This window comes from Pituophis catenifer, unplaced genomic scaffold (assembly GCF_029215685.1).
Source record: "Pituophis catenifer annectens isolate HBS135680 unplaced genomic scaffold, rPitCat1.0.hap2 SCAF_6, whole genome shotgun sequence".
Lineage (NCBI taxonomy): Eukaryota > Metazoa > Chordata > Lepidosauria > Squamata > Colubridae > Pituophis > Pituophis catenifer.
The window spans coordinates 7,544,742-7,598,746 of NW_027256886.1; the positions used below are offsets into that span (position 1 = coordinate 7,544,742).

At 42.3% G+C, this 54,005-nt stretch overlaps 2 protein-coding genes across 2 annotated transcripts in view; both read left to right on the forward strand.

Moving 5' to 3' along the window:
• Positions 1-476: 476 nt before the first annotated feature.
• On the forward strand, positions 477-32,046 carry MCCC1 (methylcrotonyl-CoA carboxylase subunit 1). The gene is made up of 20 exons (XM_070945695.1): positions 477-547; positions 3,855-3,901; positions 4,117-4,256; positions 5,345-5,440; positions 6,586-6,707; positions 7,495-7,642; positions 9,154-9,275; positions 11,772-11,883; positions 14,390-14,471; positions 16,334-16,461; positions 18,030-18,213; positions 19,519-19,628; positions 21,523-21,739; positions 22,390-22,476; positions 23,120-23,169; positions 24,085-24,225; positions 26,590-26,697; positions 27,458-27,529; positions 28,943-29,076; positions 30,258-32,046. Exons 1-19 carry the CDS (start codon positions 477-479, stop codon positions 29,048-29,050), a joined length of 2,145 nt encoding a protein of 714 aa, XP_070801796.1. The 3' UTR covers positions 29,051-29,076; positions 30,258-32,046.
• A 15,330-nt stretch (positions 32,047-47,376) lies between these two features.
• DCUN1D1 (defective in cullin neddylation 1 domain containing 1) overlaps positions 47,377-54,005 on the forward strand; it is an 18,190-nt gene continuing 11,561 nt past the window's right edge. Inside the window, exons 1-2 of the mRNA XM_070945429.1 lie at positions 47,377-47,535; positions 53,413-53,629. Of these exons, the coding sequence (XP_070801530.1) occupies positions 47,377-47,535; positions 53,413-53,629 (376 nt within the window). The remainder of the gene's footprint in view (positions 47,536-53,412; positions 53,630-54,005) is intronic.

Below are 54,005 nucleotides of genomic sequence, written 5' to 3' on the forward strand. Positions count from 1 at the left end.
TCTCCTTAGTTCCAGGTTGCTTCTCTCCTTGATTAGTTCCCACCCATTGCTTCTTGTCCTGCCCTCAGGTGTTTTGGGGAACAGCTTGACTCCCTCTTTGTGAGGGTGCTTTAGAAGCGCCCCCAACTCCTTCCTCGACTTTGTCAAAGCCCTGCACAAACCAAGAAACCTGGCTAACGAGACTAAAGCTTTTAATGGGAACGAAGCCATTATGAGGGGAAAAAACACTGGGCAGGGCAGGGCAGGGCAGGGCAGGGCTCTTGGGCGTCAGAGGCACCTGGAAAACCCAGGTGGAGCGCGCCCTGCCCTTCTCCTTGGCGAAGGTTGGACAATTTTTCCTCCGCCCGGGTAGCTCCGCCGCTTCCTTCTCCCCCCGAGCCCGGCCTCCTTTCCGGCTTCGTTGATAGGCCCAAACGCCGCCGCTAACCCGGCCCAAGTTCCCCCGCCTCTGTGCAGCTCCGGCGGGCGCAGGAGGGATGGCGGCGGCCTCGGCTTTGGCGCTGGGCAGCGAGGGGCGACGCCAGCTCCGGCGGGCGCTGCAGGGCCGGTGAGTGCGCAAAGGCGCGGGGCCGACTCTGTTCGGGGTTGCCGCGGAAGCTGGGAGAGGAGAGCCCCGTTTTTTCCCCCCGGCAGGGCAAGGAGCTCCGCGGCTGTGCTGAGCCGGTCCCTGGCAGAGCCCCACCGTCTGGCTGGTGGTGGTCCATAATGGAAGGGGGACCCCAGTCCCCGTCCCATTCCCGGGGTTGGAGGCATATTTTTGAGGTCGCGCTTTGTAGATCAACCTTGCACGTATGAATTTGGCCCCGACGCGTGTCTTAAGCTTTCACAAGACCCACACACACTCACACACACCCCACTGGCAACCTGGAGCAACTGGAGGGCTAGCAGTGATGGGTGATTTGTCAGCTGATTAGTCAGCCGTTTGTCTCTGCCATATGGGGCAGGTTTGTTTCCACCATGTTGCAGAATAACAAAGAGCTGGAAAAGGGACCTTGGAGGTCTTCTAGTCCAGCCCCTCTGCTCAAGCAGGAGACCCTATATCAGTGATGGCTGACCTTTTTGCCATCGCATGCCAAAAGCTGGGGGAGTACGGGGTGGTTTGTGTGTGTGTGTGCCCATACCCATAATTCTATGTGCCCTGCCCCCCCCCACGCATGCGTGCACGACCCCCCCCCATGCTTCCCCCCACTTTTGGCATTTGATGGCATGGTGGGCCTGGTAGGCCTGTTTTTTTTGCCCTCCCCAGACTCCAGAGGCTTTCTAGGAGCCTGGGGAGGGCAAAAACAGCCTTCCCCACCTCCCCGGTGGCTCTTCAGAGGCCGGAAACAGCCCAATTGCCGACTTCCGTTGGGCCCAAAAGGCCCAAAAATCAGCTGGCCAGCACGCACATGCGTGCTGGAGCTGAGCTAGGGCAACGCTCGCATGCCCACCAATATGGCTCCGTGTGCCACCTGTGGCACACATGCCATGGGTTCGCCATCACGGTATATAATACCATGTCAGACAAATGAAGAGCCTTGGTAGTACAAGGGTTTAAGGCACCCTGTTATTAAGCTGCTTAAGACCAGCTGCCTGCAATTACTGCAGGGTTCGAATCTCTCCAAGGCTCAAGGTTGACTCAGCCTTCCATCCTTTCTAAGGTAGGTGAAATGAGGACCCAGTTTGTGGGGGCAATAAGCTGACTTTGTATAAATATACAAAAGGATGAAGGCTATTGCTGAGCACATTGTAAGCCGCCCTGAGTCTTCGGAGAAGGGCGGCATATAAATCAAATTAAAAAAAAAAAAATAATGGTGGTCCAATCTCTTCTTAAAAAGCGGGGTTGTTCTTTGGGAGTGGCTGCATCAGGCCTGGAGAATTGTGTTCACACAACATACTGATCTACAAACGGAACTCTTCCTTCGAAGCAGACTTGAATGTCACCCAGGAACTACAGGTAGTCCCCAAGTTACGACCACAATTGATCCCCCAAATTAATGTTGCTCTAAGGGAAACATTTGTTACGTGAGTTTGCCCCATTTTACGACTTTGCGCATCACCGTTGTTAAGTGAATCATTGCATTTGTTAAGTTAGTAGCACGGGTGTTAAGCGAATCATTGACTTTGCTTGTTGGAGGGTCGCAAAAGCTGATCATGTGACCCCAGGACACTGCAGCCGTCAGTTGCCAAGCCTCTGAATTTTGATCATGTGACCACAGAGATGCTGCAATGGTCGTGTGAAAAACGGTCGTAAGTCACTTTTTTCAGAGCCGTTGTAGCATTGAACGGTCACTAAATGAACTGTTGTAAGTAGAGGACTACCTGTATATGATTGGATCCAGGTTGTTTCCTTGTCAACAGTATGGGATCCATTTACCAGAGCTGCTTTCAGGATTTTTTTTTTCTGCCTAAAAAAATAACCTCTGTTAAATCTCCTGGTGGTCTCCCATTCAAGATCGAACAAGCTGTCATCCTGCTTAGCTGTCACAAGTTCAGCCAAAATCATTTGTTTAGTATAGTGTGCTCAATACTAAATGCTCCAAGTTGTTATTTGAGCTTCAAATATGTGTTTATTGAGAAAAACCATGGTAAAACTAGCAATGGATAAGCGTATTACAGCAACCAGAATTGATGGTTGGAGCTGCTGGTTTACTGCCCCTTCTTAAGTTTTGGCATCTTTGGATGTTTCTGGAATATCTTGTGCCTAGAAAATGTTTGTAAATCTTTCATTCAGTGCTTTTCAGAGTTTCAATGGACTAAATTAAGAATACAGCTTAGTCCTCGACTTACAACCACAATTGAGATAGAATTTTCATTGTTAAGCAAAAGTGGTTGTTAAGTGAGTCACGCCCAATTTTATGACCTTTTTTGTCATGGTTGTTAAGTGAGTCATATGATCATTAAGTGAATCTGGCTTCCCCTATTGATTTTGCTGGCTGGGAACACAAATGGTAATGGGGCAATTGCTGTAAATCCCGGGGTCTCCAAACTTGGCAACTTTCAGACTTGTGGACTTCAAGCTTTGCTGGCTGAGGAATTCTGGAAGTTGAAGTCCACAAGTCTGAAAGTTGCCAAGTTTGGAGACCCCTGCTGTAAATGCATGCTGGTTTCTAAGTGTGCAGATTATGATCACGTGACCTTGGGGATGGTGCGATGGTCATGTGGCCTGTGAGCGGCCTGTGCAGATTGTAGCTGATTCTGACAGTGAGGAGGCTGGTGTGCTGTGCCAGCAGCCTGTGCAGCTGGCACCTGAATCAGACAATGAGGAGGCTGGAGAAGATGTGGTGCCAGAGGCGGGGATTCAGCCAGGGCCTTCAGAACCTCCAGAAGCTCCCATAAGTGAAGAGGAAGAAGAGGAGGAGCCTCTTCTCGATGCACAGGCGCGCAGAGCTGCCAAAAGGCAGGAGTGGTTCCTCAGGAGGAGGTCTTCTCGAGAGTAAGGCTTGGGGCTAATTGGCCACTCCCTTAGCCTATTTAAGGAGGAATGCCAACTGAAGCAAATTGTAGGGAACAACTTTAGTTCATTCTCCTCCGCGTCTGGATTCTCTGCAAATTGCTTCTGGGCTTTCTGCCAACCTTAGTAAGATTGTGATTACTTTATCTTTGTTTTCTTGTAGGCTGTTAAGGAAATTTATTAACAGCCTTTGTTTGGAAAAAACTGAGTTATTTTAGTAAATTTTAGTAAATTTAAGTTTTGTACACACAGCATGTGTGTGCTGTGTTCTTTGGGGTCTGTAGCTGGGGCAGAACAGGTCATAAGTGCACTTTTTGCAGTTGTAGGACTGGTTGTAAGTCACTTTTTTTTCCAGTTCTGTTGCAACTTTGAATGCTAAATTATTTTTTTTGGATTTTTGATGGGTCTTTTCCTTCCACAGAAAATGGCTTTGGGCCTTGAGTACCAGAGAATATGCTTCTGTAACAGGTAAATTACATGGCTTTTTTTCTTTATGGAAATTTTTTCTCGATTCCTAACAATTTATACGACAACTAGAAACTAATTTTGAAGTCAGATAAAAATAATATTATCCTGCCGTTCTGATCATTGTGGACGAATTAGTAGTAATAGAGGATATGGGCGTAATTATGGCAGACCTAATTTCTCATAACGTGCTTTATTAATTTGGAAAAAAAAAACAGGTCAAAGGAATATCGAGAAAGTTCTCGTGGCAAACCGAGGAGAGATTGCTTGCAGGGTGATGCGAACCGCTCGGAAGATGGGGGTGAAGTCGGTGGCAGTTTACAGCGAGGCTGACCGGAATTCAATGCACGTAGCCATGGTAAAAATTCATTGGCTGATACTCTTAAGGGCTGCTCTTAAGGCAATTGGAGCCAAATAATTTTGTATGAATAATACATTCACTTAATGAAATCAAGTTTGACACCCCTAGTTTAGATTGATCACAGTACAGGTAGTCCTCAACTTACAACCAGTGGCTGTTCAGAATTACAGCGACACTGAAAAAAGTGACATATGACTGTTTTTCAAACATCCTTTGCAGGATTCCCCACGGGCATGTGATTAAAATTCGGACACTTGGCAACTGGTTCATATTTATGACAGCTGCAGTGTCCTGGGTCATGCATTCACTCTTTGCAGCCTTTTGACAAGCAAAGTCAATGAGGAAGACAGATTCATTTAAACAACTGTGTCTTTTAACAAGTACGGTCATTCACTTAACAGCTGTGGCAAGAAAGGTCATAAAATGGGCCAAAACTCACCTACAGATACCTTGCTTAGGTTCAGTTGTGGTCGTAAGTCAAAGACTACCTGTATGCAAACCTAACCATGGTTGTACAGTGTTTAGATGACAATCAGTTCAGGGTTTAAAATAGTCATGGCTTAGCTCAGTGTTTTTCAAGCTTGGCCATTTAAAAATATGTGGACTATCACTCCCAGAATTCCTGCATTGCCAGCTGGGGAATTCTGGGAGTTGAAATCCACATATCTTTAAGTTGCTAAGTTTGAAAAATACTGTGATCAGTGCATAGGGTTTAATCACATTTTAAGGTCTAAATAAAGCAATGTGTTTTGCTTTATTATTTAGGTCTAAATAAAACAATGTGTTTTGTAATCGGTGTTCAAACTTTAATAGGAAGTCCTATGCCTGGGGTGTCCGCAGCCATGGTCAAAAAAGTCAAGATGGTGGCTTTTACTCAAGGATTGAAGTGGCGGGGCTTTGATAGCATGATTGCAGCTTCCATTTTGATTTTTCGTTACGTTACCTTATGGCTAATCCAGCTCAATCCCTCTGCTTCTTGAGTTTGTTCTTCAAGGATGCATCAAAATCTTGTAGAAAAGTTAATCTAAAATATGTAATAAAGTATAAATAAAGTATACTAATAAAATGATGCTGTTTTCTTGTAGGCCGATGAAGCCTATTGCATTGGCCCAGCACCATCTCAGCAGAGTTACCTATCCATGGAAAAAATAATGCAAGTGGCCAGAAACTCTGCAGCACAGGTACAAATTCTGCTTTGTAACAACTACCGTATTTTTCGGAGTATAAGACGCACCGGACTGTAAGACGCACCTACCTTTTTTGGTGAGGAAAACAAGAAAAAGAAATTTACCTCTTCCTCTGCCTCCCAGCAATTTTGACTCGTTGCAGCAAACAGCCTGCTTTACTTTCATTTTCGTTTTCAGCATAGCTTGATTAGCGCAATTAAAAAAAAAAATCTGCTCCCAGCAATTTACCTCCTTGCAGCAAGCAGCAGAGGTCCACGCAAAACAGCTGAGAGTCAGGAGGCCGATCCAATCAACTTGTGCTAATTAGGCTGTGCTGAAGCTGAAAGGAGCTGTTTCTTCTTGCTGCTTGCTGCAAGGAGGTAAACTGCTGGGAGGCAGAAGCCAAAGGGTGGGGGCCAGTGGGTGGGCGGGGCTACATTCGGTGTATAAGACGCACCTAAATTTTCACCCCCTTTTAGGGGGGAAAAAGGTGCATCTTATACTCCGAAAAGGTATGTTTTACTTAAAATTGGGTTAGTGCAACATAATAACATGGATTCTCTGTGTAAGTGACTAAACTCTCACATTGCAGGCTTTGGTATTCTGATTGAATTTCTTGAAGCAATTTAAATTAATTCATCAAGTCTGCTTTTTTTTTAATGGTCTTATTTCCCATAAAGTTGTATAAATATTCTGCTAACGCCCCAGTTCTTTCTGTGGTTAACCTCTGTGCCTGCTACTTGTAGAGGTTCAGCCATCCTAACAACATGTCCCTATGCTACTGTTTCATAGGTCTTTTTAAGTGCAACAGAGGGATAATGTCGGGATGGCTTTGCAGATCACTCTCATAGCAATTGATCAAATTTTTTTGCTGGTCACATACAGTGGTAATTGTTGGGTGGGAGGACCAACTAACTCTTGCGTTCTCCTATTGGTTGCTGAAAAAATGACTGATTGCTGGTAGTATTTTGAGGTCAACAGCAATGGAAAAGATTGCACATAGCTTCAATTTGCTTTTCAATGTTTGGGCAACAGAAAACAACAGTGTGGACGTTTCTGCATTTTGGAGGTCAGCTTCAGCTTTGAGAGCAGCTCAGCAGAAACATCACAAAGCCTCAAATAAGCCTCTCACAACATGCCTTTGATATTTCCTATTTTAGGCTATCCATCCAGGCTATGGTTTCCTATCCGAAAACACAGAGTTTGCTGAACTCTGTAACCAAGAAGGGATAATTTTCATAGGTCCTCCTTCATCTGCCATCAGAGATATGGGCATTAAGAGGTATGGCTAAATTTATTATGGAAATATTGTTTTGTTGGAACTACTAGGTTGTTCCTTGTATCTGGGCGGCACATTTTTTAAGATATGCAGTGAATTGATCCTGCAATCCTTTAATACTCTTGAGAATACAGTACAGTACAACCTTTGGTCTAATTTCATGTGGGCCTTTATCTAATATATGGGGTGGTGTGGCCCAGCGGTTAAGACGTTGGGCTTGTTGCCTAGAAAGCCAGCAGCCTAGGTTCGAGACCCGAGCACCACACGATGGGGTGAACTCCCATCCTCGCTCTAGCTCCTGCCAACTTGGCAGTTCGAAAGCATGCAAATGCAAGTAGATAAATAGGTACCACTTCAGTAGGCAGGCAATAGCGCTTCGTAATATACTGTCACGTGACTGTGGAAATGTCTTTGGACAGCACTGGCTCAATGGCCTTGAAACGGAGACTTAACACCACCCCTTATAGTCTGCAATGACCAGCGGAGTAAAATCCGCAGGGGACTCTAATTAATTAATATCTCATTTAATTGAGGTGGGAGGAGCCCAGACATGTGAATCATAGAAGGAATCTAGATGAAGTAATGGTTGATTTACATGCCATCAAGTCAGTGTTGACACTTGGTGGAGACGTAGATTTTCTCCTTGATCAAAATGGAATGTGGGTTTCTTTCTAAATACCGTAAGGAAATTGCATCAGTTGAGAGAGAGGTGGGTTGTGGGAATGAAAAAGATGTTTTGCAGAGTTCCTTCTATTGTTGACACTGAACATGAAGTTGTGTTCCCTTGAAGTACTTCTAAAGCCATCATGTCCGCGGCTGGAGTTCCTGTGGTGGAAGGTTACCACGGGGAAGAGCAATCGGACAAGTTTTTGGAAGACCAAGCCAGAAGGATCGGCTACCCAGTTATGATCAAAGCTGTCCGTGGAGGTGGAGGCAAGGTAGCATCTGTTTGATGACATTTCATCAATTAGTCTACCGTTTGTTGCATCATAAAGTTCTACTTAAGCTATAATTCTTTTTCTCTGTGTTGATGCAGGAGTTAATCTGTGCACTCACAGTACATCCATATCATAGCTAGATTCACTCCTTGCAGTAAACCAGGAGTCTCCCAACTTGGCAACTTTAAGCCTTGTGGACTTTAATTCTGAGAATTCCTCAGCCAGCCATGCTGGCTGAGAAATTCTGGGAATTGTAGTTCATAAGCCAAGCTGAGAGACCCCTGCAGTAAGCATGGTTAAATACGTTCGTTGAACAAGCTGGACTTGGATAAGCAATCACAATATATAATTTATGTGGTTAACGTGATGGTAACCCAAAACTGGTTTAGGGTTCCTGTTGGCATGTGTGAATGAGTGTAGACCGTTGTGAAGGAACACACCCATGTGCAACAATGGAGTATCAATAACCTTGGGGGGATGAAGTTGTAGACTGTAAAGTTGTATTGCAGTCACTTGATTTTTATTTTTATTTATGTTGCCATCTATCTCTAATAAGTTCAGAAAACCAAAGATGAATTCATTTTGCAGTCTCATCTCAAGTGCCCTCTCATAATGCTACATAACCCTTAAAAGAATCTTTATAAAAATACAGGCATCAGGTCAATCTTTTTTTATGGCTACCAAGAATATATATACACTGCTCAAAAAAATAAAGGGAACACAAGCAGAAGACATCCGAGATCTGAATGAATGAAATAGCCTTATTAAATACTTTGTTCTTTACATACAGTAGTTTATACACTGCTCAAACAACTAAAGGGAACACAAAACTACTGTATGTAACGAACAAAGTATTTAATAAGGCTATTTCAATTCATTCAGATCTCGGATGTCTTCTGTTTGTGATCCCTTTATTTTTTTGAGCAGTGTGTGTGTGTGTGTGTATGTACGTATATATATATATATATATATATATATATATATATATATATATATATATATATATATGTAGGTCTTTGGTTATTCGGGTCTTCTCCCACGTAGAATTGGAAGTGTCTTGGCGACGTTTCGACGAAGTCTCATTCGTCATCTTCAGGCTGGTGTTCTCGGCTTCGTGCCTCCTGGAAGCACGAAGCCGAGAACACCAGCCTGAAGATGACGAATGAGACTTCGTCGAAACGTCGCCAAGACACTTCCAATTCTACGTGGGAGAAGACCCGAATAACCAAAGACCTACATACAAACACCCGCGAAAACCTGAGAAAACAAATATATATATATATATATATATATATATATATATATATATATATATATATATATATATATATAGTAATCTATGCATGTATTCTCTGTGATATACATGGAAATCAGACATTTAAGCTAGTGATTGTGCAAATGAGGTGCCTCTGTTGTCATTAATACAACAGAAAACATTTCTTACTGATTTTTTTCAAAGTAATTTATTTGCTTGTTTTGCTAATATTAGTTTTATCCCTTATTTGCCCTAGGGAATGAGAATAGCATTTACTGAAAAAGAATTTCAGGAGCAATTGGAATCCGCTCGAAGAGAAGCAAAGAAGTCCTTTAACGACGATGCCATGTTGATAGAGAAGTTTGTTGACAATCCAAGGTAACACAACAATCTGTTGGGCAGCTCTTTATCACTCCCTATTAGTAGCCCCACTACTAGGCAGGAAGTACACTGTAGAGGAATACGCAGCAATACATTTATAAAACACAACCTATGTCAGCCATACAAGGTGGACCAGGCAGGAAACAGAAAAACAGAATAATACAGTTGGGAGGGACCTTGGAGATCTTCTAGTCCAACCCCACTGCTCAAGCAAGAAACCCGATGCCATTTCAGACAAATGTTATCCAATCTCTTCTTTAAAACTTCCAGTGTTGGAGCATTTACAATTTTTGAAGGCAAGTCATTCCACTGATTAATTGTTCTAACTGTCAGGAAATTTCTCCTTAGTTCTAGGTTGCATCTCTCCTTGATTAGTTTCCACCCATTGCTTCTGGTCCTGCCTTCAGGTGCTTTGGAGAATAGCTTGACTCCCTCTTCTTTGGGGCAGCCCCTCAGATATTGGAACATAGCTATCTCGTCACCCTCAGTCCTTCTTTTCACTAGACTTGACATACTCAGTTCAGCTGTGGGTTTTATTTACCTTTACTACCGGTTTGCAATGGGGCCGTGCGCAAGCGCAGAAGCTTCTGCCCATGCACAGAAGCATTCTGATAACGGCGGGGTTGGTGGGCGGAGCCTCCCGCCAGTTTTACTACCAGTTCTATAGAACCGATGTGAACCGGGGGCAACCCACCACTGACCCAGTTCCTGCAACCTTTCTTCATATGTTTTATCCTCTGGTTTCCTAATCACCTTTGTTGCTTCTTCTCTGCATGACTAGATGAGCCAATTCTATTTTATTGAAGATTACATTAATAGAATCTTGCAAGTTTGAAAGTATCTCTTTCCCTGGGAACATTTTGCAATTCCCAAACTAAGAATGGTTTCTTCTGAGCTCTTTTTTTTTTTTTTTAAATTTGATTTATATGCCGCCCTTCTCTGGAGACTCAGGGTGGCTTACAATGCGTTAAGCAATAGCCTTCATACTTTTGTATATTTATACAAAGTCAGCTTATTGCCCCCCAACTGGGTCCTCAATTTACCTACCTTAGAAAGGATGGAAGGCTGAGTCAACCTTGAGCCTGGTGAGATTCGAACTTACAGTAATTGCAGACAGCTGGTATTAATCAAGGCTCAAGGTTGACTCAGCCTTCCATCCTTTCTAAGGTAGGTAAATTGAGGACCCAGTTGTGGGGGCAATAAGCTGACTTTGTATAAATATACAAAAGGATGAAGGCTATTGCTGAGCACATTGTAAGCCGCCCTGAGTCTTCGGAGAAGGGAGGCATATAAATCAAATTAAAAAATAAAAAAAATCAAAAAAAAAATCACAATGCTATCAGTCTGCTGAGCCACCAGGCCCCTTGCCCTCCCTACACTCCTGCAGTGGGCTTAGCTCCTTTTATCTAATTGTTCTCTTGATGGTGTCTCATTGCCCTGTCTGCTAAGTTCATTTCCACAAAGCATTGCAGCTTACCCAGGGGTGGGCTTCAAAAATTTTAGCAAGGGGTCCTCTAGGCCTGGTTGCTGGGTGGGCGTGGCCAGGGTGGGTGTGGCCAAGTTGGCCTCCTGCACCACAGCGGGGGGGGGGTTGCCCTCCCAGGACTCCGGAGGCTTTTCTTGAGCCTCCGGGAGGGCGAAAACAGCCTCCCCAGGCTCCAGAGGCCCTCTAGAGGCCAGAAACGGCCCCGTTTCCTGCCTTCCCGAACTTTCGGTAGGCCCGTTTTTCGCCCTCCCCGAGCCTCCACGCGTGCCCTGCATTTACCTGCATCCAAAATGGACCGCATGGGGATTCCTGGGAGGGGAGGGGCAGGGTGGGTGGGGCCAGCCAGGAGTGGGATTTGGGGGTTCTCCGAACTGCACAGAATCTTAACTAGAGGTTCTCCCAAACCCCTGCGAACCCCCAGCATCCCACCTCTGAGCTAAGCTAGTAGCTTACCTCTGGAAAACAGGAAAGCATGAGAAAGAAACATGAGATTTCCTGCCTTGGTTCTCTTTCATATAAAAGGAAACAAAAAAGAAATGTCTTTGGACTTTCAGGATTGTATTTTTACAGCAATATTCATAAAGTAGAGTTCTAGTTTCTTGTGCCTTTTTTCTGACCTGACCTTCTTCGAAGGGCTGACATAGAAATAAATGTCTGAGGTGAGCCGTAAAACTCACGATGACAGTTGAGAAAAGGAAAGAAAAGAAAATTGTTCCACATCCTTTCATCCAAAATAGCAAACTGGAAAATCCCAGTCCTGCCACATTTGAGGTCCGGATTCCTCCCCTCTTCTCATAATATATATTCAATATATTATAGCATTCTGCTTTATGAAATACTGATAGGAGAAATGAATAAGCCTCATTTCTAGATTGGAAGAAAAAGTATCCCCAAAGTATATGATGGATTTTATTAGTCATGTTAAAAATTCAAAAATTTGGGATTAAGAAATAAGCAACAATGGACAATATTATGCCCCCACTTACAAACTTTAAAATATGAAACAGGCACGTAGAAGTTCAAGTATTTGGAGACCAGCATGGCAACGCAGTCTACCTGTTTGAAAGAGATTGCAGTGTACAGAGAAGACATCAAAAAATTATTGAGGAAGCTCCAGGGGTAAGTAGACAGCTTTTGAAAAATAATTCAAATAACTATGATTATTATAATTTTGTGACTATAATTTTTGTTTTTATGCTTGCTGTTAAGGCAGTGTCAGTCCACTATTTCTGCAGAAAATATCTTTTTCAAGGTCCTGAAATTCTCAAAGCATATTAATGTGCAATTTTCTATATACCATATTGAAGAGAGTGCAGTATCAGGCTTCGAAGTTGTCTCAAATAAATTGCATTTCAAACAAAGTCTTTGAAGGAAAACTCCTATTTATTAAGCATGACATTCTACACCCGACTCCATTGAAGCCAACACTGACTTCCAGACCCAAAACCCTCCCTTTCCGTTCCCCACTCTCCTGCACTCATTGGCCATCTTCCAAGTCATTCTACCCCTAATCTACTGCTCCAGCTCAAAGAAATTTCCCCCCTCCCATCCATCTCCTAGGGGATATTATCTCCAGTGAAAATAAGTAGGTGAAAAGTCAAACGTCCCTTTCCAGACGCCTCCGCCTCTCCTTCTTATGTCAGCACTAGAGTAAATGCAGCTTGAAGTGCTGACATGCAGTTTCCTTACAAATGTGTGATGTAGCCATTCCTTCTTTTTCTGAGCATGGAAGGAATTACTTTTTCTAGGAAGTTCTTAGTGGCTTTGTTTTCAACCAATGGAACAGCTTGCCTTCAGAAGTTGTGGGAGCTTCATCACTGGAAGCTTTCAAGAAGAGACTGGACTGCCATTTGTCAGAAATGGTGTAGGGTCTCCTCCTTGGGTGGGGGGTTTGGACTAGATGACCTACAAGGTCCCTTCCAACTCTGTTAATTTGAAAATCTGAATTCTGTCTCATATGTTCCTAACATGCATTTAAATGCTTATGATATATCTCAGCAGCTTGGGTAAAGACTGTGATGCCCGTTATTTGAAACTCATTTGTATTTTTGAACGTTTTGCACAGTACATGTTAAGTTTTCTGTCAATACAAATAGTCCTCGACTTACAACAGTTCTTTTAGTGACCGTTCAAAGTTACAACGGCACAGAAAAATGTGACTTATGACCAGTGGTGGGATTCAAATAATTTAACAACCGCCCTAATGATTTCTTCCAACAACCAGTTCACCAAACTGCTCAGAAATTTAACAACCGGTTCTCCCGAAGTGGTGCGAACTGGCTGAATCCCACCACTGGATATGACCAGTTCCAACCTTTGCAGCAGCCCATGATCATGTGATCAAAATTTAAATGCTTGGCAACTGACTCATGCTTATGACGGTTGCTGTGTCCCAGAGTCATGTGATCCCTTGATTCTCTCTTTCCAACCATTGTTTCTTTCCTTCTCCTCTAGTGCTTTGGAGAATAATCTGACTTCCTCTTCTTTGTAGGAGCCCCTCAAATACTGGAACACTGCTATCATGTTTCCCCTAGTCCAGTGATGGCTAACCTTTTTGTCGTTGTGTGCCAAAAGTGTGTGTGCATGCCTGCACCCATAATGCAATACGTACATGACCCCCCCTGCGCGCCCCACCTTCCTGCGCATGCACGTACGATCCCCCGCGCTCCCCACGCATGCATGTGCAACTCCCCCGCCCCATGCATGTGTGTGTGTGACCCCTGTGCTCCCCACTCCTCCCATGCATGTGCATGCAACCCCCCATGCTCCCCCACCTTTGTGCATGTGCGTGTGATCCCCAGCCCCTGCGCACATGACCCCCCACCCATGCGTGCATGTCTCACACATGCGTTCCAACCCCTGCGCATGCACGGCAGAGACCCGAAAATCAGCTGGCTGGTGGGAGGCATGCGCACATGCGCGGCGGAGCTGAGCTGGGGCGACAGCTCACGTGCCATCAGAGAGGGCACTGTGTGCCACCTCTGGCCCGCGTGCCACAGGCTCTCCATCACAGTCCTAGTCCATCTTTTCTCTAGACTAGCCAAACCCAAATCCTGCAGCCGTTCTTCATAGGTTTTAGTCTCCAGGCCTTTGATCATCTTCGTTGCCCTTCTCTGAACGTTTTCCAAAGTCTCAACATCTTTTTTGTCGTATGGTAACCAAAATTGGTTGCAGTATTCCAGATGTGGCCTTACTAAGTATTAGTAAGTACTAGTTAGTACTAACTACACTTAATACTTCACGTGATCTTGATTCTGTGCCTGTGTTTATACAACCCAGGATTGTATTTGCTTTTTTGCTTTGAATTTTTTGTCAAAATTACACCGCCCATAGTGAACCATTGGTGTGCATAATGTCCACAGCATTTCCTTAATGACGGTTATTCACATAACAACCACTGCAAAAAAAAAAAAAAAAAGGTAAAATTGACTTCTTTTGCAACCATCACAACTTCCAGCTCTGATCAGCAGGCTCCGTTATGGTCATAAATCGAGGATTATCTGTAAGGAAAAACTTTTAACATCAATTGTCCAATGTGACTGTGCAGTCAGTAAAAAAAAAAAAAAACAAGCGTGTCTTGGTGGATCGTGTGAACCTAACATAATATTATTGCTATCCTTGTTAGCCAGGAATTAAGCCCGAAGTGAGAAGAAAGCTTGGAGAGGCCGCTGTTAGGGCAGCAAAAGCCGTGAACTACGTCGGAGCAGGTATTGCAGGCTCAACTTCCTTTTAATGCTGAACACAGGTTCATGGGGAAAAGTATTGATGCTTTTATCCGTCTCAACTGATACTTGTAAAGAAATTATATAGAAAATATTGAGACTCTTTCTGTACCATCCGCAGGTTAACTCCCAAGAGTCCCTTGGGAGTTGGGCGGCATAGAAATGTGAATGAATAAATGAATAAATAAATAAATAAATAATGAATGAATGAATGAATGAATGAATGAATGAATGAATGAATGAATAAATAATAAACTCTCATGACATCTGAACAGGATTGGATCAAATTTAGAATATGGGGGTGGGGAGTAATCTCAAATTCAAAAGTGAGCCAATTCTGGCTGGGGGCTGCAAAGAAAAACTTTTTAGGAGCAATTTCCCAGTGTGTCTCCAGCAGGAGAAGCAGTTGATTGACAGCTCAGAAGGATGGAGGAATGCATTCTAAGTCTCCCTCTTGCTCCACCTCCACTTCCTGGTCATGGGACTCCTGAGTGGATAAGAGCTGGAAAGAAGTCTAAAAGCTTGGTGGTTTTAAGACGTGTGGACTTCAACTCCCAGAATTCCCCAGCCAATCATGGTTGGCTGGGGAATTCTGAGAATAGAAGTCCACATGTCTTAAAGTTGCCAAGGTTGTGAAACTTTTTTAGCCTCTCATACATAGAGCAGCTTCCCCGAAAAGAATTAGAGGAATCTGCAGGGTGTGATCAAAAAAGTCAAAATGGCAGCCACAACAGACTAATCAAAGCATGTAAATAAATGCACATAAAACCAGGCAGAGCTTCAACTGCACTGTCATGGCTGCCATCTTGATTTTTTTTGACACCCTCATCGAAATCAGTGGTGTGCTATAAGGTAAGATACTTGGCTATTGTAACTGCAGTTTAACTCAGCTTAGAGGACACCCTCAGGGCTGGATTTTCCTATAGGCTAACTAGGCTTCAGCCTAGGGCCTCAAGATCAAGAGGGGCCTACATTCAAATCGTTAGCAAAATTAAAATTACACTTTCACTATAGGGGAAAGGGCCTCATAAGTGGAATAGCCTAGGGCCTCTTTTCATCTAAATCCGGCCCTGGACACCCTGTATTGTCTGGGGAATTCTGGGAGTTGAAGTCTACACATCCCTAAAGCCATCAAGGTTGAGAAACACTACTATAGGTATTTCCTACCTCATTTGCATTTTGGAGAATCCAGATCAAAATCTGTTGCGACGCACCACAACCAAACCTAATAGCTTATAAGGCTTTTGAAGGAGTTACATGTTAAATGCAATTTTACTGAGCAATTTTACTTCCCCGTTATATATATCTATACATAATTTTTAACTATTAGTTTGGTTTATAATGCTTGCTTTATCACAAAAGTGCTTTTTCAAAAGGCAACTGGGTTTTATTTATCCTTGAAGACGTTTTGCTTCTCATCCAAGAAGCTTCTTCGGTTCTGACTGAATGGTGGAGGATGGAAGAATTTATATTCCTTGCAGTCATCTGGTCGCTAGCCCTCTTTTTGAGAGTCGTTGAGGCCACTTGGGGGTTGATATCGGAGGAAGTGCTAATGACCAGATGACTGCAAGGAATGTAAATCCTTCCATCCTCCACCATTCAGTCAGAACAGAAGAAGCTTCTGGGATGAGAAGTGAAACAACTTCAAGGAAAAACCAGAAAGTCCAGTTGCCTTTTGGAAAAGCATCTTTGGGACATCCATGACCTGGATGACTGAGAATCTCCATAGACGATGCCTACTTTAGTGAGTGAATCTCAGGGACCATGAAGCTATATTGGGATTGTATTCATTTGCAGTTTTAATATACTCTGACCTTGGTATATTATGCCTTTATTAAATATTTTAGGAACTGTGGAGTTTATCATGGACAGTGCACATAATTTCTATTTCATGGAAATGAATACCAGGCTGCAGGTGGAGCATCCTGTTACTGAGATGATCACAGGGACGGACTTGGTGGAATGGCAACTGAAGGTGAGAAGTAATAGAGAACAGGAATATCAGTTGGATTGTTCTTTCACTTGTGGCCATTAATTATATTCGTTCTGAATAGAATAGAATAGAATTTTTTATTGGCCAAGTGTGATTGGACACACAAGGAATTTGTCTTTGGTGCATACGTTCTCAGCGTACATAAAAGAAAAGATACGTTCATCAAGAATCATAAGGTACAACACAGAGGTGGGTTCTACTTACCTTTACTACGGGTTTGCAACGGGGCCGCACGCGCGTGCTCGCTTCACTCTCACTGCCCTGTTGGCACAATGGTTAAGAATGCAGGGTTAAAACCCTGCCCTAGATAAAGGAGTTCTCACTGCCCTGTTGGCACAGTGGTTAAAAATGCAGTATTGCAGGTTAAATCTGCACAGTCTGGAGTTCGATTCTCACCGGTTCAAGGTTGGCTCAGCCTTTCATCCTTCCAAGATTGGTAAAATGAGGACTCAGATTGTTGGGGGCAATACGCTGACTGTGAATCGCTTAGAGAGGGCTGTAAAGCACTGTGAAGCAGTATATAACTCTAAGTGCTATTGCTATTTAGCTTTGGGGTGTTTGTACAGAGTTGTCTTTAACTTTTTGGAATTCTAAGCATCAAACAACATTTGTGGCTTGACAATCCCTCATTATAGGATCCTTTCAATTCTGAGTTCTATTAGAAATGCTGTTTTTAAATGATGGACAGAGTTAGAGGAAGCAATTTAGTGCAGGTTGCTTTCTATCAATTAGCTTTTTTCCAGAATCCTTTTTAATTCCTTGGCCTGTGATCAAATCCTTTTTCTTGAACTTTTTTAAATATTCCAATTCACTAATAATCTACTCCCAAGATAGGCTTTCAGGGATGTTCCCTTCTTTATTTACCATATTATTTGTGATCCTTTGAGTATCATTATTTTAATGTTTTAATTATCTCTCTATATATATTAATGTGAAATACCACTAACACATCATCACAAAATCTCCAGAACGGTAAAGCCTACAAACTTGAAATTTGCCATGTATTGGCTTCTTGGTGCTCACTAAGAAAAGATTTTTTGAAATGACCATCAGAGCATTAGTATTTCCTATATTATTATTAACAGGCTCTGATGCTGAGGAGTTCTACTGTCCCTCCCCACCTGAAAAGAAATCTGTCCCAAATGCAAAACACAAGCAGAGGAGAGGAGTTTCAGTTTTACTTTCACAGCAGCAAGCAGCTTTACTACAGAACAGTTGACCTAAGCCAGGGCCAGACTCTTTCCTGTCTCTTTGCTCACACAGCAAATACTGTTTCACTTTTCAAACAGCTCTCTGATGCTAAGGAGTTCTACTCCCGCTCCCCACCTGAAAAGAAATCTGTTCCACGCTCTGATGCTAAGGAGTTCTTCTTCGATTTATCAAGCCCGATCACATAGTTTCGTAGCGGAGCACGGGTATTCAGCTAGTGTTTTAATACTGTTGTAAACCACCCAGAGTCACTTGACAATGCGGTGGGTGGCATATAAATTTAATAAGCAGAAATAAATAAATTATTGTGCAGAGGAAATGGACAATACTGTTCTTTCCAGGTGGCTGCAGGAGAGAAGATTCCTCTGACTCAGGAAGAGATTGTCCTCAAGGGACACGCATTTGAAGCTCGGATCTACGCTGAAGATCCCAACAACAACTTCATGCCTGGAGCGGGACCTTTATTGCATTTGTCCACACCTCCTGCCGACAGCTGCACCAGGATAGAAACTGGGGTAAGACAAGGTAAAATGAAAGCCTCTCACTGGGATGCGCAGAAATCTCTTCTGGTTTTAAAAGTCCTGCTGATAGTTGCCTTTGTTGAAACAAGTGACGGGTGACCGACGTTGGTTTCCCCTACTACTACCAAATCAAGGGTCTATGATAGGGTGTCAAACTCAAGTCCCGCAGGCTGGATCTGGCCTGTGAGGTATTTAGATCTGGCCCTCAGGGCCGCCTTGGAAACATCAAGAGATCGGCCCATGGTGCCTCAGCCAGCAAAAATAGAACTTGTGAGGGCCACATGTGGCCCTCCCAGGCCCCGTTTTTGGCCACGAGGGCCTCCTGCAGCCCTCTGCCAGTGAAAACAGAGCCCCATACCGAGATTCCCCCCCACAAGCTCCGTTTTTGCTGGCAGTGGGCTGCAGGAGGCTGTCCCAGCTGGAAACAGGGCCCAGGAGTTGCACGCAGCCCTCATGAGCTCCGTTTTCCCTGGCAGAGGGCTGCAGGAGGCCGTTGCAGCCGCAAATGGCCTGGGAGCCCGTTTTTGCTGGCAGAGAACTCGGGCCACCACAGGGCCCCCCCAACACGAGTGACGTCAAGATGGCTACGCCCCCTGGGCTTGATTTCAAAACATTCTGTAATTTTTGAGTAGAATCTCAGTACAGGTAGTTCCTTGAATTACGACCACAATTGAGGCCAAAAATTTTTTTGTCAAGTGAGACAGTTGTTAAGTGAATTTTGCCTCATTTTACGAACTTTCTTTCCACAGTTGTTAAGTGAATCTCTGCAGTTGTTAAGCTAGTAACACGGTTGTAAAGTGAATCTGGCTTCCCCATTCACTTTGCTTGTCAGAAGGTTGCAAAAAGTGATCACACGAGCCTGGGAGGTGACACGAGTCGTAGGTGTGACACAAGTCGTAGGTGTGAAAAAAGATCACAAGTCATTTTTTTCAGTGCCACTGTCACTAAATGAACTGGTATAAGTCAAGGACTCCATATTGTGCTTCTGTAGGGTAGAAGTACTTCATTGCTAACCTAGAATGATTCTTTCTAGTGTCAACTTTACAGTTGATATTGTTAATCTAGAATAGTTTCTAGACTTGTTCTGTCAAGCTGCAGGACATTCATATTGAATTGTAGTAACTTGCTAGAAAAGTGTTGCTTAGTTTACTGCAAAAGTCTTAAACTGTGACAACATGGAAAATCCAGTATCTCCTTTTGAGGGAGATGGGCGGTTCAAAAATGTGAAATATAAATATTCAATAAATATAAATGAATATAAATAAATATTTATTCTGGCAAATCATTTTTCCATATATTTTTATTTTAGGAGATGAGGTTTCTATACACTATGATCCAATGATTGCTAAATTAGTTGTTTGGGCGGAAGATCGCCCAGCTGCTTTAAGGAAATTAAGATACTGCCTCCAACAATATAATGTAAGTATAAAGCTCTGTTAAGTGTTTAAAATGGCATACCTGATAAAACATTTTCCAGATTTTCCCTCTCTGATGCTATCAGGCCAGTAGAGATTCAGATAATAAGTCCAATTGGGCTTTTGAGTGCATACACTAAAATAAGCCTCCCCCCGAAAATAAGCCCTCCCTGAAAATATTTAAATGCAGAGTTGGAAATAAGACGGTCTTATTTTTGGGGAAACACAGTAGTATTATATTGAGTCTTCAGGCATTAACAGATGTACGTCGGTGTATACATATTTGTGCCTTTAAGACAGTTTTGCCTGGATTAATCCCTGCAGTTTTCTTGGCAAGATTTCAAAAATGGTTTGCCATTGCCTCCTTCCTAGAGCTGAGAGAGAGTGACTGGCCCAAGATCACCCAGCTGGTTTTGTACCTAAGACAGGACTAGAATTCCTGGTTTTCTGGTTTCAAGCCTGGGGCCTTAACTACTACACCAATGTGATTTTCCAAATGTAGTTACACAAAATCTCACCACTGCAACAGGTGAAAACCAGCAATTGGGTTGATGGACATCAGAGGTGGGTTCCACTTACCTTTACTACCAGTTCGCAACGGGAGTGCGTGCATGCATAAGTCGTCAGTGATGACGTCAGGGTGGTGGGTGGAGCCTCCTGCCGCCATTACTACTGGTTCGCAAGAACAGGACCGAGCCAGGAGCAACCCACCACTGATGGACACCATCCTGAGACATTGTTAATTGATTAGTCAGGGACTCAAGTCATGCACCATATGATTTTGATTAGTCTCTTTGCTCCTCTTCCCCATCCTTGCAATCTGGACATTTGCTATTGTTCTTCTCTGCTACTTGCTACTCAGTGTTGACCTCACCTGCAGAATATCCATCCTTGAGAGATTTCCCCCAAAATATGGAAGACTATGGGATATACCAGCAGACTTTGGGATTGAGATATTCCCTGTTCATTTTAATGTTCCAAACGTTGCTTAAGGAAACCAAGTTTTCTGCCAATTGGAGAACAGTTAACTGTCATCATCTTAGCATATTTTCATTTTCAAGTTTATTCCTTTGTTTCGCTTTTGGACCTTGGTGATATACTTGTACCTCTTTATTAATATTAGAATATACATTATTTTCTGGAACTATTGCTCTCTTCACTTTTTCTTGGTGGATAATTTAATTGAACGGTTGGGTACTTAGATGGTTTTATACAACCACGAAGCTTTCTTGATTTCTGCTGTATGCAAGTTGAATTGATGAAATAATTTTTTGCTCTTGCATAAATTGCTTCCTATGATAATTGTATGGAAGAGAGAAACATTCTTCCCTGTTGATTTATCAAGCTTAGCTTCTTCTTTTTTTAATACATCACCGTTTGTTTCTCAAAGGTAATTTTGTACAGATTTGTGGAAAGGCTAAGCTTCTGAAGTGCAATTAGAAAATTTATGACATAGTTTGAACAGATGGATATGTTTTTAAACATAGAATGTTGATTGACTAAATTGGAGCTGCCAAGATACATTAAAAATAAATTGAGTTTAATTAATATGGAATAAATGGTATTCCTGGCTGGAGAGTAAACATAAAATTTAAGGGATGTTTTCGTTTGAGATTGAATTGAGATTGAATTGTAAATAGAAATCAAGATAATTTAAATAAAGATATAAGTTTAAGATAGAGATATTTAGAAGTAGAATTTGTGTAAAGAGGTTAAATAGGTTAGAGATACCGATGCAGAAAAGTTGTTATTAGTATTGAAATTTTGATATGTTTGTTTTTGGTTGTTTATATCTTTTGGGTTTTTTGCTGCAGATTTATTGATTTAGTTAGTTAGAACCAAAGACTACCTGTTGCTTGATTGGCCTTTTTCTGGTACATCTCTTCCTCTCTTGGCAGATTGTCGGACTGAGCACCAATGTGGATTTCTTACTGAATCTCTCAGCCCATCCAGAGTTTGAAGCTGGGAACGTTCACACTAATTTTATCCCTCAACACCACAGTGAGCTCTTTCCACCCAAACGGTCGATTTCAAAAGTGACTTTGTGCCAGGCAGCTCTTGGGCTCATTCTGAAAGAGAAACTGGTGACTGATACCTTTAGACTCCAGACAGAAGGTGAGAAAGCTGCAGCTTTTTCCTGTTTTATTAGTGAAAAAGGTGCTTTACATACTACTTACTATATCATTGTTTCTCAATCTTGGCAACTTTAAGATATATGGACTTCAACTCATGCTGGCTGGGGAATTCTGGGAGTTGAAGTCCACATATCTTAAAATGCAACGGTTGAGAAATCCTCTTCTCTTATAAAAACTGCGGGCGTTTCTGTGCATCCTGTTTAAGTACTTTTCATTTGATTATCTTGGGGTGGCTGCAAAATGTAATCGAACACGTAACCTTATAAGCATAACCATCAAACTGCATGATTTGATTGTACGCTGAGGTTGCTGGGATTCAGAGTTTGTTTTGCAAGCATTTGGGTTTGATTCCTTAATAGATGTTCTCATCTAGTGTGGATTCTCATAGACGGAGACTTTGAGCAATTTGCATAAAATATGTTCCCAGTGTTGTTGCATGGAAAATTCCAGTTTGAAGAGTTGCACGCAAATATAAATTTGTACTGAGAGGTTCAGATGTGTATATAGTCTTTATGTGTGCGGTGTTATGCAAAGTAATGTATCCAACTGCAAGCAGGTTTAAATATTGTCTAATTCAGCGGAAATATGTATTAAGTATGTGTCTTTTTCTGTACATATTTAATATTCTAGATAAGTTCTCTCCATTTGCATCCAGCAGTGGCAGGAGAATAAATATCCCCTATGTTAGAAACATGATTCTCCTGGATAACGAAAAAAGTAAGTGGCTGAACAGTAAATAAATAACTAAAAATTGCTTATGAAATGATAATGAACCAGTGGTGAAATCCAAATCTTTTTACTATTGGTTCTGTGGGCGTGGCTTGGTGGGCGTGGCAGGGGAAGGATACTGCAAAATCCCCATTCCCTCCCCACTCGGGGGTCAGCCAGAGGTGGTATTTGCTGGTTCTCCGAACTACTCAAAATTTCCGCTACCGGTTCTTCGAACTGCTCAAAATTTCCGCTACCGGTTCTCCAGAACCTGCTGGATTTCACCCCTGTAATGAACGTATCTGAGCTCCATTATTGTGCAATTGAAAAAGGCAGAATGATATAGTGTGATTAGGCTGTATATAGAATACCCTATCTTAAAGTTGCTGACCTTAATTATGGGTTATTGGGCTTTGTATTTAGGGTTTTATTACTGTACTATGAGTTGGGTGGCCATACAAGTTTTATGAATGAATGAATGAACAAATAAATGAATACAAAAACCACCAAACAAACTAGAGACAGAGGGTAACTCGAGAGATTAATGCGATTTCGTTTTAATATTTATGTATCTGGTTAACTATATGTTAAGCATTGGATTTACAATGTTCCCTAACTCCTGAATTAATTTAAACCTTTATTTTTACAACAGATGTGAATATTGCCATACAGTACAATCTCGATGGATCTTATGACATGCAGGTAAACCTCTTCATAATAACGTATTCCACAACTTCAGCCTTGTGCTGTTCAGAACATTCATTCTAGTATGTAAAAAAAAGTAATGGCACATTTATTGGGAGCAGTCTCATTTCTGGATAGAATTAAGAGGGAAAATCAGTTGAGTGGCTGTGAAATAATATTACTATTTTGTGCTATTTTATTGAGTGTCATTATTGATTAACGTTATGTCAGTTACCCAACTTGTTTGCAAAGAAAAATGGGAACGCAGGGAAAGAAAAAAAATTTTTTTTTCGTTTTCCAGGGTTTTTTCTTCTTTCCCACATGATGTATCCAGAATTTATTTTACTTTTTTATTCTGTCCTGCCCTTTGTTGAAACCTTTTAAGCTTTCCAGCTACACATTTCTTTTGAGCAAGGAAGCATATGTTAAATCCAAATATGCTAGCTTCAAAATGATAATTGTATGAAGAGAGAAATATTTTTTCCATGTTGATTTAGAAAGCTTAGCTTCTTTTTTTTAATGCATCATCGTTTGTTTGTCAAAGGTAATTTTGTACAGATTTGTGGAAGGACTAAGCTTCTGAAGTGCATTAGAAAATTTATGACACAGTTCAAACAGATGGATATGTTTTTAACATAGAATGTTGATTGACTAGATTGGAGTTGCCAAGATACATTAAAAATAAATTGAGTGGGATTCTCCTACAATATGAGCTATTTTTGATATTTCCTTGAGTTTTAGGGGAAAAAAGAGGAAGAGAAAACAAGACTTGTGACGTTTCTAATTTCTAAGAAACACAGGTTTTTCTTCTTGTTTCTGTTCTGTTTAGTTTTTTTCCTTGAAAACGTTCCTTAGAAAGCAGTATGAGCTTTTCCTCTCTTAGCTTGATTTTTCCTCAGGAATGGTACATAAACCCTTGTAAATTTATTTCAGATAGAGGATCAGTTTTTCCACGTTTCTGGTTGCCTCTCAAGGGATGACAACAACGTAGAATATATAAGATGTTCAGTGAATGGAGTTGTATACCAGTCCAAATTAGTAGTTCTGGACACTGCCGTTTACCTCTTCTCATCGGTAATATGTTTTGTTTTATTTGTGCAGGGAATAAAATTCACAGAAAAGTGTCTTTAAAAAAAGCAGTATTGACTTCTAATCTATTAGTTCTTTAAATATCAGGGGTAGGGAATCTCTGGCTGTGGCTAGTATGCAGGTCTTTGTAAGGCACAAAAGATCAGGACCAAATGTTAACTTGCAATTCACGTTTATTGCTCATGCCTATAGACAAGAATTTAGTCAACTAATGGTCAGCGCTTGATAATTGCGCTTGATAACAGTCAACTGAATTCCAAGGGAGCTGGACTTGGATGGCTTGTGGCAACGTAATGACTCTAAGCTGATGATACCTTTAACTCCGCCCCCAGTTCTGCCTACTCTTTTCCTACAGTCCTTTTTATGCTTCCTAAAGTCACCTAAAATCTCAACTCCAAACTTTAATGGCAAATATTTTAATATTAATTTTTCTACATTGTTTTACCTATTGGCTATGTAAGTAATCCTCGACTCACAGCAGTTCATTTAGTGCAGAGGTGGATTTCAGCAAGTTCTGACCAGTTCTGGAGAACCGGTAGCCGCAATTTTGAGTAGTTCAGAGAACCGGTAGTAAAAATTCTGACTGGCCACGCCCCCATCTATTCTCTGCCTCCCAAGTTCCAGCTGATTGGTAGGAAATGGGGATTTTGCAGTATCCTTCCCCTACAGTGGGGTGGGAATGAAGATTTTGTAGTATCCTTCCCCTGCCATGCCCACCAACCCATGCCACGCCCACCAAGCCACACCCACAGAATCAGTAGTAAAAATTTTTTGAAACCCACCACTGATTTAGTGCAGTTCATAGTTGCAACATTACTGAAAAAAGTCACTTATGACTGATTTTCACACTTATGACCGTTGCAGCATCGCCATGGTCATGTGTTCAAAATTCAGATGCTTGGCATCTGACTCATATTTATGATAGTGGCATCCCAGGATCACATGATCAGCTTTTGCAGCCTTCTGACGAGCAAACTCAATGGGCAAGCCAGATTTACTTAACCACTGTGTTACTAAGTTAACAACTGCAGTGATTCACTTAACAACTATGGCAAGAAAGATGGGGAAAAATTCACTGTTTCTGTCTCACTTAGCAACATAGATTTTGGGCTCAGTTGTCATAAATCGAGGGCTCTCTGTATTATATTGTACACCACCCAGAGCCCCTCTTTGAAAGAGAGGGGAGGTTTAGAAATATGAATTATAAATAAATAAATCCATAAAAAAACCAGCAAAAATTAAAGTTTCTCCACATCTTCTTTGTGCATCATTTCCAAAATATGTGCCAAATTAGGCAGGATGGCTTAGAGGCCGTATTCAACCCCAGGGATTCCCCTGTCAGAATTTGGCTATAAAATGGCAATTTAGATGGATAAATGTTTCTTTGGTTGAATTGAACTGTAAAATAAGTTCATTCAGCCTTGGAAGGCTTAGGGTACTTATTTTGTTTAAACATTCCCAAGCGTCCGATCATGAGACCATCTGGATACTGCAATGGTCATAAGTGTGAGAAACTATTTTCAGTGCTATTTCAACTTTGAATGGTTGTAAGTCAAGGACTACAACCGTTAGAATCAGCATCTTTGTTTAAATGAGTAAAAGGAATGGGGCAATGGTTCTACAATGCAATTGGAGGACAGTTGCTACTACTTTTATCCTAAGAAGTGAACAATTAAAATATTGTGAGATTTTTAAAAATAGTTTGTGGAGTTATTTAGCCTTTAAATACCCTTGTTTCCCCAAAAATAAGACACTGTCTTACAATTTTTTTGCCACCAAAAAAGGCACCAGGTCTTATTTTCAGGGTGGGGAGATGTTGTCCACTGACTCACCTCACTTGCGTGCATCGCTCTGGGCCTCCTTTTCACTGTCAGAGGCCTTCAGGAACTTCTTCTGCAGCCAACAAGGAGCTCTGTCATTTACTGCAGAGACTTTCAAGAAAGCCTTGCCGGCTGCAGAAGAAATGGGCCAGCAAGGCAGGTGTCGGGGTGTGCGAGGCCTGGCTGCAACTGTCCGAATGTAAGTAGTAGAGCAGCTCCACCCCCCTATCCTCACCCTAGCTTAATTTTTACCCGTGTACCCTGGAGTGGGTGGGGTCTTAATTAGGTCTTATTTTGGGAGTAGGGCGCACTTATATTGGGTGCACATACAAAAGTATGAAGGCTATTGCTTAACGCATTGTAAGCTGCCCTGAGTCTTCGGAGAAAGGCGGCATATAAACCGAATCAATCAATAAATAAATAAACGTAAAAATCAAGCTAGGACTTACTTTTGGGGTAGGTTGTATTTTCGGGAAAACAGTTGTAAATGTAGAATTTGGTTGTCAATGGTTGATTTTGTTTTCTCTAGGAAAGTCATGAGCAGATTGATCTTCCAGTGCCAAAATATTTAACTAGCACGAGTTCAGGAGGAGGTCATAGTGGGGCTGTAGCTCCCATGACAGGGACAGTGGACAAGGTAATTCTGGAACGGGAGCCTTATGAAACATTCGTTAATTTAAAGTATGTTTTTTAAAAAATTGGAAAAAATTGTAGAGAAGACATGAAAATGATTCAGAAAGGCTAGTAAATCACTACTTATTTCAGGCTGTTTACCATTTTTTACTTTACTACCTGGGTAGTTTCCAGATGTGTGGAGTTTAATTCCCAGAATTCCCCAGGCCAACATGGCCGCCGTGGAGACTTCTAGGAGTTGAAGTCCATTCATCTGTAAATGACTCATATCAGGAAACACTGCATTGAGTTTGTGGTTTCTTTTTCGCGCTTGATATTTTCCTGACATTCATTTAAACCTGCTTTTGTTTTCTCAATTGTAATTTTGGTTTTTAAATGGGTTTTTAAATTGATTTTAAAAGGGGTTGTGGTGTTTTACTGAGTTTTTTGTTTGTTATAATTATGTGAGCTACTCAGAGTCCCAAGCGTGACATGGGTGACTATAACAAATTGAACGAAGGAATAAATATATATATATATATATTTGAGTTGACAACTGAACAGGCATTATCTTTAAATATCCTGCTGGAAAAAATAAGTCCAAAAATAAAAACAGGAGGTTTCCATTCTTCAGCTTTGCCCAGAGAACCATTTTGTTTTCTTTTGCTATCTGTGAGTCTACAGGAAATATAATCCTAATGATGTTCGTAGGGGAGGAATAGGACATGCGACTCAATTCTCTCTCTCTCTCTCTCTCTCTCTCTTTTTTTTTTTTTTTTGTTTAGGTTTTTGTAAAATCTGGAGACAAAGTTCAAATTGGAGACTCCCTTGTGGTGATGACAGCTATGAAAATGGAGGTATCTTTAGAAAAACTGTTTTTGTACAGGTAGTCCTCGACTTACAACAGTTCGTTTAGTGCCCTTTCAAAATTACAATGGTACTGAAAAAAGTGACTTACGACCATTTTTCACACTTATGGCTATTGTAGCATCCCTGTGGTCACATGATCAAAATTCACAAGATTGGCAACTGACTCATATTTATGACGGTTGCAGGGTCCTCTGGTCCCTTTTTGTGACCTCCTGACGAACAAAATCAATGCGGAAGTCAGATTCACTTAATAACCGTGTCACTAATTTAATAACTGCAGTGATTCACTTAAGCACCGTGTCAAGAAAGGTCGTAAAACGGACCAAAATTCACTTAAAACAACTGCCTCACTTAACAACAGAAATTTTGGGCTCAATTGTGGTCATAAATCAAAGACTACCTGTAATGTCTTGATTGCAAGAGTTTTCCAGGTGTAATATTAAATGGAGTGGAATAAATAGAATGGAATATTCCATTACAGATCCATAAAGGATGATCTTTCAAAATATACTACTGTGTCCGTAGGTTGGAGTAAAGTTCCACTCTGCCAGTGTTCCATTCTACCAGTGTTTCCCAACCTTAACTATATTTTACCATGTGTGTAGTTCAACTCCCAGAATACTCCAGCCAGACAGCTGGTCTTCGCGTGCACATGCGTGCCAGAAACCGGAAGACCAGGTAGCTGGTGTGCATACATGTGCCGGAAACCAAAAGATCATCTGCTTTTTTGGTTTCCAGCGTGTGCACGCGCTCCTGTTTTGGCACTCAGTGCCGAAAAGATTTGCCAACACGGGTATAGGGTTGGACTAGAACCATGATGGCTAACCTATAGCACGCATGCCACAGGTGGCATGTGGAGCCATATTGTTGGGCACGTGAGTGTTGCCCAAGCTCAGCTCCAGGATGGATGCGCGCGCTGGCCAGCTGATTTTTGGGCCTTCTGGGCCCACTGGAAGTTGGCAAACGGACTGTTTCCCGCCTCTGGAGGGCCTCCAGTGGGGTGGGGAAGGCTGTTTTTGCCCTCCCCAGGCTCCTAGAAAGCCTCTGGAGCCTGGGGAGGGCAAAAAAAACAGCCTACCGTGCCCACCATGCTGTCACATGCCAAAAGTGGGGGGGGTCGCATGGGATCGCGCATGCATGCATTGGGGGGCAGGGCGCCTAGAATTATAGGTGTGGGCACACGTGCGTGTGACTACCCCGCACTCCCCCAGCTTTTGGCACGCGATGGCAAAAAGGTTAGCCATCACTGGACTAGAAGATCTCCAACAAGATCCCTTCTAGCTCTCTTCTGACATGTATATAATGTGTGCCTTCGAAACTGGACTAAGTATGCATTTAATTTGTATGACATTGTTTTCGGTTGAACTCAGGAACTGATGTAGTTTATCTTTTATCTGCAGCATACCATCCGGGCTCCCAAGGCAGGGATAATAAAGAAAGTCCTTTATCAGGAGGGTTCACAGGTCAACAGACATGCTCCTCTTGTTGAGTTAGAAGAGGAAGACTGATGCAGAATAACCCCCAGCGATTGGAGGTAATGCGTTTTGCATCTCAGTTGTTCTTTTTCCCATTTCTCAAGAATCCATGTTTATTTGTTATTTGAATAGATTATCAATGCAATCTTGTGTACAGGTGGTCCTCGACTTAACGACCACAGTTGAGCCCAAAATTTCCATTGCTAAGCGAGACAGCTAAGTGAGTTTTGCCCCATTTTATGACCTTTTTTTTTTTTTTTGCCACAGTGGTTAAGCGAATCACTGCAGTTAAGTTAGTGACATGGTTGTTAAGTGAATCTGGCTTCCCCATTAACTTTGTTTGTCAGAAGGTCACCATGATCCTGGGACATTGCAACCATCATAAACCAAACCAGACAGGCACAGACTTCAACAGATAATTAGAACTGCATAAAAAAACAATGGCTACCAACCTGCCTTCCATTGAGGACCTGTATACTGCCCGAGTCCAAAAGAGGGCTGTGAAAATATCTGCAGACCCCTCGCATCCTGGACATAAACTGTTTCAACTCCTACCCTCAAAACGAAGCTATAGAGCACTGCACACCAGAACAACTAGACACAAGGACAGTTTTTCCCCAAATGCTATCACTCTGCTTAACAACTAATTCCCACAACACTGACAAACTATTTACTAAGACTGGATTACTATTATTCTTCTCATCCTTCCTATTACCTATCTCCTCCCACTTATGACTATAACCATTTTGCTTGTATCTTTACGATTTATATTGTTTTATTTGTTTCCTAGTATGATTTAATTGCTTATTAGTAACCTATGACTATCACTGTTGTATCTTATGATTTTTGATGTTTTTTTTTCTTTTTTTTTATGTACACTGAGAGCATATGCACCAAAGACAAATTCATTGTGTATCCAATCACACTTGGCCAATAAGGAATTCTTTATTTCTATTTCTATTTCTATTTCTATTTCTATTTCTATTTCTATTTCTATTTCTATTTCTATTTCTATTTCTATTTCTATTCTATGCCAGTTGTCAAGCATCAGAATTTTTATCACACATGACCATGGGGATGCTGCAGTGATCATAAGTGTGAAAAATGGTCATAAATCACTTTTTCCGTGCCGTTGGAACATTGAAGGGTCACTAAATAAATCGTTATAATTTGAGGACTACCTGTACTTTGTTGTTTTTTTGTTTTGTATTCTTCTGATGTTTTCCTATCACAATTTCAGGAAGAACTGCCTCCAAATTCTTTGCTCACGAGAATGAAAGAGAAGAGTCCTAGGATTGGTTTGCCTATGCACAGCCATGTTTGATCAACCTCGGCGTTTCAATAGTGATCCTTTCTTATTGCTGGATTTCTTAGCAGTTGATTACTCTCCATGAAAGCAAAAAATGATCCCCAATGAAAAATATTTTAGATCTCCACTTGAGGTGTCTTACAACAGAAAACTCTGATGCCTGCATGGGGAGTCCAAAGATCTTCCTCCAATCTTACCACTATTGCCTTTTTGAGAATTGGGACTTGAAAAGTTTGTGATTATATTTTCATTAAGACAGCAATGTAATTGGATAGTCCTGAATGAGCTGAGTTCTCACATTTCCATTGGCATAATAATAGCTTGATCCTGGACAGTCAGTGTGGATGAAGAAATCTGGACTGAGTCCACTAAAGAACAGAAGATAATGAAGTAATGTACCTTCCTTTCCAGAATCTGTACTCATTTGAGGGATCAATTATAGGCAGAAACTTTTTCCTCCATCGTCTTTACTGGCATGTGTTGTCTCTTTGGAAAACAGCTGCAATGACCATTTAGAGCTTCAAAGACCAGATTCAATTGTTGCGTTGTTTTAAAACAGGGGTCTCCAACCTTGGCAACTTTAAGCCTGGTGGACTTCAACTCCCAGAATTCCCCAGCCAGCTGGCTGGAGAATTCTGGGAGTTGAAGTCCTCCAGGCTTAAAGTTGTCAACCCCTGTTTTAAAACATTTTGAGAGCTGTGGTTGGGAATGACAAATTGGGATTTGTAATTTAAGACAGGGACGGTATGTTCTGATCTCTTTTTGTCTCGGGTTTGATTATCTGATTATGGCATTTCTAATACAAGATCTCTACGTTTTATACAGTACATTTAAAAGGCTAATTAACGTGGTTAACAATACAGCTCTGCAAGTATTTTTCCTACATTTTCTTACTGTGATTTGTAGAATTCTTGAGTGGAAATAGGAATTTGCAGATGAGTTCTTGCAATTTAGATTGGATGCATATTTGAAGGTGGAAGCCATTTTTCCAATAATTTCAGCAGTCTGAACAAACAAATGAACTTAGGTTTGAGAGCAATTCTGTGGGAAAAGAGAACTGTTGAATTTAGAGGTACACTGACCTGTGCTTGATCTGTTTTCTTCTCCCTTCCCAAGTCAGATCAGAGAAATTTCCTAAACAAAACTATTTCTTTCTGAGCTGCCTTTCTTCCCAGCAACTCTAAACTTTAAAGCACTAACTGCAATTTAACAAGTTCAGTTTTATGACTTAGATTAATAAATGGAACTTCCCAACCAGCTTGTGCTGCTATATGAAACTGACCAGACCCTAATCAGTTTCACACAAAAGGTTTCCTTTTGTCTCCCAAGTGCAACCAATGTTTGCCATTCCTTTTGAAGCATGTTCCCCATTGCCTACTTATTCTCTTATAATCCCTTTCTCTCCAATGGATGTAAATACAAATTTCAATTTTCTTCTTGTTAATGATCAGAGCTTTCATGATCAGATGGTCACGTGCATTCCAAAGGGCAGGAGAGTAGAGAAAGGGACTGTAACATTTGCCTTTTTACCTAGTTATCTTGTGAGTTGAGTTCCTGGGAACATTCCCCACCATTTGGGTTCCCAGATATCTTTGGGGATATATCCTTCTGATGCTGTAAAGCAAAGCTGAAGTAAAATCCTAAGCACTGTCACGTTTATGTGATTTTTCACTTAGCTTCACTCAATGACCGGGTCATCAGTACCAATTGTGGTTGCTAAATGAGGACTACCTGTATATGCATCATATGGAACATAAACTTGCTCAACAAGGAACTATCCGTCAAGGGAAGAGTAGGAAATAGATGGATAAAAAATAATGAGCTGCCTCTATACTCTACTCTTGACAAACTAAAAGAAAAGATGTTAATAAGAGCGCTCAATGTTTCTTTCCAAACTCCTGGCTATTTGCGCAACTTGCCCTATGAATTTTAATGACATTTAAATTTAGGCAGCCTACTTTCAGCAGTAACATGTTTGTCCATGGATGTTTTCCAGGAAGTACTGACCATGTTTTGGAGACTAGTGGATCATACTTAACTGTTCCACAAAAGGCTCATTATCTCTAATATTGATTTAAAGCAGAGGTTTCAAACTCAATTTCATTGAGGGCCGCATCAGAATTGTGTTTGGCCAGTGGGGGGGCATGGCCAGCTCAACCAGCCTGAGTGGCGTAGGACGCTAATGCCTCCTACTAAGGCAGCATTTAACATCCAGCTGCCTGCAATTACTGCGAGTTCAATTCTCACTAGGCTCAAGGTCAACTCAGCCTTCCATCCTTTCTAAGGAGGGTAAAATGAGGACCCAGTTTGTGGGGGCAATAAGCTGACTTTGTATAAAATATACAAAAGTATGAAGGCTATTGCTTAACGCATTGTAAGCCGCCCTGAGTCTCTGGAGAAGGGCGGCATATAAAAATAAAATAAAATAAAATAAAATAAAATAAAATAAAATAAAATAAAATAAAATAAACATCACTCGTGTCCGGGGTACCTGTGGTGGCCCAAGCACTCTTCCAGTGAAAACGGGCTCCCGAGCTCAGTTTTCGGGTGTGACAGCCTCCTGCAACCCTCTGCCAGCGAAAACGGAGCTCGGGAGGGCTGCACATGGCTCCCTCCCAAGCTCTCTTTTTGCTGGCAGAGGCACCGTGGGCCGATCCTTCATTGTTTCCACGGTGGCCCTGCAGGCCAGATCTAAGCAACCTGCAGGCCAGATCCAGCCCCCAGGCCTTGAGTTTGACACCCCTGATTTAAAACATTCATATCCTACAAATTAGGGGACGCAGTGGCTCAGTGGCTAAGACACTGAGCTTGTCGATCAGAAAGGTAGGCAGTTTGGTGGTTCGAATCCCTAGCGCCGCATAACGGAGTGAGCTCCCGTTACTTGTCCCACCTTCTGCCAACCTAGCAGTTCGAAAGCATGTAAAATGCAAGTAGAAAAATAGGGAACCACGTTGGTGGGAAGGTAACAGCGTTCCATGTGCCTTCGGTGTTTAGTCATGCCAGCCACATGACCACGGAATTGTCATCAGACAGCACTGGCTCTTTGGCTTAGAAACGGAGATGAGCACCGCCCTCTAGAGTCAGGAACGACTAGCACATATGTGCGAGGGGAACCTTTACTTTTACCTTATCCTACAAATTAGCCTCAAAGCTGGAAGAGCTATTCCCATTATGATAAAAACCAAGACTGTTCCTGATCTGAAGCATATAAAATAAGTCAAGTTATTATAATGATAAAACAGGAGAATACATTTGCATACATAATATAGGTTCCGTAGCTCCTCCTCCTGTTCTCTCCGAGTTACTTTTCTGTTTATAGACAAGAAGTAAAGGATGGAAACTAATCAAGGAGAGAGCCAACCTAGAATTAAGGAGAAATTTCCTGACAGAACAATTAATTAGTGGAATGGCTTGCCTCCAGAATTTTTGGTGCTCCATCACAAGAGTTTTTAAGAAGAGATAGCCATTTGTCCAGAATGGCATAAACCGTCTCCCTGCTTGAACAAGAGGTTGGACTAGAAGATCTCCAAGGTCCCTTCAACTCATTCTGTTATTTTTCTTGAGCCAAGTAGCCGAGTTCCAAGCAAGATGTCCACCCATTATTTTTATTTTAATCCTTTCACCTGCGGATATCATTGATAAATATTCAGAGAGACTGTCTTGGAAATAAAAACGATGGCAATTTATTTTGTTGTGTGTGTAAATACATACATACACAGGCATACGCACCCTTTCTAAAAGTGACAAGCTAGTTTAGTTAGTTTAGTTTAGTTGATTTATATACCGCCCTACTCCCGAAGGACTCAGGGCGGTGAACAGCCACAAGATAAAAAACACAAAAATACAAAATTTAAAAACAGAATAAAACCGAATTAAACAATTTGGCCGAAGACAGATTTAAAACACCCCAATAAATTAAAAACGAATTAAAATTTGCGTTTTAAAAAGGAAAAAAGGGAAAAATTAGGCCAGGCCAGCCTGATGGAATAAGCTAAATGGGATCTGGGCTGTAACTTTGAGTGTTGTTGTTGTTGAAACAATTCAATATTTTTTTTTAAAGAAAAGAATTAAAAGTCTTGAGATTGATCCTTGGTGATTACATGGAGAGATCGATATTAAAGTTTTTGACAACAATATGGAAATAATTTTCCTTTTAAGGATTTTCCCCCCCAACTTTCCAGTCCAATACTTTGGGTAGTTCATGTCAGTTTCCCCTCAGTTCTAACCTGGTTTAACCCCACTTAACATTGTTCAGGATTAGCCAAGGTCATTGGATACTCAGAAACTCCTCTGAAGAAACTGGGGATTGTAAGAAATAAATATAGCACAGAAAAACAAAAACAGCCCTCACAAATCTGTTTCAGGAAGTGATGAGAATAATTACGTAGCCGTGCCCAGAGGCAGCCAAGAGGATTACAACTTGGGAGCACAAATGTGATGAAATGAAGGATGTGTGACTTCAACGCATGATCTGCGGCCTTCTGACATATGTGTGTGTCATGCATTCCTGGGTGTTTAAAAAACATTTGAAGAGAAGGAAATGTGAAAAGACTCCACCTACTTATTTATTTGTGGTATGGCACATTCACATTTTGATAAAAAAAAAACACAAGAGATCAAAATACAAAATATGAAATCTAAAATAATATAAATGTATGTCTAGATCAGGGGTATAATTTTTTTTGCTTCGTTTGTCACCGCCAGGTAATCGACAAAGCCTCCATTACAGGCTCTGTTTTGGCACTTGGACAGTTTGTTTTTCAGCCCCACAATCGCAATTTGGTGATGGTATTTTGCGGCTTTTCCAAATGCAAACAAATGCACCATCACTCTATTCCTTCTCAGAGTAAGAAAAATTATGCAAAGTAGAGAAAACAGCCAGAGGTAAAAGAGGACAACTAAAACAGGTTTGTATCAATGCCATTCACTATACTGTTCCATGGGTTTCTGTTCTGGCAAACTGCCATGTCCATAGAGAATCTCATTTATAGATAGTCCTCAGAACTTGATGGTACAGTGGTCTAAGCATCCTGTTATTAACACAGCTGCTGGTTCGAGTCTCTCCAAGGCTCAAGGTTGACTCAGCCTTCCATCCTTTCTAAGGTAGGTGAAATGAGGACCCAGTTTGTGGGGGCAATAAGCTGACTTTGTATAAAATATACAAAAGTATGAAGGCTACTGCTTAACGCATTGTAAGCCGCCCTGAGTCTCCGGAGAAGGGCGGCATATAAATCAAATTAAAAAAAAAAAGAACTGTTTAATGACAGTCTGAAGCTATGATACCCTTGGAAAAAGTGACTTCTCACCAGGGGTGAAATGCTCCCGGTTTGGACCGGATCATCCAATCCGGTAGCGATGGCGGCGGGTGGTTCGGAGAACCGGTAGCAAAAATCCCTGCGGCCCCCTCCCCATGCCCAGTTGAGCCGTGCAATCATCAGAGGCTTTTTTTTTTTTTTACTTTTAAAAGCATTTTTTCTACAACCTCTTCGGCCAAAAAAATGCTTTTAAAAGTAAAAAAAAAAAGTCTCTGATGATCACACAGCTCAGCTGGGATTGTCAAAGGCTTCTGAAAGCATTTTTTCTGCAACCTCTTCAGCTGAAGAGGCTGTAGAAAAAAATTGGCTTTAAAAGCCTCTGGCGATCCCAGCTGAGTTGCCTGATCGTCAGAGGCTTCCAAAAGCATTTTTTTCTGCAACCTCTTAAGGTTGTAGAAAAAATGCTTTTAAAAGTAAAAAAAAAAAAAAGGTGGCCACACCCACCCAGTCTCATAACCCACCACCACCAAGCCACGCCCACAGAACCGGTAGTAACAAATTTTACATTTCACCACTGCTTCCCATCCGTTCTTGTTAACAACTATCCCACTACCCCCAGTCATGTGATCACAATTCAGGTACTTGGCAACCAGCTCACCTTTACAGTAGTTGCAGCCAGTGGTGGGTTGCCCCCAGTTCGGATCGGTTCACAAGAACCAGTAGTAAAACTGGTGGGAGGCTCCGCCCACTGACCCGGACGTCATCAGAAGTGATCTGCGGATGCGCGGGCGGGCACGATGCGAACCAGTAGTAAAGGTAAGTAGAACCCACCCCTGGTTGTGGCGTCTTTGTCATCACATGGTCGTGATTTGTAATCTTCCCTGCTGACTTCTGATGAGCAAAGTCAGTTGGGGGAGTTGGATCCACTTAACGATCTTGTGATCTGCATAACATGGGAAAAAGTCATAAAATTGGGTGCAGTCACATGACTCACTTAACTGCATTGTTTAGCAACCAAAACTCCAGTCCATTGTAAATTGAGGACTACCTGCATTGTCTTTTGTTCTTCAAAGCTGTGTTTCTCAACCGTGACAACCTGAAGATGTGTGGACTTCAACTCTAGAAATTCCAGGAATTGAAAACCAGACATCTTCCAGCTGCCAAGATTGAGAAACACTAAAGAACTTACCCGTTTCTTTAAAGATCACATTAACTCCATCCAGTCTTGGCCTTTCCAAAGCATCAATTCTTGGTTGGGGAAAATGGAAGGAGAAATTTTAAGATGTGCCAATGCAGTGGGTAAAAAGGGATCTGCTGTAAGGAATAATTGCTGACAGTAGCAAAAATGGCCAAAGCAAAGATAGCAAGACACAATAAACGCAGATGTGAAAAATTGCACAGTTAGACCTAGGTGCTGTGTTTGATCGTGCAACATGGTGTTAGTTAACCTGAAAAGTGGGCCCTGCACCTGTGGGAATAACCAGTGGTGGGATTCAGCCGGTTCGCACTACTTCGGGAGAACCGGTTGTTAACTTTCTGAGCAGTTTGGCAAACTGGTTGTTGGAAGAAATCATTAGGGCAGAGAACCGGTTGTTAAATTACTTGAATCCCACCACTGGGAATAACACTAGTACGATGATGGTGTGTTGCAAAAATGCTCGGTTTTGCCCATGCTGTAGGAAGAGTCAAGTACTTCAGAAGAAACTTCCTAACAGTGAGGACAATCAACCATGGAACAGGTTGCCTTCAGAAATTGTAGGGACTTCATCACTGGAGGTTTGTAAGAAGAGACTGGACAGCTATCTATTTGAAATAGTATAGGTCAATGATGACTAACCTTTTTGCTGTCATGTGCCAAAAGTGGAAGGAGTAGGGGGGGGTTGCACGCGTGCGTGCCCACACCCATAATTCAATGTGCCCCCCACACGTGTGCACAACCCCTCCCCCCGCACTCCCACTTTTGTCACGTGATGGCCCGGTGGCCCCGGTACAGCGGCGGGTTTTAAAAACCATCACTACCGGTTCGTTCCTGGGCACTCGTGCACAACACTTCTGTGCATGCGCAGAAGAGTCCGGGTGGGTGGGAGGAGCCGCCCGCCACCACTACCGGTTCGCCCAATCCAGGGCAAACCAGTAGCAACCCACCACTCCCCGGATAGGCCTGTTTTTCACCCTCCCCAGGCTCCAGAAGCTTTTAGGAGCCTGGGGAGGGCTAAAACAGCCTTCCTCGCAACCCCAGAGGCACTCTGGAGGCCGGAAATGGCCCATTTCCTGACTTCCAGTGGGCCTGGAAAACCTGAAAACCAGTTGGCCGGTGCATGCATGCGCGCTGGAACTGAACTAGGGCAACACTTGCATGCCCACAGATATGGCTCCGCAGGCCACCTGTGGCATGCGTGTCATGGGTTCGTCATCACGGGTATAGGTTCTCCTGCTTGAGCAGGAACTTGGACTAGAAGATCTCCATGGGCCCTTCCAGCTCTGTTCTTTCATTGATTCAAAAATAAAAGTGGGAACAGGATTGTTAAGAAGGGTGTATGCCAAACTAGAAGAGCTAGGGACACGAATGATTGGATCTGAAGGAATGGGGAAGAAATGCTTGCTTACTGAATCCCAGAACCGTGAGGAGCCAGGAAAGGCAGACTAAGAATCATTCTGCTGGATCTTTTCCAGACTATGTGGCCCTGTTATATACGGAGTGTTTTTAAATATTGTTTTCCGGAACGGTAAGTTTGGAAGGGCCATTGTGGCTATCAGGTCCACGTGGCTCAATACAGGAATCGAAACGGAAGCATCTCAGGTAGAAGGGTCTTCTGGCTTTACCGAAATGCCAACAAGGGAAAAGGAGCTCGATGCCGGATTACGTATTAAGTAAACCACAACTTCCTGGGTTCACACACTAAACCGCAAACGAAACAGAAAATATTTGGTGTGAGAGTCTGACTAATTCACAAGGGGGAAGAAGGGACTGTGTGCATTCATGCAAATCATCATCGCATTTATTCCTCTATTCCATGCAGGTTGTGTGACATGTATAAACCAAATCAGTGGAATGGCTTGCCTAGAATGGATGCTCTGTCAATTTTTTAAGAAAAGATTGGACAGCCATTGGTCTGAAATGGTATAAGGTCTCCAGCATGAGCAGGGGGTTGGACTAGGAGATCTCCCAGGTCCCTACCAACTCCGTTATTCTGTTATTGTTATTCAAAATTGTTTGGTATTAGGTTGTTTGATATTAGGCTGCATGGCATCAGTTGTTTCCAGGGGAGCGACAGTAAAAAACAAAAGCCAAAATGGCAGCCATGGCCATGTAATCAAAGCCCCGCCCCTTTTAATGTTATGATGCATGCTAGAGTGGGCGGAGCTTTGATCACATGATTGCAGCTGCCTTCTTGACTTTTGTTGACATCCGCCCAGCCTCCCTTATAGATACTTTTGCATAGTAGATAGGGTGTTTTCCCACTACAGAACAACTTCAGGAAGGAAGAAGCATTGTGATTGCTAGCAATAATTGAGTGGATCAGTAAACTTTTGGATTCTGCTAGAGTGGGAGAGAAAAGGATTAAAGCCTTTGAATTCTCGTTCCGTTTTTGTCTGCCCAAAGGTTTTTGCCCACCAGTGAGTTTTGTGCACTAATGTGCTTATTTTAGTTCTCATAGTTGTAGGAGATGACCAGATTGAGCCCAAGGGAGGGATCAAACTCATCATCAGTCGAATCCCTTCACTCCCACAAGAGATTTAAGTCCAGCCCACCTTGAATTCCTTTCTATTCTCAACTCCCGCTAATTTCCCTTGAATGTTAGTAGTTCAGATTCTTGTAGAGACCTCAAGTTTACAATTAATCCTTATACACATTTGAACTGCCTGGATCTCCTGATTTTCCTGGTGCTTGACAACAGTTATATCTGCCAATGTATGTACTGACATCAGAATCACAAGGATATCTTCAAATATGTCGTGCTGCATTGACTACATCTTTGTGATGTTCATGTAACTGAGTTGTTGATTAATAAAGCTTTGCAGAACCTGCCTGTGCTCCTCAATTTCTGGGGTAGGCAAAAACTTTTTTTGACACAAGATTGAACTGTTGCCTTCTGGCAGAAGATACAGAACAATTAAAACTAGGACCATAAGTCTTCTGAACTGTTTTTATCCCAGAGCTATAATGGCACTCAACAATGAACTAAAGGGCCACCATCGGTGAGCTTTTGGACAGCATTACTTGGTCTGTTGTGTGGATTTTTGGGTGGTTTAGGGGGGGAGAATTGTGGTGGGTGGGAGTGTGTTTGGGGATTGTTATGTATATTGGACCTGGTCTTTGGGTGTTATGTAAATTTTGTTGTATGGGTATACTGTGTATATACGTACAATGACAATAAACGTTACAATTTTATCACTAGTGTCGGGTAAAAAAGGAACAAGAGCTGCCCAAAGGAGTGAAGACGCAGAAAGTTTTCAGTGCGATACTGAATTTGATTCCCAATTCTGTTTGGGGAACCTAAGGAGTAAAGACAAGAGCAAACACAGGTGGTCCTCACTTAACAGCCACTTGTTTTTATTTTATTTATTTATTTGTCAAGCGTGTATAAAAGATATAAGTATAAACAATTATGAAAACAGGATAAGGATATGTATAAAAGGGGACATTAGGACAGGGACTGTAGGCACATTGGTGTGCTTATGCACACCCCTTAGAGACCTCTTAGGAATGGGGAGAGGTCGACAGTAGACAGTCTAAGGTTAAAGTTTTGGGGGTTTGGGGATGTAACAACAGAGTCAGGTAGTGCATTCCAGGCATTGACCACTCAGTTGCTGAAGTCCTATTTTCTGCATTCGAGTTTGGAGTGGTTGACCTTGAGTTTGTATCTGTTGTGTGCTCGTGTATTGTTGTGGTTGAAGCTGAAGTAGTCATTGACAGGTAGGACATTGTAGCAGATAATTTTATGTACTACGCTTAGGTCAGACTGAAGGCGGTGTAGCTCTAAATTGTCTAAGCCCAAAATTTCAAGCCTGGTGGCATAAGGTATCGTTCAGCAACTGTTCAAAATAACACCGAACAACCAGACTAATTCCTAGTCCTTGTGGTTGCAACTGGTGAAGCATCAACCACAATCTGCAACCACATGATCATGATTTGGTTTTTGGCAACCAGTTTGCAATGCCAACGCTCATTAGGCGAATCCCGTGCAGTCATTAGGAGCAATGTCCCATTTGATCCTCATTTGTGACCTTCACTGCTAGCTTCCCACAAGCAGTTACTGGGGAAGCTGGCAGGAGGTTGCAAATGGCGATCATGGGACATTGCATCTAACAACTGTGTGGTTGCATCTAACAACTGGAACCGCTGCAACTCCCCACTGTAAGTCAGTGCAGTCACATGACATTGTGCTTTACAACCATCTTGCTTAGTGATGGAGTTGCTGGTTAGAATTACAGTCACTAAGTGAGGTCTACCTGTAATGCAATTCCCACTTTTTAAAATTTACTTGATGTTGTTCCATTCCCTCTGCCTTACTGAAATGTGCATCCATAGATGTCCAAACAATGGTGGAAACTGGAGAATCACGTTTCTGAATAAAACAACCTCCTCCAACCTAGGGCAAGTCAGACATGTTGGACTTAACCAGCTTACGACAATGAGAGTTGAAGCATAACCATGGTTTGGTAAAAGCTACACTGGCATTGTTCAACCTAGGCAATTTCCAGAGCTGTGGACTTCAACTCCCAGAAAGGAAAAGGATAAGGATAATTTTATTTCTATACTGCCCCTCTCCCAAAGGACTCGGGACGGTGTACAGCCAGGTAAAAACACAATACAAATATCACAATTTAAATTTAAAAGATTATTAAAAGTATTACATTTAAGGCCAATTAACTAAAAAACCCAAAAATTTAAGAATTCCAAATTTAAAACTCAATTTATGAAGCTAGCCCTGCCTGTTGGAAGAGCAGGGTCTTAAGAGCACAGCGGAAAACTCGGAGGTCAGAGATCTTGCGTATGTCCGGGGGCAGTTCATTCCAAAGGGCAGGGGCTCCCACAGAGAAGGCTCTCCCCCTGGGTGTCGCCAGTCGACATAATTTGGCCGACGGCACCCTGAGGAGTCCCTCTCTGTGGGAGCGAAATGGACGGTGGGAGGCTATCGAAATATCAACAACAGCCATATTAATTGGGGAATTATGGGAATTGAATCGGGGTGAAATGCTCTGGATCGGACCGGATCGCCTGATCCGGTAGCGATTTTTCCCTGTGGTTTGGCAATTTGGTAGCGATCACCGCCCGGGTGTTTTTTTACCTTCTGTGCATGCACAGGTGTGTACATGGATGTGATGTGCGGAGCGTGCGCTTCCGAACCGGTAAGGAATTGAATCCCTCCATCTTGGAGGTTGCCCATTTGAAAATCACTGGAATCTACCACTTCAAGGGGAATTCTTTTCTTCACTATTTGCACGGAACAAAAATCTGGTCGGAATCTCAACACTATCATTTAACGCTTCCAACCAAAGTGCTGTGTTTGTTGTTGAATTTAAATCCTAGCCTTGGAGGCAGGGAGAGGAAAGGATAGAGATTATCCTATTCTTCCTTTGCAGCCCTGAGAGACACTGTACATTAAATGAGAGATGTATAATTATCCCAAGGCAAATAAGTAAATGAGAATGATGAGAGCAGTTGGAACCGAAGTGTTTCTGAGTGTCACACTCATTCACTAGCATAGTGTGCCTCAGTCTCAGCAACTTTTGAGATGTGTGGACTTCGACTCCCAAAATTCCCCCGCCAGCATGCTGGTGGGGGAATTCTGGGAGTTGAAGTCCACTTAGTTTAAGGTTGATAAAGTTAAGGAACACTGCTCTAGCATTAACACACTCTTTTTCTGCCCTCCCAAACCAAGAGGATATGTAGCTTTCCAATACAGACTTCCCGGAAGAAAATAGAAAAGCAGCAGCATTGTTTAAAATGAAAGCAGGATAACTTAAAGAGTTTCACAGCAAAGATTGCAATTCTTTGCAACTGCAATCATACATTGCAATTTTATAAAATTTGAAATCTTAAGATATTTCCAATGCAGGTCATTGCCTACCAACTCTATAAACTTTTCATTGGTAGTCCAAAGTTTTCCATATCTGCATACAGATAGTCCTTGATTTATGAAATCAGTTTCTATCGTAAGTGGTTGGGATCATAAGTGGAGTTGGACCTGGTTTTATCACGATTTTTACAATGGTTGTTAAGCAAGTCATGTAGTAGTTAAGTGAATCTAGTTTCCGGGGCATTATTTCCCTGGAATTTGGCAAAAATGCTAGCAAATAACAATCACACGATTGCAGGACACAACTAGTCACAAATGCAAGCCAGCTGCCAAGTGCCTGAGATGGAATCACACGATTGTGGGTGTGATTCGATGGTTGGAAATGTGAGTAGAGGTCATAAGCCACTTTTTCCAAGGTCGTCATAACTTTGAACCACTGTTAAATAAATGGTTGTAAGTCGAGGACTATCTGTACAGTCAGAAGGGAGTTGTTTGTTATTGTTATGTTAATGAACACTACAACATGTTGCCATGTAGCAAAAATAAGGTGATTTATCTTAGCATCTTAAGGAGGAGAATCCAATTGTGAAGTTATAATAAAATGTCTACTATTACAGGAATTCCTATACTTACCATTCATTTACGGACCGTTTCGAACTTACAACAGCACTGAAAAAAGTGACTTATGACTGGTTTTTAGACTTACAACCGTTGAAAGCATCCCCATGGTCACGTGTTCAAAATTCGGATGCTTACCAACTGTCTCATATTTATGACGGTTGCAGTGTCCTGGGGCCATGTGATCCCCTTTTGCAACACGCAAAATCAATGGGGAAGCCAAATTCACTTACCAACCATGTTACTAATTTAACAACTGCAGTGATTCACTTAACAACTGGCAAGAATGGCTGGAAAATGGGACAAAACCAGGGTGAAATGCTCCCAGTTAACACTGGATCGCCTGATCTGATAGCGGCGGGTGGTTCAGAGAACCGGTAGCAAAAATCCCTGTGCCCCCTCCACCATGCCCAGCTGAGCCGCACAATCATTAAAGGCTTTTTTTTTTTTTTTTACTTTTAAAAGCATTTCTTCTACATTCCGACGAAAAAATGCTTTTAAAAGTAAAAAAAAAAAGCCTCTGATGATCGCGTGGCTCAGCTGGGATTGTCAGAGGTTTTTCAAAGCATTTTTTTCTGCAACCTCTTGGCCAAAGAGGTGGTAAAAAAAAATGCTTTGAAAAGTCTCTGACGATCCCCGCTGAGTTGCCTGATCGGCAGAGGCTTTTCAAAGCATTAGAAAAAATGCTTTGGAAAGTTAAAAAAAAAAAAAATTGGCCACACCCACCCAGTCACATTACCCCCTCCCCCCCAAGCCATGCCCACAGAACCGGTAGTAACAAATTTTACATTTCACCCCTGGGCAAAACTCAACAATTGTTTCACTTAACAACAGAAATTTGGGGCTCAATTGTGTTCCTAAGTCAAAGACTGCCTGTATACATCTACATAAAGATGTGGCTGCTAGGCCCCTCTGTCTTCCTCAAGCAGGGGTCCCTGTGCCCTTTCTCCCCATAACTGGAACAGAGGGTCTTGCTCTGAAGGCTTCCACCCAAACTTTCTTTTTTGCTGGGTTTCGTTCTGAAGAAAGAAAGTGAAACAACCTCCTGTTTTTCCTTCCTTTTTTCTGTTGTGTCAGAACTGTAAGGCGTTACATTACTTCCTCCTCAGAGTGAGCCTACTGACTGCAAAAGAAGATATGAGCCACAGTATGCAGATTAAGACTGAAGAACCAGTTTAGCAATAAAAAGACAATGGGAAAGAAAAATAAAGGAAGCCAATGATTTCTGCCAGCAGCACACTCTACACACATAGATATACTGTATGTGTAAAATACAGCAAGGCCCATAAAGAACAGCCTAATATCTAGTTCTGGGTTTCCTCAGATTAATCTTTCTTATTCTTTTTTTCCCTCTAAGGACCCCTTCCCACTTTTAAAAGTTATGGAGGACCCCAAAAGAGTTATTCTTTGTATGGATTGTATTTATTGATAATTACTGTATTTAAAAATTAAAACGGATGCGTTCGCTGCCATGACCACCTCACAATTGTTGGATGGGATTTTAATATTTCATTGTTTTTCAACATAGGCTGGCAAATAATTTTGATTATGTGGACCTCTTCGGGCAGGTGTCGGCAACCCGCTGCTCCAGAGCCGCATGTGGCCCTTTGACCCCTCTCCTGTGGCTCCCTGCCAACCTGGTCTCACAATTGAGCAAGAGAAGGGGGAGAGTGGGAGAGGAGAAAGAAATGAGAGAGAGAAAAGAGAGGGAAACAAATGAGAGAGAGAAGGGGGAGAGAAAGGAAGAAAGAGAAAGAAAAGAAAGGAAGGAAGGAGAGGGGGAGAGGAAAACGAGAGAAAAACAGAAATGGGGGTGGGGAGAGAAAGAGAGAGACCCATTTCCCACAGAAAACACCAGAAGCCACAAAACCTGGGTAGGTGTGGCTAGGTGTGTGTGTCATTTGACTGGGTGGCAGTGACATTGAGTTGGCCATACCCACTCAGGTTTTGTGGCTCCTGGTGTTTTCTTTTCTGTGGGAAACTGTCCTAGATAACTGTTTTTTTCTGATTTGCCAATCCTTTTTCATGATATAGGATGGTTGGTTCTTCTCTGGCAGAGGCCTATGATGGAAGGTCAAGAACAAAACAAAATCCATCCTACTTGTTTCAAGGAAACCGGTGGGATTAGAGAAAAGGACCTTCCTCAGAAGTCTTCCCTATACATAGGACATCAGAGCCAGAATTTTAAATAAAGACAAAAACTCCCTTAAACTGAAGGCCACCTCTGTGGCCAGAGCAACAAGAGAAGAGGGCTGCATTGTATCCTTCCACCTTTCCAGTTGGGGCACCTGCCCACTGCCCCACATCACCCCTAACCCAGAGCTCCGTGCAATTCCCATCCTGCAAGGGTTTTGCACGTCCTGGTCTTGAGGTTAGTCAGACTGTTTCTGGTATGTTTGGATTTTATTTTATTTTATTTTGCAACTGATGGGGGATTTTTTTTAACCCTGCAGCTGTTCTCTGCAACTACAGGTAATCCTCAATTTACAACAGTTCATTTAGTGACTGTTCAAAGTTACATCACTGCAAAAAGTGACTCACAGCTGTTGCAGCATCCCCATGGCCACATGATCAAAATTCAGATTGTCTGCAAGTATCTCACATTTATGATGGTTGCAATGTCCTGGGATCCATGCGATCACCTCTTGCAACCTTCTGACAAGCAAATTCAATGGATAAAGCAGGTTCACTTAGCAACTGTGTCACTAACTTCCTAATAGCAGTGATTCACTTAGCAACTGTGGCAAGAAAGACGGGGCAAAATTCACTTAGCAACAGAAATGTTGTGCTCAGTTGTCATAAATCAAAGACTCTCTGTATTATACTGTACACCACCCTGTTTGAAAAAGATGCGAGGTTTAGAAATATGAATTATAAATAAATACATTAAACAGCAAAAATTAAAGTTTCTCCACATCTTGGTGCATCATTTCCAAAAAACTGTGTTGTACTAACTTAGGAGTCAGCAACCTGCGGCTCTGGAGCTGCATGTGGCTCTTTCATCCCTCTGCTGTGGCTCCGTCACTCAAAATATGCATCACAACCTCCAATGTGCAACACCCGCCAGCGGTAAGCCAACCATGGATAAATCCAAGAGAAGAAAAAAGTTTCAGAAGAAAACGGAGCATTTAATTCAACTACATATGCTAGTTTTGTGGCCGCTCAAGAAATAGTCAGGCATGGGAAGGGTTTTGTGGCTCCCGGTGTTTTCTTTTCTGTGGTGAAACGGGTCCAAATCAGTGGTGGGTTCCTCCCGGTTCGCGAAAACCGGTAGCGGTGACGATATGATGTCACCGAACCGGTTCTCTGTCTTTGGGAGCTGGGCCCTCCCGCCCACCCCGGCCTTATGCAGGACCTGCTTTTTTCGCCAAGCTGAGAGGTGCGGCAGAGCGGATTGCCGCACTTCAGCTGGGCAGATTCGCAATGCGCTTGCGCGAAGCACAAGTTTGGTGTCCTGCAAGCAAACCAAGCATGCGTGCGGCGATTGCACGCAAAGCACACGACTGAAAAGGCGATCGCGCGCAAAGCTTGCACATGAAGAGAACTGGTAGTAAAGCTGGTTAGAACCCACCCCTGGTCCAAGTGGCTCTGTTTAAGGTTGCAGACCCCTGTACTAACTTAACAACTGCAGTGATTCACTTAACAACTGCGGCAAGCAAGGTCGTAAAATGGGGGCAAAACTCGTTCGGCAACATAAAATTTTTGGGCTCAATTGTAGTTGTGATCCGAGGACTACCTGTATTCTTCTCACTCTTCCCCCTACCCCCCACTTTCCCTATTGAAGTACGCCAACCTCCTTCAAGTCTTGGGCCACCTGGGCGGCCTCTCCAACTGAATAAAAGCCTGCAGTCCAGCGCCGCCGGGGGCGGAGGGGGGGGTCTTCCGTTCGAACAGCCCGGGGGAAGCGTTTCTGAGGCGGGGGGCCCACTGAAGAGTCGGGTGGCCGCAGGCGGCGGGAATGGGCGACCCAGCCCCGCCGTCCTTCCTTCCCTCCCCGCCGAGAGGCTCAACGCGACCCCCCGCGCGCCGCCGGGCTGAGGGCCTGAGGCGGACCAAGCCCTCACGAAAAAGGAGGGCCCAGCCCGGCAGCCGGGGCCGCTCGAGGTCCGCCGGCAGGGCCGGCCCGGCGAGCGCGGCCTGGGCGCAGTGCGCATGAGCGGCGGAAGGCAGGGCCCGCGAGGAGGAGCCCCGGGAGCCGCTGCTGCCGCCGCCGCCGCTGCCGCCAACCTCGGTCCGCCTCCTCCTGCTCCTCCTCAGAGTCCGCCTGAGCCGGCCCGGCGGGGAGCGAGGCCCGCGCGCAGCCCCACCATGGTGAGAGAGCCCGCCCGCTGAGGGGAAAAAAAAAAAAAAACCGCCGCCGCCATCGCCTGGCAACGCGCGGCCTAGCCGGCGGCGGGAGGGCACGACCCCACAAGGCCGCCCCAAACCCGCGGGGGCAAGGAGGGCAGGCCCGCTGGGAAAAACGGGGGCGGTGGGGAATGCGGGCTCTCGCCTCGCCTGAGGGTGAAAGGGCCGCCTCTCAATTCAAACGCCCGGACTCGGCCCGCCGGGATCCCGATTTGTGCCCTTGCCGGGAGGGCGTGTGGGGAAAATCTTTGGGGTCGGGGATGATGGTGTTGGTGGTGGTTGTGGTGGGGTCTCTCTCTCGCCCTCCCCGATCCAGGCCGGGCGGTGAATTCCGGAGCCCTGAAGTATCTTCCCTGTGAGGCGGGAAGCCTTTGTGGGGTTGTGTATGAGGTGTATGAGGGGGAAAAAAAAGGGGGGGGTCCTTTTGCACTTCATTCAACAAGGAGTTGGGGTACTCTTGGGTGTAGCTCCCCCCCCAATCCCACGTCTTTCGGGGTTTGGGGTAAATGGGCGCCCATGAATTGAGGGGTCTTTCCCCCCTCTCCCTCCCTCAAAGGGATGGAGGCGGACGGGCGGATGGATGGATGGATGGGGAAAGAGATGGAATCGGAGGAGTAGGAAAAAGTCCAGCAATTGTTTGCTCTTCATTGCAAGGAGGAGGAGAGAAGGGGTCAATGTGGTGGCTAAACATCAGACATCTCTCACCCTCCCCCCCCCTCAATTTCACACACAAAAAAAGAAGATTCTCACTTTCCCTTTGGAAAGTCCAGGATCTTGTGCCCAACATCCCAGGCTGGGTTTTTGTGTAAATAAATTCCAATTATTATTATTATTATTAAAATTCTTAGGAAAATTGGAAATTTTGTGCACTTAACAAAAGTGCGCAAAATTTCCATAGTCACGGTTTGTGTGTGTGTGTGTGTGTGTGAGAGAGAGAGAGAGAGAAATGTACAGGTGGGAAAAGGTGCTTTGGGATGGCTTGATCTTCAGAAAGGACAAGGGATTCCTGCTAGCCGGATGGAGAGAGAGGTCTCATGGTGTTGGATGAGGAGTTGAAAAGGTGTAGATTCAAGCCCAGCTTAAAGATCTGGGATCTCGGAGTCTGGTCATCCTTTCTCTCAGCCCAACTTATCTTGCAAGTTTGTTGTTGGGTGATAAATTTAAATATATGCGTTAATTTCTTCATCCATGGAGTCCCTCCCTAATAACAGATTCTTGACAGCAGGTTTCATCAAAAGGTGAAACAATAGTGTTGGGTGGGTTTGAGGATGAGAGTGGTCCGGGAAGGCAGGAATTATGCTTTGTAAACATTAGGTGTATGAATCCAAGTGATTGTAGAGTATGAATGAAACCATGACTTAGGTCACATAAAACCATGACTTAGATCACATAAAAAAAACAAAGGTACAGCAGCAACTGCAGAGTTTTGTCCCAACATCTTGTCAAGAATGTTCTTGTAGATCTAATAATTTAATAATAAGGATATCAATTGAATAAAACAACAACAGCAACAATAATAATACAAAAATGCCAAACCCAGTCTGAACATTTGGCTGACTAATGATAATAACAACAATCCCAGGGTTGGTTTATTTGTTTATTTCTTATAAAAGGAACAGCTATCTTCAAGAAAGAAGAAACTAGACCAAAATCTGACACCAACTTTCAGAAGATGATGAGGCAGTATTTGAATCATCTCGTCACTTTATTTCATCTCAAATGCCCCTGTTCTCTTGCAGAAATTTATGAGAATCTGGTTCTTGAAATGGCAGAACTAGAATTTAATGGCACATTCAGTTCAGTTTGGTCCGAATTTAATTCAGACTATTCATTTGTTTTCCACTCTTGGTGTAAACTAGCATTACACATCTTTAAAAGTCAGTGACATCATTAATTACTGTTGGAATGCATTATGCTATTTAGGTCTTGTTTACTTGAATAGTGTGTTGACCTGCTGATGTTGATGTCATGACCTTCTGCATGTATCCCTCTCCCTCTCCCTCTCCCCCCCCCCCCCCTCTCTCTCTCTCTCTCTCACACACACACACACACACACACACACACACACACACGGAATTATCCTGGGAAATTGAGGAATATTTTTAATTAATTTGATGGCAATGGCTATGTTCCACAAAACATTAATGCTATATTTGGTTGGTCAGTATTTTTTTTTTTATTTTGATTTATATGCCGCCCTTCTCCGGAGACTCAGGCAGGTATTTGAGGCAGGGATGAGAACATGGGCCTTATTCAAATGTTAACTTTCAGCATGAAAATTGCTTTGTAAATTAGAGCAGATTAGTATTGTAAACAAGTTTATAGTATTTGAAAACCTTTTCTTCTTTGTGTGTGTGGGTGTGTATGTGTACATATATGTGTGTGTGAACACTTTCTAGATACTTGTTACCTCAGTGATGTGCTGCCCAAAACAGCATGTAAAATTCTTCAGGAAATATAGCCAGTTGTACCAGGACTCTTTTGGTACTTACAGTTGTGTTTAGGTGCAGTTAATTTTATCTTCTGTGTATATACCCAGGATGTTTCTCCTTAGACTAATTTATTGCATCTGCATTTAGCTTCCTAGGAAGAGATGTGATAGACCATTTCTCCATCTCTGGCAAAGTGTATTTGAACTGTAGCCAGCATCTTAGTTAACCTTGGTTGAACTCAGAAATTAAGCAGAGTTAGTACTTGAAGAGGGGGTATAATTTAAAATCCCAATTACATTGTCATTGCCTGGAGGACAATGACAAATAATTTCTTTAATGCTACCAAGAAAACTACTGATGTGTCATCTGGATAAAATTTATGGTTCTCATTTTTGCCTCCTGTCCCCCATTATTTCTGCCCATCTCACCAGGTCTAGTAGGGAAGGCCATGCTCTGGCTCCCTTCCTTCAAACAGTGGCATTCACAGCCTATATCCCCTAATCCTGATGGCCCCAACCATGTTAGTCTTTTGTATAACTCTGAAAACCTGGCTGTTACCTCTGACATTTGGGCCAGGAGCCAGGCAAACTCTACTGGTGATGTATTTGGTTCCTGCTGGTTTAACCTTAGGTTTCATTGTTTGTATCTTTTTGTTTTGGTTTTTAATCCTTGTACCCTTCTCCCATAGTCATTGTTGGTGGTGGTGGATGGTTATGTAAATCATTTAAACAAATCTATTTAAATAAGGGAGCGATGGCTCAGTGGTTAAGACGCTGGGTTTGTTGGCTGGAAAGTTCGACAAGGTTCAAGACCTGACCACCACTCAACGGGATGAACTCCTGTTACTTGCCCCAGCTCCTGCCCACCTAGCAGTTTGAAAGCATTCAAATGTGAGCAGGTATCTTATTTATTTTAAAAATGTGAATTTATATAGAAGGAATATCTTACTAAAAATAGGCTAAATTAAGAATTCCCTTATAAAGAGTTAAATGTTGATTGCAAAACTGGGCACATTATTATCCAAAATAATGTAAAATAACATTCTACAATAACTGTGTAGTACTTCCACATTATAATTTCCAGCACAAGTCTCTTGCTTTATATTCCCAGAGCAGGGGTAAAAGAAGCAGCTCTACTTTCTCAGGCACATTTTTCTGTGGTCCTGTTCCCTGTTGCCATTTTATACACAGCTCAAGGTTGAGTGAGCCTTCCATCCTTCCGAGGTCGGTAAAATGAGGACCCAGATTGTTGGGGGCAATCGGCTGACACTGTAAAGCTTAAGAGAGGGCTGTAAAGCACTGTGAAGCGCTATATAAGTCTAAGTGCTATTGCTATTGCTATCAACTCATGCTAGATTGCCAAAGATGGAATTAGCTAAGAGATAGAGGCAGATATATGTAGATATAGCTGCTGTTTGAAGTACTGTTCTGGGAAACTAAAAAGTTTACATCTATTGCTTGCTAATATTCTTTGTGGTTCATTGATAGACAATAACTGGTTTTGTACAAGACGTGGAGCTAAAATGGGAAGGGGTACTTTGTGTCTTGGTGGGATGTGTGTACCAGGCTATCATGCTATGCCATAATATGTAGCACTCATATTTTTATTTGCAGTCATTGAAGAGTCAAGTGTAACATACACAAATTCAACAGAAACAATATAAAAAAATGAATAGCTAAAACAAAACTAAGATAGCAGAATGATTCAAGAGAAAGAGAAAAATTACATTAAGCTGACAATGCAGTGTAAAGAAATTAAGAGAGTACGGATTTTTACCCCTGAACCTCAAGTATGGGTGCCATAAAATGGTTCATGTGTATTTGTTTGGAATAGCATATTATATGCCCATAACAGTTGTGTTATGTTAGTTGACTTGAAGATCTAAATAACTTGGTAAGAGATAAACAAAGAATAAAATATAAACCTCGGATCATTATTTATAAACAGGAAAAATGAAAAGAAGAAACTTCAGTAAATGTGACACCTTAACCTCTATCCTATCCCTAGTTAATCCCTAATTAAGAACTGTGAGGAATATTTTTAAGAGGGATAAACCAAGTGGGGAAAGGGTTACTTTTGATGAATATAGCTAAATGCTTGTTTTGTCATATGTAGGAATTTTATAGGAAAGTTTCCCCACCAGATGATCATACTGAATGACTTAGTTGATGGTATTTCCAGTCAGGGTATAGAATTAACAGTTGTTTGTATGATGTCTTTCCGCAGTCACATTGTCCAAAGAATTGTGTTTATAGCTTCATTGGAAGAAGACAGCTTCAGTGAAAGTGTAATCTTAAAAGTCATACAGGTAGTCCTAGACTTATGGTTGGTTGCTCAGTGACCACTTGAAGTTATGACAGATTCCAACAAAGAGACTTGCAACCCAAATTTGAATTTGATGTTCAAACATCCCTCCCCCCCCCAAATCATGTAACCGTATTGGGCTGTTTGACCATGCCAGAAACTGGCATTTACTTTGACCACAATTTATGTTTTTTTTGCCAGAAACTGGCAAAAAAAATAATCCATTAATGAATAGTGGGTTCACCTAACAACCCCGGTATTCGCTTTACAATGCTGTGTTCGCTTAACGACTACTGCAACTTGTGACCAAAGTTGCAGACTCGATTATGATCGTAAGTCCAGGACTACCTAGGCATGTATCACTATGCATGATGTTGAATTTTGATACTGCTACTTTTTTCACATTTAACCCTCAGTCAAAACTTTTTTTTCTTGTCACCTCTGAGTTGATGTCCTATTAAATTTCATATGAGAATAATTTAGTGGGAAATTAGGAGTGGTATAATAGCCTTCTCATTAAGCTGTTCTGTGGTATTCCCAAGTCAATTAGCCTCTGAAAGCTAATCAATCACTTTGGATAAGTGAGTGTTGGGAGCATCCATAGATATGTTGTTTTTTAAAAGGCAAACAGGTGATGCTTCAATCACACCATTGCGGCTGCCATCTTTGACCATACTTTGTAGACACTTCTGGTAAATAACCTTAGTCTGTTATCATCTTTTTAAAGCCCTCCGTTTTATGGAGCCTTTGGCAGATATTATGATGGAAGTTGCTTCTATCTTGAATAGTCTGGATGAGCCCATAAACCACACTGTTGCTAATACATTTAGAGATGAGTATTTCACTGTTAATTCCACCATGTAGTAAGCTTATTTGACTTGTGAGGTGCCTGGAGCAGTAGTGAACAACATGGCTTGCAAGTAACTTTTGAACTCATCTGGGCAAAATTAAGAAATCAATATTCCAATCGGGCTTTCTGAATGTCTGCCTTAACTTCTTCCGCAACTGATATTTATCATGTATGGAATTTTCCTTTGAGGTATTTCCTTCTCAAGGCAAAACGGGTGTGAAGTTTTACTGCTCTTCTTTTCAAACTTTTTTTTAGAACAAGTTGAAGTCATCGCAAAAAGATAAAGTTCGGCAGTTTATGATCTTCACGCAATCCAGTGAAAAAACAGCCGTGAATTGCCTGTCTCAGAATGACTGGAAGCTAGATGTTGCAACAGATAATTTTTTTCAAAATCCTGAACTGTATATACGAGAAAACATTAAGGGATCACTGGACCGAAAGAAATTAGAGCAACTATATAATAGATACAAAGGTGAGTAAAAAGTTTTTTGTTCACTTTTTGAATGGTTGAACTTAGCTGTAATTGTTGGTTTCAATGGGGGAAAACTATGACCGAGAAGGATAGGGATTTAGCCCTTAGATATTGCAACACGGCTTATTTATTTAACTACCTATTTAAAATAGTCCTTGACCCATTCTTCCCCTAAGGAGCTTAGGGGAGCAGCAAACATATTTATCATCTGTTATATTACAGGTAGTCCTTGGCTTAATGTTCGCAACTGAACCAAAACTTTCTGTTGCTAAGTGAAACAGTTGTTAAGTAAGTTGTGCCCCATTTTATGACTTTGTTTGCCACAGTTAAGTAAATCAGTGCAGTTGTTAAGCTGGTAGCATGGTTGTTAAGTGAA

Bases quoted from the DNA above. Each gene is read 5' to 3' on its own strand.
- MCCC1 (XM_070945695.1), top strand. From the start codon at position 477: ATGGCGGCGGCCTCGGCTTTGGCGCTGGGCAGCGAGGGGCGACGCCAG. The intron at 11,884-14,389 runs GTAAGTAGACAG...TATCCTTGTTAG, and splicing joins TTATTGAGGAAGCTCCAGGG to CCAGGAATTAAGCCCGAAGT. The intron at 14,472-16,333 runs GTATTGCAGGCT...TAAATATTTTAG, and splicing joins CGTGAACTACGTCGGAGCAG to GAACTGTGGAGTTTATCATG.